The sequence below is a fragment of the Punica granatum genome, chromosome 4 (genome assembly GCF_007655135.1).
Source record: "Punica granatum isolate Tunisia-2019 chromosome 4, ASM765513v2, whole genome shotgun sequence".
Taxonomy (NCBI): domain Eukaryota; kingdom Viridiplantae; phylum Streptophyta; class Magnoliopsida; order Myrtales; family Lythraceae; genus Punica; species Punica granatum.
In genome coordinates this window covers 8,536,023-8,605,796 of record NC_045130.1, presented here as the reverse complement: position 1 = coordinate 8,605,796, position 69,774 = coordinate 8,536,023, and the positions used below count along the sequence as shown (strand labels likewise).

Below are 69,774 nucleotides of genomic sequence, written 5' to 3'. Positions count from 1 at the left end.
ACTCAAGCGTGTTTTTGCAGAAGCCTGTGAGCCCCCATGTGCAGGCAAGAGCGGCCTTCTCAGGGCTGATGAGACCACCAAGAAAAGGCATTTCTCGATTCAGCTTAGATGTGCTCTATAAATACGCCGATTTGATAGATTAACATGAAAATTTATGAGCAAAAACAAATTCTTTGTCTGCAGTCTGCCAAAGCTCTGTATAGACGGGCCATATGGTGCACCTGCTCAAGATTATACGAAGTATGATGTGTTGTTATTAGTCGGTCTGGGAATTGGGGCAACTCCATTCATCAGCATCCTAAAAGATCTGCTCAACAACATTGTGAAAATGGAAGAGTTGGCAGTAAGTATTCGCAGCAACCCCTTGATTAACCTTTTTTCACCAGAACAGTTAAATCATGTTGGTCCTAGAGACCTTGGCAACTAGCAACGTGTTTCCAATTTATTCTGCTTTTTCTCGAAGCAAACTGTAAGACAATCTATTTTTTCTGGTTTACTTCAGGACTCAGTCTCAGAGCACAGCAGAGGTTCAGAAGGAAGTGCAGGGAATATGGAGTCTCTGAACGCGAACCGGGTCTCCCCGAAGAAGAAGAAATCTCTAAAGACAACAAACGCCTATTTCTACTGGGTCACAAGGGAACAGGGCTCATTTGATTGGTTCAAGGGGGTCATGAATGAAGTTGCCGACCTTGATCAAAGGGTAACCAAAAAGTCTCTTCTTCCATTTCAACCCAATATCATTAGGAATGAGTTGGAAAAGGAATAGAATGGAATAGCCATATGAAATTGGAATTATTCAAAAGATTCCTTTATCTTCCGGCTTACCAACCGGCATATCAACATGGGCTTTTTTCTTTCCTATATTCTGCAGTTTTTCTGAATTCTAATATTATTACTCAAATTCCTTCGTCTTTTGTTTTTTTTTGGATCGTTAGGGGGTGATCGAGATGCACAATTACTTGACAAGCGTGTATGAAGAAGGGGATGCGAGATCGGCTCTTATTACCATGGTCCAGGCTCTCAACCATGCCAAGAATGGCGTGGACATCGTTTCCGGGACTCGGGTAAGAATCCTTTATATCAGCTCTCTGAAGAAACTGGAACAATAAGATGATCCTTTCTTAGTCGACAACATGAGTTCAGACGTACTGAACTCTGCTTGATTGAATATTGGACAGGTACGGACCCATTTTGCTCGGCCTAACTGGAAGAAAGTGTTCAACAGGATGTGTTCCAAACACAGCAACGCAAGAATAGGTATTGCGATCTTCCCTACACCTAAAACTCTTGACATCTCTTGACATTTTTTTCTGTACATTGACATAATTTGACGTTTGAACAAATGGGATTTCAGGTGTTTTCTACTGTGGGGCGCCAGTTTTGGCCAAAGAGCTCAGCAAGCTCTGCTATGAGTTCAACCAGAAAGGATCCACCAAGTTTGATTTCCACAAGGAGCAATTCTAAGAAGGGAAAAAATCGAAGGATTCACTTATTACCATACAAGTATAGTCTGCCTCAACCCGATTTTTAACACCTTCCAGGACCATTTTTGTTATTGGATTCACTGTACAGAGTTCATGTAGAGAGGAGTAATCATACGACTATGTACGTATAAACGCTCCACACGCTAGCTAGGTCGTGGCTAGCTACGAGTACACATCTGAAGTATATATAAAGGCATCAGCTATCGTCTGCATCGGCATCAACCAGTCGAAAACGACCGGTGAGAGGACGTTCTCCTTAGCTTGACAATGGAACGGCAGTTGAAGTTGTGGTGGGGGTCAGCAAGCCGACAGTGAGTGTGAAGAGGAAAAGAAAAAGACAAAAGGCATGTGCTCTGGATTCATCAAGCTGATGAAGAAACACGTTGGTATATTGATTATACATATATATATATATATATATATATATATATTTTTCCATAAAGTTCGTCCTTGAAATAAGGGGAAATGGTCGAATTATTAATTCCTGTAAATGATAGTGATCGTTGTTCATCCTTTTCTCCATTATTGATCAATTATTTATACGATATAAGGTAGGGGGGATGTTTCTCTTCCATGTAGTCTTTTGGGACGTTGAAATTTGAATTGGCAATGATAAAAAAGGCTCAAGCTCATTCCGGCATATCTTATATTTGAATAATAAGATGCCAACCATGAACGTCCTCTCCATGGCTTATGTTATATGTATATATTAATAACATATGATCTTGGGAATCACATCGACGAACAGGGGTAACTATCTCTGAAATGCAACTAACCTCAAGAATCCATACAATGCCTATACCCTCAAAGAGGTGGCGCTGGACCTCGTTCAAGACGAGGTGGTCTACATAAAGGTCAGAGAAACATAGACAAATGCCTCAAGCGGAGGGTGTGTTAGCTCTTCAAGTACTAAGATGATTTTCACCTAAAAGTAAAATTAGATAATAATTGATCAATTCACCGTAAATTCTATTATAATATTGATGACGAAGGAGATCTGTGAGTCTAACAAAAGGAAATGAAAAGAATAATATAAGAAGGACATATAAGGATCCCTTCTCTTCTGCTAATTCCTTACCTGCGGGGGTGTCCGATCATTGTTCGGCTCTTCTCAAGGTTTCCAAGCATGAAAACTCAGGTCCCAAGCCTTTAAAATTTTATAACTATTGGTGCAATCATCCCAATTTTCTGCAGGTAGTTCAGGAAGTTTGGGACTCAATTGATAAAGGTGATCTTATGTCTATATTATGCTCAAAATTTAAAAAAAAAAAAAAACTGAAGGGAAGGCTGAAATCTTTATTTAGCTCGGACAAGGCCTTGGAAGGTGATTTGAAGCAACTACGGGATGAACTGAATTCTTTGCAAGATGTTGTCCTCTCAGGCAATGTGGATGAGGAACTTTTGATGGCAGAAAAAGAGAAGATAAAACAATTGATGGACAAGTTTGCAATGGAGGAAGCGGTATTAAGACAAAAATAGAATCCAATGGCTCAAGTTAGGAGATAAGAATAACTCGTTCTTTCACAAAACTGTAAAGATTAGGAATTCCAAGAACACCGTCATGCTTCTTTATACTGCGAATTTCTATAAGGGACTTCTAGGTTCTTTAAATGCTGATGTTCACTCTACAGTGGCTCATCTTAGAGGAATCTTGCAGCATTCTCTCGATCACTCTCAAAAAGAACTTATTGTTACTCTAATTTCTTCACATGAGATTAAGTCTATATTATTCTCTTTGGCGGGAAATAAATCTCTGGGCCTTGATGGATATACCTCTCAATTTTTTAAATTCTCGTGGTAGGTGCTTAGTGACTCTGTGCTCAAGGCTATCCATCATTTCTTTCACTTTGGACACTTTCTTTGACAGGTCAACTCTACTATCCTCACACTAGCTCCAGAAAAAGGTTGACTCTGAGCATATGAAAGATTATGCATCACTAAGGCCTTGGCTAATAGGATGAAGGTCGTCTTACCTAATCTTATTAGCAAAAACCAAAGTGCATTCATTAAAAATAGAAGGATTTCTGATAATATTTTATTAGCTGATGAGTTATAAGAAATTGCCATAAACCTAGTATTTCTCCGAGGTGTGTTGCAAAGATAGACTTGATGAAAGCTTTTGACTCTCTAGATTGGAATTTCCTAGTATATGTTCTAGTTGCCATTGGATTTCCCGCTTTCTATGTGGATTGGATTCGAGTTTGCATAACCTCCTTTTGGTTTTCTGTTGCGGTTAATGGCTCACTAGCCAGGTACTTCAAAGGTGCAAAATGTGTGAGACGGGAAGAGCCATTGTCTCCGTACTTATTTGTACTTGTGATGGAGGTCTTCTCCCAACTCTTGAACAATGCTACTGCCACAGGGAAAATGGGATATCATCCACGTTGCAAGGGTGTTCAGTTGACTCATCTATGCAAGTTCTAGAGAACTACTATTTTTTGTCTGGTTTGAGATTGAATGCAGAAAACATCAAGCTGTTTTGAATTGGTTTAAGCGAATCTCAAGTGGGGGAGCTTCTATTGATGACATGATTCAAAAAAGGCACCCTCCCAGTAAGATATCTCGGTCTTCCCCTTATTTCTGGACGCCTCTTTGCTAAGGACTGTGAGTCATTGACTAATAAGATTACTAGCAAAATTAGAAGTTGGTCATCTACATATTTGTCATACTCCGGGCACCTCCAACTCATCAACTCTATTTATTCAATATGGCGAACTCATGGTGTGCTAACTTTATCCTTCCCAAGAAACTAATCAAAACAGTGCAGGAAAAGTATTGTGCTTTTCTCTGGAAAGGTATTGAAGGTTCCTTAATAGGTGCAAAGGTAAGTTGGCTTGACGTTTGCCTTCCTAAATTTGAGGGTGGCTTAGGCATTAAAGAGCTAGAACTTTGAAACTCGCTTTGCATTTTGGCAAATATTTGGTTACTCCTTGTAAGTTGTGGTTCACTTTGGGTTGCTTGGGTATAGAAGTTTCTTTTGAAAATGAGAAGCATACGGTTCGTTAATCCCTCTAGCACTAACTTTTGGAGTTGGAGGAATATCTTGAAACTTCATGAATTGTCCAGATCTTTTATAAGCTCCAAAGTAGGGGATGGACAAAGCATATATTTTTGGTTTGGTAAATGGATGTTTGTTGGGCCACTTATTATTTTTTGCGATAAAGGTGTCCAATCTTTTCCCTCTATTGGCCTTCTCGAGAAAGTCAATCATATTTTCAAAGATGGCGTATGCAGTTGACTGAGATCCAGTGGTTCCCAAGCTGGAGTTATACAAAACTTAACTTCTCAAGTTGTTCAATATGCTAGCTCTGATATTGTGCCTTGAAATTCTCGCCCTCATTTTGTTACGGCTTAAATTTGGCATGATTTAAGGCCTAGGAAGCCAAGAGTTCCTTGGTGCAAACTGACATGGTTCTCGGGGCGTATCCCACGTATATTTTTCATCTCTCGGCTTGCAATATTAGATAGACTTGCTACGAAATCTAGATTGTTGTCTTAGGAGTGTTTGGAGGGATCATCTTTATGTGAATTCTGTAATACTGAAGTAGAACCTCGTGACCATCTTTTCTTCTCATGTACTATCACCAGAGAAGTTTAGGATAGTGTCATACATAAATAGGAGCTAGTTAGCCCAACAAGCGATTGGACTTCTGAGCTGAATCTACTACTTCTTGGAACGGAAGAACACTGAACACTATTATCAAAAAGTTATGTTAGACTTGTTACATTTATTTAGTATGGAGAAAGATGAATTCCAGGGTTCTCAAGGGCAAGAGAATAGATCATAAAGCCTTGGTTTCTCAAATTATAGAAATGGTTCGCCTGAAAGTAATTTCATTACCTAATTTTACTTGCAAAGTTAGATCCTGCTGTTTGCCTCTAACATTGGTTTTGATGACATGATATAATTAGTAAAGCACTTTGTTAACTTGCGTTCAGTATATTTTGATCATTGAAGTATTAATGAAATTGCAATTATCTTAAAAAAATTATTGACGATAATCGGAGTCAGAACCTCTTATGTAGAAGATAAGAGATCGAGCATGGGTAGTCCCATGCCGTTGCACGCTTCGCGCATCTCAAATGAAAGCCTTATTTTCAGGAAGAGGACGCCGAACCCATTCTAATAAAATCTTTGGGCCGCTATAGATATACATACTTACGAGTTGGGCCTGGGAATTGGGCTAGAACAAAGCAAAAGGCCCATTACTAGCAATCCACTACATATTTTTCTTTTCGGCCACATCCACTGCATATTTTTCTCTTCCCTAATCTTAGGCACCACCTGAATTTCCCCAGAAATAATGACCAATGAAACAGGTAGTGTCAAATTAATTTACGACTTGGGAATTTACTCAAATTAATTTGGAGAAACAGGTAGTGTCATTTGATTGGAATTTTTAAAGGTTTTCTATCTAATCGATTCTGATCAATGAAATTTCTCGTCTAGTTTACTTTCCCTTCTTCCGCCGCTATTTGGCCCATGAGACTCTGTAATACCGGAAAACTTCATATTGCTTATGATTGATTAAAATCGTAAGGTAAAAGTTGTAGTGTTGATGTAACCTCATCATCTTTTGTCCACCGACTTAATCCAATAAGGCACTTGTCTAGACGATTGGAGCGTGGGGAAAGACGGTAGGTGAAGGAAAGTGCACTTGCTGATCTGTACTTTCTTAATATATATCTCGGAAAATGACTAAACATGACCATGTGATGGAATCTCATGTTATAAAAATGCTTTGCTAGCTTAGGGTGGGGGCGTAGAGCTAACCAATTTATAACCATTTTTTTTTTTTGTAAAACAATTTAATAAAATTAGTTTAGAGCTGAGGTATGATTCTGGTGCATGTACTGCGCATATTTTTATTGATGCTGGCTAAGCAAAAAAAGTGCATGAGGAAGTCCAAAAAGGCTGCTGGATGATTTTTCGTTATTATTTATTTGGGTTGAGAGCTGCTGGATGATTTTTTTTTTTAAAAAAAAATTCTTCTCTTTTTCCTTAATAATAAATACACATTTTTCTGCCAAGCAATACAAATTCTTAAAGATATTTCAAACGGGCCCTCGTGACCGCAATTACATGGTGCAATTTCCTCAACTTTTTCTCAACGACAGCAGCCCTTTCCTTACTGGAGCTGGAAATTAATTGGACAGGTTCCCATTTGATAGACCCAAGCAACTCGTCTTCAACCGTTTGAGAGGGACTTGCTGATTTGAAAACGTACGTATTACCCGAAAGACCTGCCATTATTACCCCCATTGACAAAGTTTGTTTAATTACTATAGTTCACACTTACAAAGATTAAAGTGGTTCGGCGTTTATTATTCTTAAATAAAGTTTTAGGTTCGAATTTAATAAATGAAAAAATAATTCATAATGGGAGAGTTGTATCCCTTAGTGAATATACCCGGTTCGAATTGGATTAATTGGAGCCATTGATCTTGTGATTATTAAGGTGCACACCGAGAAATCATCCTATCAAATCAGGCTCTTACCAAGTCGAGCTCTGAACTTTGCTCTTGGATATTTATGTCCTCTGATGTTATTTTACAGGCTCTTATTACTACCTTGATTGATGAGACGGAGTCTTTGTCCCGTTTGTACAAAATAGTCAAGCCTTGCCCATCTAGAAGCGCAGGAGTTCAAAGTTTTAGACGTGTTTGGCGGCTCAAATCTTAAATAAAATCAACGGTGTATTCCTCGTGGTTCCTGTCATCCAACGTTACTCTCCTCTCGGCCTATACATTATATATACGCACAAACAAGTCTCATCATCTCCATTCCATTCCTACCCAATTACTTGGAGAGCACAGAGTCAGAATCCGATAGAAAGAACCCAACACTATTCTTCCCAAAGAACTCGGTTTTCTGTTATTTGCTTTGTTTTCCGACATTCGATCGAACTCTGAGGGGAATTAGGATTACTGAAAGGAAATCCGATCAGGCACATATGGCTGAGAAGAACCAGGAGCAGTACCACCCAACGGCCGCAAATGGCTACACCAGGAACGCCGATGCAGAGTCGCTGGACGCCAAGGAGGCGCTCAGGAAGAAGAGAATCAAGTGGGCAGCCTACATAGCGGCCTTCGTGGTGTTCCAGACTATAGTCATCCTCGTGTTCGTGATGGTCGTGATGAAGGTCCGTACCCCTAAGTTCAGGATCGGGGACAACATAGTCTCCCAGCCCCTGACCTCTGGGTCTCAGTCCTCCAACATGAGCTTCATTGCACCAATCAGGATCAAGAACAACAACTTCGGGCCTTACAAGTACGATGCCACCCTCGTGAACTTCACCTACGAGGGCGCTCAGGTGGGGCAAGCGTTGATCCCGAAGAGCAAGGCCAACTTCATGGGCACCAAAAAGGTGGACGTGGATGTGTCCGTGAGCTTGCCTGGGACCGAGCTGAACTCCGGAGTATTGAAACTTAACAGCCAGGCGAGGATGAACGGGAAGTCGGAGATCATGCTCATCTTCAAGAAGAAGAAGGCCACCAACATGAACTGCACCATGGAGTTCGATGTTTCAGCAAAGAAGATCACGAGCGTGGAGTGCAAATGAGTCGAATTAGACCCTATAGTTAACTAAATTACTTCTCGTTGTTTTGGGTTATTGGTTTTAATTTTTTTTTTTGCCATATTTTGTGTACTCTCGGTGTGAAGCATATCTTTTTTTGTGGTCGGACTTCCAGCGATACTGTCATATTTTCCGGACGGACTGGCCCCCTTTACGCATTATTTGATGATTTTGATCAGTTTATCTACTTGATTCATTTCATATATGATTTCTTTGATTCTTATTTCATGGAATAGAAGTATTGCTTTATTGCGTTGTCAACAATGGCCGTCTCTGTCGTAAAGAGAGATGCAATTTCTTCCTCTAATTAGCCATTGCTGAAATGGGAATATATCCCGGTTCTTGAGGGGAAGTGGGGACTGGTTTTTGGCCCCTCTGAGCTACTGGGTAGAAACGGGGTTCACCCCTCAATGTTGATCCAACGGTTCCAATGGGTCAACAGCTAGCATCATCGGGATCAAATGTGTATTGCATTTTTTTTTGGGTTACAAAATACAGGGAAATAAAAAGTTAAGCAATCTCAATTATTAGGCCCTTTTCTCCAAAGATTTGATGCATTGGTCATGCTCCCCTGTTTTCACTCTTAATTTCTTATTCTGGCATAATTTTTGTGCCAATGCCTTAAACACCATTTGCCGGCTGTAAGTGAAAAAATCAATTCGTATTTGTATGGGTGATTAGCATAATTAATTCACCCATTCCAAAAGCTTGTTAATCAACATTGAACATTCTTGATCATACTGTCAAGAAAAAAATTCGTTAAACAACAAAATTATCCATGTCTTTCGTAAAGTAGAACGGCATACTAGTTTTTTTTTTTTTTAAACCAGGATTGTCCGGGTTTTGCCGGAATGGTCCCTGGAGTTTCAGAATCCCTGAGATGCTCGGGATTGATAAATTAGGCCAATTGAATGGCAGGTAACCTGAAGGGATTTCAAATTTGGAATGTAATGGTTATTTATACTCCTTACCAATAAGTCAAACCCTTCGAGGTTAAAGGCATATAAGTTATCGAATGGACAATTTCCAACTTGTCCATGGCAAATGCTGGTTCAGTCACTTTAACTCATTTTTTTTTTCCTTCTTCCCTCTTTGGGGGAAGGCTTCTTTAACTTAAATATTTCGATTTTTTAGGGCCTTTGGTCCCTCCATTCACCTAAAAAAAATATTTCGTTTTTTTCACTAATATTGTTTGGTAAATGAAGATATATATTATTTGGTTTTTTATTATATATTTCCCACAAGAATATTCTTGCTGGCTACATAAATGAAAAATACTATTCAACCCACAGACTAATGCCTAACTAATATAAGCCTGGTCGACAATATCATAATATCGCGTACTAACTATGATGTTGGAATATTCAGATGATTGCAAGACAAAATAGATTTCATGTCTCTCAGGTTCAGCTTGCAATCATGGCCTCGGCCCTATATACGGGAAAAAGAAAAGAACTTAATTAAACACACGTTCTCGATTTGGAATCAAGAGATATTGATTTAATTTTTTTTATTATTATTGAAACTTCTCGTGAAAGTAAACAGGCGAAGAGATTATGCAAAACGAGAAGCTTCGCCTAAGATTAAGTCTAGATCATATTTTTTTTGGTGCGAATAAGACTAGATCATATATATTTTTGGTGTGAATAAGACTAGATCATATATTGCCACGAGGAATGGATTATATTCATGGGTACAGTCGAAGTTTCTATTGCCGCTAAAACTGACGGAACACGGAAGTCATGACCATCTAGAAGTCAAATTATTTCCTTTACGCGCTTCATGTCTAGCCAAAAAGAAGGTCTTGTGTGCAACAGTTATATCACTTAAAATTATATCACAAAAGACATAAAAAATATTATTTTTTATCAATAATAAATTATTTTTGTCAACAATAGATATTTTTTATTTTTATTTACGTACTAAAAATTAAAATGACAAATCTTTATCGACTTATGATATTATCACATAGTACCACCGTTACCTGCAAAATTTTCTCCTAGTTAGGAAGCTCCCTTCCATGTCCCTATCCCCATTTTACTCTTTCTCCTATGCCTTCAAGCAAAGTACATATAAAGCTGCTGTTAGAACGTCCATAAAAATCCCTACAACTTTCTTCTCACAGCAATCTTTTAACAGACAGGCCCAAAAACTTCTCTGCCCCCACCACTAATCTTCAAATTTAGAGAGACCACAACTTCCCTAAAGAGATCCCAAATGGCAAAGGATATGGAATCATTCCAATCCCAGGAGGAGAAGCGACGGAAGAGGATGAAGCTCGCCGCATACATCGGCGCCTTTGCAGTGTTCCAGGTTATCGTCATTCTGGTTTTCGCATTGGTCGTGATGAAGGTCAAGACCCCGAAGTTCAGGATCGGGAACGGCATCGAGATCCAGTCCCTCACAGCCGGGACCCAGTCCTCACCCTCGTTCGACATGAGCTTCACTGCACCGATCAGGATCAAGAACACCAACTTCGGGCCCTACAAGTACGATGCCACCACCGTCAACTTCACCTACGGAGGCGTGCAGGTGGGGCAGGTGACAGTCCCGAAGAGCAAGGCCAACTTCAAGTCCACCAAGAAGGTCGACGTTACTGTGTCCGTGAACTCTAATGCCTTGACGAGCACTTCAGGCCTCGGGAGCGAGCTGAACTCTGGGATGCTCACTCTGAACAGTCAGGGGAGGATGAACGGGAAGGTGGAACTGATGCTCATCTTCAAGAAGAAGAAGTCCACCAACATGAACTGCACCATGGCAATTAACGTGTCGACGAAGGCGATTCAATCTGTGTCCTGCAAATGAGGTTTACTGGATTGCAGAGGATGTAAACATTATTTATCCGTCTCATTCTTTGATCATTCTTGAGACTGTGTGTGTAGCTTGGATTTATTCTTTTACTAATTATATTCACGTGTTCTTAGTTGATGAAAATAAATAATATTTATTCTTTGATTATTCAAATCACATGGTGGGGGATGTAGCTGGTGGCTTAATAATTTAAAGAGAACTATTCAGCCAAACAGGGGACCAAAAATAAAAGAAAGAAAGAAAGTAGCATGTGGGGAGAGGACTTGTTTTGAGCACCGGTAAAGAGTAAAAAAGACCCTCGTTTTAATTAGCAAACATAAGAAAAGCGTTCGCATATTTTAAAGCGTTGGTCCCCCGGTGATTTTCATTGGCGCCTTTTCGAAGTGCCGAACATCCTTTGCCAACAACGGTTTTTATGACACTAAAAAATTATCGGAAAAAGAGTCGAGCTACTGACACTCACGCTTCAAAGACCTTAAGGGCTAGCTGAAGTCCGTCTTAATTTCTCTAGTGATACCTCTTAAATGGGCATTTCCCCCAGGAGCACCTTGGCAGCACACGAATGAGTCGACCTTACCAGGTAGGATGCGGCTTCGACCTGAGTTTGGCGGGTCCAAGTAGTAAAAGACCATATTGGGCAGCACGCGGTTGGAAGTAGTGTCTCCCACGCTGATCCAAGCGTCATAGAGGTCTCATGAACCGTTTAATGCATGGACCGTAGAGTTTTCCATTAAGTACATAGATCACCCAGTGTCGATGATGTCATTCCAAATTGGGAAGGTCGAGTGGAGGCTACTATATAACCAACATCATATCATTCTAGGTCCCATGGATATAGGCCTATTTCAACTTCGAGAAGATTAGATGCCACTTGCATCAGCCTTCCTACGTATATGTACAAGGCCGTCGATTCCAGCTTGGGCTAATTGAATTGATCGAGCTCATTGGCCTACATGATTATCAATCCGAGTTGGATTCCAGCCTGCCAGAAATCTTAGAGCAGGGAGACAGATGGGTGGCAACATTTTTTCGACTAATAAAAACGAAGGTATTTCACAGAAATTAGGACACTGAGGCATTTTCAGTAATTATGGGTAACAGTTATCTAACAAAATTTATTTCCAGGAATTCATCTTGAACCAACTAACTGGTTCAATTAGTGCAGTAGTTCAATTAGTGCAGTAGAAGTAATGCCTTTCTCTTTTCTCCGTGTAATGCCTGAATGTATTGACAATTTCGACATGTTAGTATCTTATTTTGTTCTACTAGGACAGGCGCATGACTAATTATTATGTTACATGTTGAGGATAATAAATCACACATTGCAAAATTAGAAAGGAAATATTGGGTTTATAAGTGATTGGATACCACAATCTATCAGTTCGAGTTTTTGAATTGAAAATGACCCCAGTCGTACATAAACCCAATGAATATTCTATATTACAATATCAAATGCGAAGCACACTTATGATAAGATGGACATTCCAAGTTGTGAAAATTAAATATAAGATGAGAGTAGATAATGGAGATATTAAAACGTGGTAGCCATATGCTAAAACCACGGGAGTTCTTATTATGATTGACGCAAGAAAATACAAGGAGCTACTCGCCTATTTATAGGCTTGATACATTAACTAAGATAGGAAATAAATAATATCAATTGGATTTTGGAAAATTCGAAAGATTTCAACTAACTTAACCAACATGATATGATCTTATTTTCAGATATTTTATTTCCTAAAAATAAAATATTATAACCTCCAATGCATGTCTTTCTAAATTCAGCTTATTAAACACGTGCGTGGCCTCGACCTTGATTGTGGAAAAAGAAAAGCACAAATTAGTCGTTACAAGGGCGACCGGAATAGGAAAAAGGGGCTCTAGGCAGTCGCCTTCAAACCTGATTAATCAATTGCTATAAGATTAATCAAAAGCATTAACCAATCGTTATAAGGTTAATCAGAATTCCAGGATTCGATTCTACGAGAGAAGTTTCTATCGCCGCTAGAAATGGACTTTAGCAAACAATTTTTTCTAGAGAAAGGCTCTACCTTTTAGAAGTCAAAATATTTGCTTTAGCGCGTTCGTTTCTTAATTAATTAATTTCCTCAAGTTCTCATCATCATATCCAGGAAGCTCTCTAGCTTACACTTCCCTCCCCTAAACCTTCATATAAATATAAAGTAGAGCTGCATGCTACCTTCATTCAATCCCCACAACTTCTTCTCACAACATCTCTAACAATTCCCAGACAGGCCCAAAACGACTCTCACCACAACTTCCCTAGATAGCTAGCCAAAGAAATCTCGATCGAATGGCAAAGGACACGGAATCATTCCAATCCCAGGAGGAGAAGCGACAGAAGAGGATGAAATTGGCTGCGTACATCGGCGCTTTTGCCGTGTTCCAAGTTATTGTCATTCTGGTTTTCGCACTGGTTGTGATGAAAGTTAAGACCCCGAAGTTCAGGATTGGCAACGGCATCGAGATCCAGTCCCTGACCGCTGGGACCCAGTCCTCGCCCTCGTTCGACATGAGCTTCATCGCACCAATCAGGATCAAGAACACCAACTTCGGGCCCTACAAGTACGACGCCACCACCGTCAACTTCACCTACGGCGGCGTGCAGGTGGGGCAGGTGGCAATCCCGAAGAGCAAGGCCAACTTCAAGTCCACCAAGAAGGTCGATGTGATCGTGTCCGTGAACTCCGATGCCTTGACGAGCACTTCGGGGCTTGGGAGCGAGCTGAACTCTGGGTTGCTGACACTGAACAGCCAGGGGAGGATGAACGGTAAGGTGGAGCTGATGCTCATCTTCAAGAAGAAGAAGTCCACCAACATGAACTGCACCATGGCAATTAACGTGTCGACCAAGGCGGTTCAATCAGTGTCCTGCGAATGAGATTTACTGGATATTACAGAGGATGTAAACATTATTTATTCATCTTATTCTTGAGACCGTGTTACTACGTACGTGTTTTTTAGTTGATGAAAATAAATGATATTTATTCTTTGATTATTAATGTCACCTGGCCAGAAGGGTAGGATGCGGCTGATTTTTTTTTTTCAACGTGCACTTTGATATTCGAAAGTCCAATGGACCTCAACTAATTCAATTCGCGCATGGTCGGCTCACTTAGAGAGTAAAAGCTCTCCCAATCATGGATTTTCTCATTCACAGGGTTGAATTCTTACCCTTATTTAAGGGGAACAAGAGTCGAACCACTTGAATCAACTATATCAATTCATTGGCTGAATTAATCTAAGAGAACTATTCAACCAAACAAAAGGGGACAAAAAACAAAAGAAAGAAAATGGGAAATATATGGTGCAATCATCAAAGTGATATTATGGTGCAATTCAAATAATTTAGAAGAAGTTTAAATAAAGTTCGTCCAAAATTATATAATTTACTAAGAATATAAGTAAATATTTTTCGAAATCGATAGTGTAAGTAATTTATTAAGAATCTAAATAATTTGTTATATCTATAGTGATACATGTCATCGCCTGATAGCCAAGAGATTTTAGGTTCGATACCTAATGGGACTATATGTACCCATTTATTAGTTATTATGATTTTTATTTCAATATACAAATTTATAGGGCTCCCTTGTAACAAAAAAGAAATTGTCATAACTCAAAAAATTATGATTTACTTAATATTGAACTTTTTTCCTGTGATTTTAGTCATGTCATTCTAGGTCGCAAGAAAATAGGCCAATTTCGACTTCAAGACGGTTAGATGTTATTTTCATTAACATTCTTACGGTATACAAAGTCGATTCCAACTTGGACTAATCCAATTGATTAGCTTGCGTTCGATTTTCGAATTAGATAATGATTCAATTCAACTTGATTTATGCAATGATTGTAAATGTTGACAAATATATTGATATGTATGTATATATAGATGTGAAAGTAGATGTAAAAAATTTTATTAAAAAATTGATATGTATATATATATATATGTAAAAATAAATGGAAAATTTATTATTAAAAAATTGATTATAAAAATGGTAGAAAAAAATATGTGAAAAATTTTATTATTAAATTAGAGAAAAAAAGTAATGATTGTGTTGTTAAATTGATGAAAAAAATATAGTTGAGTTGAGTGGAGTAAGATTATGATTGGAAAAACAAAAAAAGCCTATTGTTTTAGTTCAGGACATAGTCGAAAGGTCGAGATTATTCTAAATTTCCTTTAACTAGTCGCATAGCCCACGGGCGTCAATTTTGCTGAAATATCGTTAGCTCGTTCTATATAATTTTGACAAGAATCTATCGATGAACTTCACATTCACAGAATAAATTATATACTTTCATTATTCTAAAAAATAAATATTCAACTAATAAAAAACAAAAATCTAAAAAATCATATAAACTAATGTCGGGAGAGAAAAACAAGAGAGGAATATTCCATAATCGAAAAAAAAATTAGTGGGAAAGGAACCTGAGAAAGAAAAGAGTCAAAATGACTTAATGAAAGAGGGAATAAATTTAATGGGATAGGTAGCTTACGTGGCAGTATCACCTTGCACGATAAAGCTTACATGGTAGCTCCTTATAGCACAAATGGAAGGCTCTCATGAGAGTCCTAATTGCATAATACTATTCATTTTCCCGCGCATTGCGTGGGCATTTGCATTTATATATTTTAGTTAAGTTTTTGTGAGATATATCTTAGAAATGCTGAAATGATGATTTAAAATATTTTTGGTCATTACTACAAATTACATAGACAAATTTATTATTCAGCAAAAAAAAATTATGGAAATCATGAAATATGTAAGAGCATTGCAACGAGTTTTTCAAATTAGTCCTATAGTTAACAAGTTGTGCGAGCGTTCGTATTTTTGCGTGTTTAGTAAAAATCTTTTAAGAAACCGTGGAAGAGTTCCGTTCATTTTCTTATATTTATGAAAAGAACTTGCATAGCCTATCGAAAAAATATATATTTATTAATTTTTTTCTTTGGTAGATAATCCTTTTTTTTATTTAGTTTTTGGAGAATTTATAAGAAATATATTGTGAAAGACATTGCTCTCGTAATTCTGAGGGATCGACTATTAAAAGTTATTCACCCTCTTAACAAGTGCGTTTCTCAGGACTTAAACTTGTGTTCCCTTCTTTAAGGGGTTGGAGTGACTTACCACTAAACTAACATTTTATTGGTGGAACCTATAAAAAATATAGAGAGTGATATTTGATGAATTCAACGTATCACAATAAATAATTATTAAATTCATTATTTTTTTTTCATGTATCATATTTGAGAAGATGAGTGAATAGATGCTCAATTATAAGCTAAGGAAATGGTAAAAAATCTGAAGTAATAAGCTCTCATTGAACGAATGAATGCCTCTTATCGCCCAAACCACGCGAGTCTGTTTTAATAATATATATATATAAATAGATATAGATCAGCATGAACGACATATCTCATGAAACAAGAAGCTTGAAGTCAACCAGTCGGCACATACATAATTCATGCATTCACAGACCAACAATCTGATAGCCTAATCAGTTTCTCCACTGTCGAGCCTCCGAGTCTCTTCGTCCTATGAGTTGGCGCTCCGTTTCTTGCTTGATTTTGATTAACCTTAAAATGACTGAATTAAGGGTCCCCTTTTTCCGAATACAATTACAAGGTTGAGGTCATGAATGTGAGGCCGTGAGCTCCATCTAGAAAGAGAGATGATGTCAATATTTGTCATGGAATAAGGGAAAAAAAATCAAGGGAAGCAGGATTCATGAAAGTATTTAAATAATATTAATTTCTAACATAATAATGATTAGTAATGAGCACGCCACTCGTGCGATAATGTACGTGTTTACGCTCATTTTTCACATTTCGCGATAAATGGGCTTAGGCATGTAAGGTCCACGGGACCGGCGCCCATGATCAAAGACTCGAGGGCCCGACTCGAGAATCCGCGACACTATCCGATTTGGAAAGTTACTGACGGGAATGTAATTTGATAAAGTAGTCATGAAATGTTCTGGCTGGGCTACCTAATTGACCCGGTGATCTACCTAATTGACCCGTCCAACTAGTGCTGCCTAAGGTCTATTACAGCTTGGATCAGCCAAACCGGCCTCATCCTGCCTGTTTGACTCAGCATGATTGACGGCAACGTTGACCTCGGAGGAGTATCTACTAGTTTCATCCGGTCAACTTGGAGAAATTAAAACCAACGTGATTGGCTACTTACGCAAGTTTTTAAATTTTGAAATTTAACTTTAATTTTATTCACTGCATAATAAAAATTCATAATATAATTATTACTTTTTCTTTTTCTTCAAATTTTTTAATTATTTAATTCAATTTTTAATACTAAATTCTCTCAACTATTAATTATTTTTTTTACAATTCAACAACTATCATTACTTTCTCTCAACTATTCATTACTTTTTCACACTTTTTCTCATAATTCAACAATACAATTATTACAATTCAATTAAAATCAAAACTCAACTCTACTTAATTCTAAAACTAAACACACTAAAACTTATGAAAAGAGAGCATCAGATATATAAGCAATCGTATAAGTCTAGTTCTACAAGATAATAACTCGAAATATTTTTGATAACAGAATAACTTGAAATTAAGTTCAGCGTGCAGCTATGCCGTTCCTATTCCTCAGATTTCTTGTAGTCTCTCAATCAAATCTGGAATCAAGTGCCAGCTAAGAATGGTTTGGAAGTTGCAGAAAAAGGCAAAGAACATGTAACTGAAAAATATTAACAAATAAGCAACGAATATTTTTTTTATTAGCTAAGAATTTCACGTCAGAGCACAATCCTTGACCATAAATGTTTCACATGGATTTCCAAGGCCTTCCACATGCTAATTTCTCTCTAATTGTTTAATGTATATGTCCCATTCGGTTTGGCTGAGTATATCTCTTGATATAATATAGTCTCCAACTAAAATCATGGGTCGTTGAGGAAAGGAGGCAGAGTGCAGTGACAGGAACTAAGAGATTATTCTAAATCCGATTCTTGCCTATAGAATTACATGTGATCCGTTATTTAGATTTCTATTTTCTCTCATTTATTTATTTATTATTTAATTAAACAATCAAACTATTAATTTGATTTATATATCTTCATCCACGTAATTATTAATTAAACAATCAAACAATTAATCTCATTTATATATCTTCATCCACGTAAATGTAACAATTAATTATACAAATCCAAGAATGATGTAAATCCATTTTTAAAAAAATTATATAAATCCAAGCTACCCACAATGAATATCTCAAGAATGATCTGAGAATGAGACGAATAAATAATGTTTACATCCTCTGTGATATCCAGTAAATCTCATTTACAGGACAATGATTGAACCGCCTTCGTTGACACGTTAATTGCCATGGTGCAGTTCATATTGGTGGACTTCTTCTTCTTGAAGATGAGCATCAGCTCCACCTTACCGTTCATCCTCCCCTGGCTGTTCAGTGTAAGCACCCCAGAGTTCAGCTCGCTCCTTAGCCCCGAAGTGCTCGTCAAGGCATCAGAGTTCACGGACACGATCACATCGACCTTCTTGGTGGACTTGAAGTTGGCCTTGCTCTTCGGGATTGCCACCTGCCCCACCTGCATGCCGCCGTAGGTGAAGTTGACGGTGGCAGCATCGTACTTGTAGGGCCCGAAGTTGGTGTTCTTGATCCTGATTGGTGCGAAGAAGCTCATGTCGAACGAGGGTGAGGACTGGGTCCCAGCTGTCAGGGACTGGATCTCGATGCCGTTACCAATCCTGAACTTCGGGGTCTTGACTTTCATCACAACCAGTGCGAAAACCAGAATGACAATAACTTGGAACACGGCGAAAGCGCCGATGTACGCAGCCAATTTCATCCTCTTCTGTCGCTTCTCTTCCTGGGATTGGAATGATTCCATGTCCTTTGCCATTCGATCGAGATTTCTTTGGCTAGCTAGCTAGGGAAGTTGTGGTGAGAGTCGTTTTGGGTCTGTCTGGGAATTCTTAGAGATGTTGTGAGAAGAAGTTGTGGGGATTGAATGAAGGTAGCATGCAGCTCTACTTTATATTTATATAAAGGTTTAGGGGAATTAAGAATATTTAATTGTGGGAGTGAAGTGTAAGCTATAAAGCTTCCTGGATATGATGATGAGAACTTGAGGAAATTAATTAATTAAGAAAGGAACGCGTTAAAGCAAATGTTTTGACTTCTAGAGGGTCGAGCCTTTCTCTTGAAAAAATTGATTGCTAAAGTCCATTTCTAGCGGCAATAGAAACTTCTCTTGTATCCATTAGGCAGCGGTGAGAATCGAACCCCGGAATTCGAATTAACCTTATAACGATTGGTTAGTGCTTTTGATTAATCTTATAGCAGTTGATTAATCAGGTTTGAAGGCGACTGCCCAGAGCCCTCTTTTTCCTATCCCGATCGCCCTTGTAACAATTGATTTGTGCTTTTCTTTTTCCACAATCAAGGTCGAGGCCAGGCACGTGATTAATAAGCTGAATTTAGAAAGACATGCATTGGAGGTTATAATATTTTATTTTAGAAAATAAAATATTTGGAAATAAGATCATATCATATCGATTAAGTTATTTGAAATCTTTCGGATTTTCCAAAATCCCATTGATATTATTTATTACTATCTTAGTTAATGTATCAAGGTGAGTTGCTCCTCCTTGTATTTTTTTTTTTTGAGTCAAATCATAATAAGAACTGCCGTGGTTTTAGTGCATGGCTACCACGTTTCAATGTCTCCATTCTCTGCTCTCATCTTATATTTAATTTTCACAACATGGAATGTCCATCTTATCATAAGTGTGCTTCACATTTGATATTGTAATATAAAATATTCACCGAGCCTATAAACGACTGGGGCCATATTTAATCAAAAAGTTCGAGCTGATAAATTGTGGTACCCAATCACTTATAAACCCAATATTTTCTTTCTAATTTTCCAATGTGGTATTTATTATCCTCAACACTTCACCCTCACATGTCAGTTGGGCATGTGGACCTAAACCACTCTTAACTTGGAGAAGCGTGAAATCTGCTCTGATACCATATAAAAATATTCACTGGTTCTATAAATGACTTGGGCTTTCTCCAACCCAAAAGCTCGAGCCGATAGATTATGGTATCCAATCACTTATAAATATAGTATTTTCTTTCTAATTTTTCAATGTGAGATTTATGCTGCGTTTGGTTTCATAGTAGGATTTTAAAATCAAATTTTGATTTTAAAAAAGAGTGGTATAAATGGGACCTATCTTTTAACTTTGTATGAGTTATGTTGTTTTGTTGTGAAAAAAGTGATATAAATGGGACCCATTATTTGACTTTGTATGAGTTATTTTGTTTAGTAGTGGGTAGAGTTAAGTTAGAATTGTGATTTTAAAATTGCATCCACAAACCAAACAAGCCCTTATTATCCTCATAACGTAATAATTAGTCATACGCCTGTCCTAGTGGAACAATACATTCAGGCATTACACGGAGAAAAAAAAGAAAAAAAAGGCGTTACTTCAACTGCACTAATTGAACCAGTTAATTGGTTCAAGATGAATTCCTGGAAATAAATTTTGTTAGATTACTGTTACCCATAATTATCGAAAATGCCTCAGTGTCCTAATTTCTGCGAAATACCTTCGTTTTTATTAGTCGAAAAGATGTTGCCACCTCGGATTAATAGTCATGTAGTCGCCGATGAGCTTGATCAATTCAATTAGCCCAAGCCGGAATCGACGACCGTGTACATATACATGGGAAGGCTGATGCAACTGGCATCTAATCTTCTCGAAGTTGAAATCGGCCTCTATCCATGGGACCTTGAATGACATGATGTTGGATATATAGTAGCCTACACTCGACCTTCCCAATTTGGAATGACATCATCGACACTGGGTGATCTATGTACTTAATGGAAAATTCTACCGTCCATGCATTAAACGGTTCATGAGACCTCCGTGACGATTGGATCAGCGTGGGAGACACTACTTCCAACTGCGTGCTGCCCAATATGGTCTTTTACTACTTGGACTGGCCAAACTCTGGTCGAAGCTGCATACGACCTAGTGAGGTCGACTCATTCATGTCCTGCCAAGGTGCTCCTGGGGAAAATGCCCATCTAAGAGGTATCACTAGAGAAATTAAAACGGACTAGCGCTTAAGGTCTTTGAAGGGCGAGTGTCAGTAGCTCGACGCTTTTTCTGATAATTTTTTAGTGTCGTAAAAACCGTTGTTGGCAAAGGATGGTCGGCACTTCGAAAAAGCATCAATGAAAACCACCGGGGGACCAACGCTTTAAAACATGCGCTAAAATATGCGAACGCTTTTCTTATGTTTGCTAATTAAAACATGGCTCTTTTTTACTCAATACCGGTGCTTAAAAGTTAAAACAAGTCCTCTCCCCTCATGCTACTTTCTTTCTTTTATTTTTGGTCCCCTGTTTGGCTGAATAGTTCTCTTTAAATTATTAAGCCACCAGCTACATCCCACGCCATGCGATTTGAATAATCAAAGAATAATTTATTTATTTTTCATCAACTAAGAACACGTGAAAATAATTAGTAAAAAAGAATAAATCCAAGCTGCACGCACAGTCTCAAGATTAATCAAAGAATGAGACGGATAAATAATGTTTACATCCTCTGCAATCCAGTAAACCTCATTTGCAGGACACAGATTGAATCGCCTTCGTCGACACGTTAATCGCCATGGTGCAGTTCATGTTGGTGGACTTCTTCTTCTTGAAGATGAGCATCAGCTCCACCTTCCCGTTCATCCTCCCCTGGCTGTTAAGAGTCAGCACCCCAGAGTTCAGTTCGCTCCCGAGGCCTGAAGTACTTGTCAAGGCATTGGAGTTCACGGACACGATCACATCAACCTTCTTGGTGGACTTGAAGTTGGCCTTGCTCTTCGGGATCACCACTTGGCCCACTTGCACGCCTCCGTAGGTGAAGTTGACAGTGGTGGCATCGTACTTGTAGGGCCCGAAGTTGGTGTTCTTGATCCTGATTGGTGCGATGAAGCTCATGTCGAATGAGGGCGAGGACTGGGTCCCGGCTGTCAGGGACTGGATCTCAATGCCGTTCCCGATCCTGAACTTTGGGGTCTTCACTTTCATGACAACCAGCGCAAAAACCAGAATGACGATAACTTGGAACACGGCAAAAGCGCCAATGTATGCAGCCAATTTCATCCTCTTTTGCCGTTTCTCCTCCTGGGATTGGAATGATTCCATGTCCTTTGCCATTCGATCGAGATCACTTTGGCTAGCTAGCAGGGGAAGTTGTGGTGAGAGAAGTTTTTGGGTCTTCTGGGAATTACTGGAGATTTGTGAGAAGAATTTGTGGGGATTGATGGGGTTTATGTTGCAGCTCTACTCTGTATTTATATATAAAGGTTTAGGAGAAATAAGAATGTGTAATTATTAGGAGGGAATTGTAAGCTAGAGAGCTTCCTGGATATGATGATGAGAACTTGAAGACATTATTGACTAACGAAAGCAACGCGTTAAATCTAAAGTTTTGACTTCTAGAGGGTCAAGCCTTGCTCAAGTCCTTTTTTAGCGCCAAGAGAAACTTCTGTTGTATCCATTTCATTTCCTCATGGCAATATGCTTCCCTAATTCATCCTAGGCTTGCTTTTCCTTTAGGCAGCTGTGACGAGAACCGAATCCTGAAATTCTGATTAATCTTATAACAGTGGATTAATTAGTGGTTTTGATTAACTTTGCAACTATTGTTTAATCAGGTCCAAAAGGCGAGTGCCCTGAACCCTATATTTCCCATTCCAATCGACCTTATAACAATCAATCAATGCTTCTTTTTCTTCTCCCATGATCACGATTGATGCCGGGCATATAATTAAGCTGAAATTTTCTTGTCTTCCAGTGACTTTTCTATTTTGATGTGTTGTTCTCTGCTATTCCAGGGTCTTTTGATCCGTTGTTTGTAATCCGTAAGACCTTTCTTGCAATATTGATATACATGAGTTATCCAAAAAAAAAAATGAATCTAGAAAGATATGGAATATCCATCTTAATTATCATGTAAGTGTGGTAGGTATTTAACATTCTAACACAATAATTAGTCATGCGCCTGCAGTCGAATAAAATATACGATACTCGCATATCATCAGGCATTACACAGAGCCGACAAAAAAAAATAAAAGAAAGAAAAAGAAGGCAACTGCACCACTAATTGAATTATATAATTGGTTCAAGGTAAACTTCCTAGAAATATATTTTGTTAGATAACGTACGGTTACACATAAGTAGTGAAAAATGACTTAATTAGCTTCCTAGCTTCTGTGAAATACTTATGTTTTTCTTAGATCATAAAATGAAAACCCATCCGTCTCCGTGCTGATAATAGTTTCTATTTCCACGGTCTATTTACAATTATAGACAAACATAAAAGTTACGTGACTTTTCCACTTCTTACTTAAAACATACACGAGTCGATTCAGTACGGAAAGTAGATGAACCTTTCCACTTATGTGTGCGAAAAAACATCTTTTAACAGATGAAATCGAAGCTTCTGTTGGTGGTAGACACCCTTGATGGGTTCCTGATAATGTTTTCATTTCTTTATTGGAAAGACGTTGTTAACCATGTCTGGAAGGTCAAAAAAGCCAACCTCGGCCGTGTTTGGCGTCTTAGAATTCAAATTAAAATAATGACAACAATGATGTAACAATATAAATAAATAAACTATAAGCATCGAAAATCTGCACGGCGTGCATCGAATATTCATTCAGCGGAACCACATGTCTGTGGTGCTAAGTTTGTTTTCTTTTTTTCTTTATTCCTTCTTCTGCATTCAGCAAGCGGAAAAATTATTGGATACTTTAGCCACTCCCTTGACACTTCAGGGTTGCCATGCTTTTTATTATACAACTCGAAAGTGTTAAAAAACAGTCCAAGTCAAGAGATCGGATAATTTTTTCTTGGAATAGATCCTACTAAATCGTTTTTCTTTTTTTGTGTGAACCATGATATTTGGAATTCCAATTGAGTCTTGATTAATCAAGTCGAGCCGGATCAGCACATTGAGAAATTAAACTCTTCCGGTGTGTATTTTTTACATTTATAATGACATGAAAGGGGTAAATAACAATGAAGAAGGAAAATTTTCACATTGATTTTAGTCCGTTTAATTATATTATTACCATATTACAATAATTAGCGGTTGTGATTGACTTTGTATAGAAGCAAAAGATCTCTATATTAGGCTTCATTTAAGACTATGCCATTTTAAAAGAAAAAGGGCGAAAAAAAAAGAGTAAATTACAAAAAAAACTCAAATTTTGTAAAATATCTCAATTTTGTCCTAAATTTTGTTTTGTAACAGAAAAAACCATAAGTTTTCTAAAATGTCTAAAAAATGACCTCCGTTATAACTTCCGTCAATTTTTGCTGTTGATGGTGGGTCCCTTTAACAGTCCACGTAGGTCACACGTAGGCTGGTGGGTCCCTTTAACAGTCCACGTAAGTCACACGTAGGCAAAAATTGACGGAAGTTATAACGGAGGTCATTTTTGAGACATTTTAGAAAATTTATGGTTTTTTATTACAAAACAAAATTTATGACAAAACTGAGACTTTTTACAAAATTTGGGTTTTTTTTTGTAATTTGCCAAAAAAAAGACCACGCCAGTTTCCTATTTCATTGGACCTTGTCCTGGCCCACCTAACATCATCTCTGTGTCTATATAAACTGCATTTTTCCTCTGCTAAACCTCACATCTAATTTCTCTCGACCTCTCATATCAGCTTCCTCACATCTGAAACTGACCGATAACAGTCCAGAGAACAGAGCCCAAAAGAAGAGACAGAGATTAGACAAAAATGGTGGAAGAGAGGAGAGATTTTGAAGCCCAGGAGGAGAAGAGGAGGAAGAGGATGAAGCTGGCCGGTTACATCGCGGCCTTTGTCGTGTTCCAGACCCTGGTCATCGTGGTTTTTGCCCTGGTCGTGATGAAAGTTAAGACGCCAAAGTTCCGGGTTGAAACCCTCAGGATACAGAGCCTAACAGCCGGTAACCAGAACTCGCCCTCCTTCGACATGGCCTTCACCGCCCCGATCAGAATCAAGAACACCAACTTCGGGCCATACAAGTACGACGCAACTACCATCGACTTCACCTATGGGGGCGTGCAGGTGGGGCAGGGGTCGATCCCCAAGAGCAAGGCCAACATGAAATCCACTAAGAAGGTCGATGTCCCCGTGACCTTGAGCTCGAGTGCCCTGACAAGCACTTCGGGCCTCGGGAACGAGCTGAGTTCCGGGGTCTTGACGCTCAACAGCCAGGGGACGTTGAGCGGGAAGGTGGAGCTGATGTTCATCTTCAAGAAGAAGAAGTCCACCAACATGAACTGCACCATGACAATTAACGTGTCGACAAAGACGGTCCAGTCTTTGTCCTGCAAATGAGCTTAAACATGTCAGAGTGTTACTGTTTTATGCAGAAGTCATCTTTGTTGCTGTTTTGTTTCCTCAAGCAAAACTGCCTAGACATGGATGCGTTATTCCTTTGTATTTCGATTTATCATGTTTTTGCCGGATCGCCATTAAATTGTTCAATGAAGTCACCTGGAATTTGATATCTATGGCTTAATTATCTCCTCCTAAAAAGTGCCGACAGCGAATTTTCCAGGCTAATCAAGCAAAGAGATATTTTTAGTTGACGAATTTACGACAGCAACATCGTGACAAGTTTGGGCTTTGTAACTTTTTGCACATGGACCCATACTTTTGATCCAACTGTTTACTATCGGATACGTTAATGGCGCAAGATTTGGGATGGAATGAAGAGCTCTGTAACCTCTGTTACTTGTCTGTCAGGTAATGACAATTAGGAGCTTGCGGACAAGAGTTTCCCGGTAATACATGAAGAGGTAAGCAAGAATTTCCAAGTGAAGATCAATATAATTCGAAAAATGAACTTCTAACTCGATGTCATCGAATATCACAAATTCTATGAGCTTCTAATCGTCATTACCTGATATACAAGTAACTGTCAGATCCGAACCCCTAATTACCATTTTCCCCCTCAGAATTTCACCTAAGCAAAAACATCAGCTACCCAACTAAATTAACTACCAAAAATAGAAGAACGATAACAGCACAGGACATATTCTGGAGAGCCACCAACAGCATAGGACATACGTTAATCATCTCCTCCGAGAAGAACCACCCCGAGAAGAGGCTGAGTAAAGCTACGGGCAATTCTCAGCTGTACAGAACGGCCTCTTCAAATGTCCCCTTTTGATGTCGCAATAGCAAAACAAATCTTTTCTTCTTCTACATCATTGAAGTCTGATGAGTTATCAGAGGCAGGAGCACTTGGTTGGACATTACCATCCCGAGATGGAATCTCTTCTCTTTTGTTCGGTTGTGCAACCTGAGCAGTTGATACTGCATGAATATCATCATGTTCTTCATCAATTATGACGGTTCGACGGTCACCAGGGCCAGGAATCCAGGATAATAGTCTGTTCCAATGACCACCTCTAGAGGGCACCTCCACTTGGAAGCAGTGGCCATAGCTAGCCCGTAGAGATATGGAGCCTGGTCTTTTCCTTCGGCTGTATATTCGCCAATGTACTGACTCAGCATTTCCCTAATGACTCTAGCAACATCATGGCTGAGCCCGAGCTGCTCACACCCCTTTGCCGAGACACTATACGTCATGTCTCTCGACCCTCACAACCCCCTAGCAGGTAATGATGTTCATGATGTGAGGCACTATACAGTGTTGCTCAGCGCATTAAACTAGTACAATGAAATATAATCATAATATAGCTAATAAAGTGGCGCGGGGTAGTTTCATAACTAGTATCGAAACTGGAACTTGTTGGTTACCAGACGAAAGTGTGCATTACTGTACTACATCCTCTTTGATGAAAAGGGAGCTGCCTTGATTCAAGCATTTTAAGGTTATAATTAAGGAGCAAAGCCTAGACTCACAGGACGAGAGACTCCAAGGGACGACAATTGAGAAATTCAGGCTATCATATTGCTCGTATATTACTAAATGTATTATGCGCCAACCGGTCAAATAACTTCAAGCTTCTTTGTTTAATGAAACAGCTCGATTGTGCTAAAGGGAATTTAGAGTAATCCCAACCTTTTGACTATGTTATTAACTCAAAAGTTTATTTCTTATTTTCGCAGTCTATTTACAATTATAGAGAATTAGAGATACTTAAAGTGATATGTTAAGAGTAAAAAATCCCACACGGAAAAATTAAGAAGAATCTAATGGATTTATAAGAGATTGTGGTACTTAATTTAGCTCGAGCTTTTGGGTTGGAGATGGGTCCAATCGCTTATAGACCCAATAGAATTTTACATAGTATCAGAACGGGTAATGCTTCCGCGCGCATGTGTGTAGGTTTACATCACGCCGTTTGAAAAGTCTCTTTGTTGATGGGCAGTCGAAGTGCGCCCATATTTGGCCCGAGTGTGAAACTCGTGGTCTCTTTGAAATCTGAGTGCGGAGAAAAAAAAACTCGCCTCATTCGCCTCATATTAGTCCGGCCCAAGCGTGACCTCATTGTCAATTGTCGTCTCCCCCTCCCTCCCAAGCACGGAAGTCCAGCTCGTAGTTAGTTCTTAAGGGCGGGTTATTCTAGTCCACCCACACGTTGCCACGTGAAATTCGAATTTTTGGATTAGAGATAGGTTCAATGAATATTTTACATGATATGACTTTTCCAGTTCTTAATTAAAACATAAACGAGCGGATTCGTTACGGAAAGTCGACGAAACTTCCCACTTATTTGTACAAAAAGAAAAAAGAAAATAAAAAGAATCTTATGACAGCTGAAAATGAAGCTTCTGTTGATAGTAGCCTCTTGATGCGTTCCTGATAATGTTTCCTTTCTTTATTGGCGAAGGTCAATAGTCAAGTTACCTTGTCTAGAAGGTCAACAAATCCAACCTCGACCGTGTCCGTCGTCTAGAATTCAAATTAAAATAATAACAACAATGTTGTGCTAATAAAATAAGCAAATAAATTATAAGCATCATATTGAAAAATGTGCAGGAAGCACATTGTACTAATTCTCTTCTCTAATTTTTTCGTCTTTTGCACTCATCAAGCAGAAAATAATAGGGTACTTTAGCCAAACGATCCCTTGACGCATCAGGGTTGCCAGATGGTGGTTCCCGTATTGATTAAATAGCTCAGAAGTTCTAAATAATAGTTCCCGTTAAGAAATTGGATAATCTTTCAAGGAAGAAAAAAAATATTATACTCTATTAATAAAGTGTTGGTTGAGTGATAAATAATTTCAATTCTCATAAAAAGAAGAGCATAAATTCGAGTCCCAAAAAAATACACTTATTGGGAAGATAAATAACATTTAATATTAATATTTTTCACAATTTTTTCAATGAAACAAAAAAAAAGTCATACTCTAAACCTGTTTCTAAACAGCAATTATCAATGAACAAGGAAAGTTTTACGAACCTTGATTTTATTATTACCAGATTATAATGATCAACAGTTGTGATTGACAATGAAGCAAAATATCTCCCAAATGGGCTTCATTTAATTCTATGCCATTTCCGTCCCCCCAAAAGAAAAAAAGGACTGTGCCATTTTCCTATTTCATTGGACCTTGTCCTGGCCCACCCGACATCTTCTTTGTATCTATATATACTGCCCTTTTCCTCTGCTAAACCTCACATCTAATTTCTCACGACCTCTCATATCAGGAATTCCTTATATCTGAGAGTGACAACAATTCAGAGAACAGATCCCAAAAGAAGAGACAGAGATTAGACAAAAATGGTGGAAGAGAGGAGAGATTTTGAAGCCCAGGAGGAGAAGAGGAGGAAGAGGATGAAGCTGGCCGGTTACATCGCGGCCTTTGTCGTGTTCCAGACCCTGGTCATCGTGGTTTTTGCCCTGGTCGTGATGAAAGTTAAGACGCCAAAGTTCCGGGTTGAAACCCTCAGGATACAGAGCCTAACCGCCGGGAACCAGAACTCGCCCTCCTTCGACATGGCCTTCACCGCCCCGATCAGAATCAAGAACACCAACTTCGGGCCATACAAGTACGACGCAACTACCATCGACTTCACCTATGGGGGAGTGCAGGTGGGGCAGGGGTCGATCCCCAAGAGCAAGGCCAACATGAAATCCACTAAGAAGGTCGATGTCCCCGTGACCTTGAGCTCGAGTGCCCTGACAAGCACTTCGGGCCTCGGGAACGAGCTGAGTTCCGGGGTCTTGACGCTCAACAGCCAGGGGACGTTGAGCGGGAAGGTGGAGCTGATGTTCATCTTCAAGAAGAAGAAGTCCACCAACATGAACTGCACCATGGCAATTAATGTGTCGACAAAGACGGTCCAGTCTTTGTCCTGCAAATGAGCTTAAACATGTCAGAGTGTTTGTTACTGTTTTATACAGAAGTGATCTTTGTAGCTGTTTTGTTTCCTCAAGCAAAACTGCATATACATGAATGCATTATTCCTTTGTATATCGATCTATCATGTTTTTGCCGGATCGCCATTAAATTGTTCAATGAAGTCACCTAGAATTTGATATCTATGGCTTAATTATCTCCTCCTGAAAAGTGCCTACAGCGAATTTTCCAGGCTAATCAAGCAAAGAGATATTTTTTTTAGTTGACGAATTTACAACGGCAACATCGTGACAAGTTTGGGCTTTGTAGCTTTTTTCACATGGACTCATACTTCTGATCCGACGGTTTACTATCGGATACGTTAATGGCGCAAGATTTGGGATGGAACGAAGAGCTCTGTAACCTCTGTTACTTGTCTGTCAGGTAATGACAATTAGGAGCTCACGGACAAGAGTATCCCGGTAATACATGAAGAGGTAGGCAAGAATTTACAAGTGAAGATCAACATAATTCGAAAAATGAACTTCTAATTCGATATCATCGAATATCACAAATTCCATGAGCTCCTAATTGTCATTACCTGATACACAAGTAACAGTCAGATCTAAACCCCTAATTACCATTCCCCCCCTCTCCCCCTTCTCATAATTTTACCTAAGCAAAAACATCAGCTATCCAACTAAATTAACTACCAAAAATAGAAGAACGATGACAGTACAGGACATGTTCCAGAGAGCCACCAACAGCATAGGAAATTTATTCTATGAATGTGACGTTCATCGATAGATTCTTGTCAAAAATATATAGAACGAGCCAATGATAATTCAGTAAACTTGACGCTCACAGGCTTTGCGACTAGCTAAAGGAAATTTAGAATAATCTCGACCTTCCGACTATGCCCTGAACTAAAACGGTTAGTTTCTATTTCCATGGTCTATTTACAATTATAGACAAACGTAAAGTTATGTGACTTTTCCACTTCTTACTTAAAACATACACGAGTCGATTCTGTACGGAAAGTCGATGAACCTTTCCACTTATCTGTGCAAAAATATATATATATATCTTAACAGATGAAATCGAAGCTTCTGTTGGTGGTGGACACACTTGATAGGTTCCTGATAATGTTTTCATTTCTTTATGGGAAAAAGGTTGCGCCAATAGTCAAGTTAACCTTGTCTAGAAGGTCAACAATGCCATCCTCGGCCGTGTTTGGCGTCTTAGAATTCAAATTAAAATAATAACAACAATGATGTAACAATATAAATAAATAAACTATAACATCGAAAAATCTGCACCGCGTGCATCGAATATTCACTCGACGGAAGCACATGTTTGTGGTACTAATTTTTTGTTTTCTTTTTTTTCTTTATTCCTTCTTCTGCATTCCACAAGCGGAAAAATTATCGGATACTTCAGCCGCTCCCTTGGCACTTCAGGGTTGCCATGTTTCTTATTATACAGTTCGAAAGTGTTAAAAAAAAAGTCCAAGTCAAGAGATCGGATAATTTTTTTTTTGGAATAGATCATACTAAATCGTTTTTTTTTTTTTGTGGTCGGCTCACTAAATGATAAAGTTCTTTCAGGTTGAAATTTTTGCATTCATAAAGACTTAAAAAGGGTAAATAACAATGATCATGAAGAAAGTAAATTTTACGAGCATTGATTTTGATCCGTATGATAATATTATTACCAAATTACAATAATTAACTGTTGTGATTGACTTTGTACAGAAGCAAAAGATCTCTATATTAGGCTTCATTTAAGACTATGCCATTTTAAAAGGAAAAAAAAAAAAAAGAAGACGTTGAGCGGGAAGGTGGAGCTGATGTTCATCTTCAAGAAGAAGAAGTCCACCAACAAGAACTGCACCATGGCAATTAACGTGTCGACAAAGACGGTCCAGTCTTTGTCCTGCAAATGAGCTTAAACATGTCAGAGTGTTTGTTACTGTTTTTTACAGAAGTGATCTTTGTAGCTGTTTTGTTTCCTCAAGCAAAACTGCATATACATGGATGCATTATTCCTTTGTATTTAGATTTAGTGAAATTCGCTGCTATATTCATGTTTTTTATTCCAGATTGCTTTGGAATTGTTCAATGAAACCGCCCGGATTTCAATATCTATGGCTCAAGTATCTCCTGAAAAATGTTGACAAAGATTTTCCGGGCTAATCAAGCGAACAGATACTTTTAGTTGGTAAAATTACAACAGCATCCTCGTTACAAGTTTGGGCTGTGAACGTTTATCACATCGAATTTTACTTTTGATCGGACCACTAATTATCGAATATGTTATGTCACTAGAATCGGTTGGAACGAAGAGCTCTCTTTCTTACTTGCCAGTTGCGGTATGCACGTGCATTAACGAAATGGAGTGTTTGGCCTTTTTAAGTCACAAGATGGCCCGATTAAGCACTGCGGATCATCCCACAATGTCGTGTTTTAAGAGTATGAAATGCGCTATTTCTTAATGATGAGACTGATAAAAGCAGAACAATATCTATTTTTACTAGGCAATGTCATGTTTTAAGAATTGACTCCAGATTAATTTTGATTTTACAGATCAAGTTCGATGTCCTAACCAAAACTCCAAGTTTTGGCGTCCTAGAGATCTCTTCGGTCTTACTATTTGGATGATTAACACTAAACATATGTTCAAGTGGTTCTTCCATTCCGTGTTAACCGATCATTCCTCGAGCGATCCTTCTGATAGGATATATCGGGATGATTAATTACGGAGTAAATTGGAGATGGGGCTTAATTACATCATCCAACGAAAATGGTAAACAACCGAAGCTTCTAATTTGACGGCCCACTTGACAGATAGTATAGTTAGTAAGGGTCTCTTTCGTCACGGAAGGTATCTGCAAAGTCAGGTCCCTCTAGACGTCAAAGGCTTCCTCGTATCCTATCCCCATTCCTTTTCTCCGGACGCGTTTGGCTTTCATGAGAAAAATCCTACCTCCTCCTACTGCACTGTACTATCTTCTATCTTCATATGTTGTCTCCACAAAGCTCTATATAATACCAAACAGACCCTCCCCACCACTCACAACTCACAAAAAACTCATTCCAAGCAATCGAAGTCCCAAAAGAGATCTCAAATGGCAAAGGATATGGAATCGTTCCAATCCCAGGAGGATAAGCGACGTAAGAGGATGAAACTCGCCGCGTACATTGGTGCCTTCGCAGTATTCCAGGTTATCGTCATTCTAGTTTTCGCGCTGGTAGTCATGAAAGTTAAGACCCCGAAGTTTAGGATCGGGAATGGCATCAAGATTCAATCCCTGACTACCGGGACCCAATCCTCACCCTCGTTTGACATGAATTTCGTGGCACCAATCCGAATCAAGAACACCAACTTCGGACCATACAAGTACGATGCCACCACCGTGAACTTCAGTTACGGAGGCGTACATGTCGGGCAGGTGACGATCCCAAAGAGCAAGGCCAACTTCAAGTCCACCAAGAAGGTCGATGTGACCGTGTCCGTGAATTCCGATGCCTTGACTAGCACTTCGGGGCTCGGGAGCGAGCTGAACTCCAAGGTGCTGACGCTGAACAGTCAGGGGAGGTTGAACGGGAAGGTGGAGCTAATGCTCATCTTCAAGAAGAAGAAATCCACCAACATGAATTGCACCATGGCAATCAATGTGTCTTCAAAGGTGGTTCAGTCCCTGACATGCAAGTGATCGATGTACATGATTAATCTCACCGTAGTCCATGATTGTGGTATTGGATAATCTATTATTTTCCTTGGTCATGTAATTAATAAAGTTTGATTTTATTTCGATTAATGAGTGTCTTCATTCATTCATGTCTAGCATGCCTTGTTAATTCGACATGGATATTGCATCTTACTAACGAACTCTTTATTTTCTTTTTTGCTGTGTAATGGACTCTTTATTTCTTGTGATCATCAAATTACACAATTGTCTATTAAATTACCTTTTTTCCGAATTAAGTAGATAATTGGTAATGATTTTCTTTTTTCTTGTAATTAGTAGTTCATTCTATGAGACCATGAATTTCCTATAAACTCATGGATCCAGGTAAATATGCATGCATCCGTATGCAGGGCGGAGCCACATGAGCTCCAGGGAGGGCAAATGCCCCCTTAAAATTTGTGTTTTTTTTTTCAATTTTTGGCCCAAAAATATAATCATTCAAGATTTTGTCCATGTGAAATTAGTATTTAATTTGCTCTTGCTGAAAGAAATATTTATGCACTATCTATGTATAAATCATATTTTTGTCTCCGCTGAATGAGAATCTTGACTCCGTCTATGACCGTATGCAGATAGCCTCACAAAAGGCAATGCATTCAAGGAGAGGTTAGTTACCTGCAACCTCGTGGACTAATTGCCCAAAGTTTCGAACGGTTCAAAGGCAGGGATGGACAAATAATTTGGATCGAGGGGGACAAGTCTTTAGGGACCAAACAAGAGGGTAAATTTTCCGGATTAAAGAGGCGAAATATAAGTAAATTTATCAAAAATTAAGAATTTTTTTTTTTCCTTATAACATCACAATTTAGAGAGATTTTCCCATAGCCCTTGGTCCGTCCCTGATCAAAGGCGTCAGTTTGAAAAGTTCTAATGCAAACATTTTCATCCCATTTGATTTGGTGATAAAAGAGGCTATAACTTTTCGGATTAATTGGTCATGTTTTTCCAATTTTTCATTTCCATGAGGTTTAATGACAGTTATTAGCACATATTTACATTCCCTACTTTTCTAGGACCATATCACCTAAAGACTAAAGTGAACTAAAACGATTCTCTGGATGGATGGCGCTTTATTAATTTTTCGGTGTGAACCCTGATATTCGAAAGTTCAGTTAGACACCGACTAATCCAATCAAGTCGGATCGTCCCGCTAAGGGGTAAAGCTCTCGCAACGTGAATTTTCTGCATTCACAAGGATTCAAACCTAAGATCTTATTTAAGTGGAACAAACGCTGAACACTTAAACCAATCCATGTTGGTGCATTTCATTAATTTTAATCACCATGAGATAAAACATTGTAATTTGCTTTTAATTGATAAGACTATCTTGATCAAAAGGTTTTGGTGGTCCATAAAGTTCAATTCTTTCTTTTGCTTTTCTGGTTAGACCAAGGCAATTCATGCTTACCTAATTTTATACCAGGAATGACATTTATTTAACTTGTAATAAAGCAGACGGTACATAAACTTTCATTTAAAGACAAATGTCCATACAAACTATAAAACATGGACTTCTCTCGGATCTGTCTGGGTTACTACTTCCCTTTTCGTTAGATTCGTAAAAGGGTCGGGAGCAATCTGCATAATAAAACCTTACAGGGCAATAAATGCAACCTGTGATATTAACCGATTCGAAGGATCTCTTACTAATCCGGGGTGTCGACTCGTAGGCATTTAGTTTTTTTTTTTTTAAGGAATGACTCGTAGGCATTTAGTTAATCAAACTGAAAATTATTAACAACTTTGCCGCGTTGTCTTATCCAAAGCCCCACCAGAAAGTGAAACCATAATTGGACAACAGGCTTTAAATTAAATTATAAGATAATATCATTATCCGAAGCTTCTATTGCCAACAACTTGAAATCCCAATTTCCAAGCAAATCTTACCAAAAGAAAATTCAAAGCAAATTATTTAAATAAAATAATAAAAAAGGCACGTTCGAACTTGATATTACAAGGGGGTCCCACTTTAGTCTCCACTTGGAGAGCATTGACAAAAGTCCATAATTGCATCTGGAAAGTCAATAATTGTTACCTCCCGGGGCGTGTTGTCCGGTCCGCCTTCGCCAATTTCTAGGAAAGCTCTGCCCTTTCCTTCCTCCCCCTACCAGGCCGTGATTTCTATATATATATATATATATATGGAGGCTGCTCTCCTGCTCATCAACAGAGCAAAACAGAGGAGTTAACACAGAAAAAAAGAAACCACTTCCTTCAATTCTTTTCGTTTCGATTTTCGAGAAAAGAACCAGAGAGATCAATGTCGGATCACGAATCGCTGCGATCCCATGATGAGAAGAAGAAGAGGAGGATGAAATGGGCTGCGTATATCGCTGCCTTTGCCGTGTTTCAGGTCATAGTCATCCTTGTGTTCGTGATGGTCGTGATGAAGGTCCGGACCCCCAAGTTCCGGATAGGGGATGGCGTCGTGGTCCAATCCCTGACCACTGGGGACGCATCGTCGTCGCCCTCGTTCAACATGAGCTTCAGCGCACCTATCAGGATCAAGAACAACAACTTCGGGCCCTACAAGTACGATGCTACCCTCGTCAACTTCACCTACGGGGGCATTCAGGTGGGGCAGGCGACGATCCCGAAGAGCACGGCCAACTTCATGGGCACCAAGAAGCTCGACGTGACCGTGTCCGTGAGCTCTGCCCCTCTGACTGACACGTCAGGCCTCTCGAGGGAGCTGAACTCCGGGATCTTGACGCTGAGCAGCCAGGCAAGGATGAACGGGAAGTCAGAGATCATGCTCATCTTCAAGAAGAAGAAGGCCACCAACATGAACTGCACGATGGAGTTTGAAGTCCAAGCGAAGAAGATCAAGAGTGTGGAGTGCAAGTGATGAAGCTTCCATTGTTCCTTATATTTTTCTTCCCTTTTTTGTTTTCCCGACCCTCTCCGAGCGGGTGTACGTAGATAAGATGCGTTCTACATATAGAATTTTGTCGATATTGTTTGCATTTTAGGAGTATGGATCGAGTTTTAGAGATTGTATTTTGTGAAATATTCATTTTTGGGATTCAATAAAGACTCAGCTATTGCCTTAGCCCTCATCATCCATCCCCCCATCAGAGACATGAAGTGGAGAATATTAACTTTGCATCTGATCCATTATGACTTTATATGGCGTAGCTGTGACTCGTTGATCTTTAAGAAAGAGATATCGAATAAAGCATCCCTTCGTAAAGTTAATACAGTTGATGTAAGCCTAGACCGAGCTATGTGCAGGGCACCAGCATGACGCAGGGAGCATTTGCTTGTTCCTTTGTTTGTGGCATGATGCGCTGTTCTTCTGTAAGTTAGGTTCACTACAAAAAGGGCAAACGTTGCTCGATTATAGTATCCGTGCCGGCAGAATTCAGAGAGGAACGGGGTGGAAACTTTGAGTTTGGGGCAGTCTTCTGATGACCTTCCTATCCCTAATATTGGACCTCTGCAACTGAAATGGTTGAGAGAATGACCAAATAGCGCGGCATTTTCATCGCAGGAAAGCCAATAGAGTTAATAAAAGAGAGGAAGAGATTTTAGTGCAATGGTATAAAAAGTCGTATCGGGATCAAGAGGTCCTGTGTGCAATCCTCATTAGTGTCTTATTTCGCTTTTATTTTTTGTACTCGTATTAGTCCTATCGACGTTCTTGTAAGACCCGGGGGGAAAAAAAATACTGAGAGAGAAAAAGGATATGGCAATAATTAATCCCAAACGGGGTGTCTTGGCCCATAAAGCAATATGAAGAGACAGATGTCGTTTTTTGTTGGACTGGACTCTGTCCAGAATTTCTTGGATCAATTTTCCATTATGTTGAAAACAGCCCAATCTTTTCTCCCCTTGAAAGGGGCTGAAAAGCGGCCCAATTAATGGATTGTGAGGCCCCAATAGCCCATTCAAAAAAAAAAAAAGGTGCAGTAGTTTTGAACCATTCTAGAGCTATCAATTAACTTTAGGATAAATTACACTCCCTATCCTTAAAATTGACATAAATGACACTCAATTCCATTTTGGTGAAACTGATGCTTAACTCCATTTGATACTATGGACTTTATTCCGGCAGCAAGCTTACAAATTGGGAGTCACGAAATTTGGGGGATGGTGTCCATGGACGTTTTAGACTACATGTGCTACAAATTGTGTATCATCATTGGTACATGCGGGGAGGAATCCAACTGCATATTCCATATCTTAGCTTTTACCGCAGTGCGGTAATTCACCACATAGATATCGAAGTTGTCACGTCAAGTGAGTCCCGTGAAACCATTCAAAATCATCCGAATTGGCTACATTCGAATTTATACCAGTGCAGAAATAAATGTGAAAGCGCATTATTAGCAAGGAAAATTTGCTCCACGAGGGTGTTAATGCCAAAATAGCTAGGTAGAGTCAGGCCGTTGCCAAAGTTTAGGTTTGGCGCGTGGGCCTAAATTAACTTGCCTAGGAAGGAAATACACATTATTGTGCTTCCTCGTCTATGGCCAGCTGCTACCAATGGTGCTCATACCTTGGCAGATAAGTTAATTATACTTAATGTACCCTGTCACCCAAAAAAATTAATTAGTGAACCCCATTTTTTTCGGAAACTCACCCCATCGTCGTTAAGGTTCATCCTTAGAGTGCGACAACACTTGGATTGATAGCACTCTCTGATGATCCTACGGGTATCATCCCTTAAAAGATAACTTTTCTCTTAAAAGCAATGCATAAGATATTTCTCCTTCTTTTCTTTTCGGAACTCCATCATAGGCCTAAATTATGCGCGATTAGTACTTAAAACTTTGAGTATGCTCTCGTGCAAAACATCTAGATATAAAAACGACCCACATTTTTATGCGATGTATGGCCTCCCGCCCATCGACCTCATGTAATAAATACTTTCTTGCCCAAGACGGATTCCTAAACCTTAGGTTGTACGTACCTTTTGAGTCTCAATCCTCTTCTACACGAGGATATTATTTTTTGATGTGAACCATGATATCTAAAAGTCCAATTGGACCCTGACTGATTCAGTCGAGCCGAATCTACCCATTAAGGGGTAAAATTCTCTCGGCGTAAATTTTCTACATTTACAATGACTCGAACCCAAGACCTTACTTAAGCGGAATAAGTATCGAACCGCATGAACCAACCCACATTGATTCATGAGAATATTATAGGGATTTCCTTACTCCGGTTTTTGTATTTGATTCGCCCCAATTTCATTTAAAGAAAAAAAAAAGAAGAAGAAGCTAATTTCGATTGCCACTTTGATGACTTTTTTCCTACTTCTCTTTCTTTTCTTTTCTTTTTTTCTTTTTTGGTTACAATGGGGGTGATGGACTCAGTATAATGAAATGAAAATCCTAAATATATCTATTAATAGGGCACGGTAATCCCACCTAAGTATTGAACTTGTAACCTCTTGATTATTGGTGAAGGCATGCACCACTACACTACACCTTCTTTAATTTTCTTTTTGCTTTTGTAAACCAACTTTGTGAAGTTTCACATAATTTACCAGATTTTAAATGTCTAGTGACCTGTAAGATTTTGCACAAAAAAGTAATGGACGGGAGAAAGGGGTACTCGTGTGTGCACTGTCCAGAGTAGATTAGTTAAATTTAATTTGTGAGAATAAAAAGAAACAAATTCTATGAAATTTGATGTCTTAGAGAATCTTCTCCAGCTATAGATGAAACCCATATAAATGCGGTCCTGTCCCTTTCTGTTTCTGAAATAGCAAATTTGATTATCATGCGTAATTTGGATTATACCCGTGGAATTGATCAAGAACCGCATGCTACACGGTCGGCCTTGTCATTTATGTTTTCATTTTTCAGTGAAGTCAAGCCGAGACGAATCCCCAATTGACGTATCTTGATTTTAACCACGAAATATCAATGAGTATTAGAACCTTGCACTATAAGAAAAGTTTACTTAATAAGAGCTATGTTTGCCAGAGTTGCCTCTTGTCATTTGTTAACCTGCACTTTCAGGCATAACCACATAATTTGGTTTACCCGAATTCTTAATTCCATATGATTAATTCGGTTAATATATCACATCAACAAATCAAATGTTTCTTTCATTTGACAGATTGTCAAAAGCTTCTTCCCCGGGAAAAAGAAACTTTTTGTCCCACTGGGGCCCTTGGCACTTTGCTACTCAGCACACGATGGACCGACCCGACCTGGTTACTTAGCTTCCACGTCCCCATCCACGCGTTTTCCCCTCAGCAATACCGACAATCACATCAATACATATCACCTCGTTCGTTACAATATACATTGCATCCGCACTTATATAGGTTACTATAGTTATGGTCCGCGCTATGAATGTCATTAATGATGTTCTTATAAAAACTTTTTATTGTATGATATAGAATAGTCAATAGCGAAAAATTAAGTGAGATTAATGAAATTAGTAATCATTCTCCTGAAATAATATTAAAATTAACATGTATTTGGTAAACAGTAAAAAATAATACATTTGATAATTTATGAAAAATCATTTTAAATTTTCACATTTTTTTTATCGTCTTTCTCTAAGTAAGAAGCGAAACGTACTTAACTTTCAACTAAGTAAATGTGACAAAATCAATTAAATTTTATTTTTTTCAGTAAATATATAGAAAAAAACTATAAGTATGAGCATATGTACCCATACCATCCTAAATCTTAATGGTGAGTTTGGTTTTGGAGTTAAGTAGAATTGAGTTTTGATTTTAATTGGGTTGTAATGATTGCGTTGTTGAATTATGAGAAAAATTAATGAATAGTTAAAAAAAAGTAATGATTGTATTGTTGAATTGTTGAAAAGGTAATAGATAATTGATAGAATTTAGTATTAAAAACTAAATTAAATGGTTAAAAAATTGAAGAAAAAGAGAAAAGTAATAATTGTGTTATTGATTTTTGTAGTATAGTGAGTAGAGTTAAAGTTAGAGTTAAAATTTTAAAAATATTATTGCGAAACCAAACGGAACGAAAAGATTATGTCAAAATAGATTCGAATATTTGCCCCGGAAGGGTATAATGGAGTACTTAATATGTGAAAAAATACCAGTTCTATTGAGTAATAATGTCGAAATTTAGCATTAAGCAACATATTATTATATTACTTTATAATTTTATTATTATTCATTGTTAAGAATTTATTTGTCTAATATGACAAAATAATAATGTTGACACGCTTGTTATTTTCGTTCGAATTAGTATAAGTAAAACGAATTTACTAAAAATATAATAAAAATAAATGAAAACCAATCATGCGAGAAAACGGAATTCGAATTGTACTTGGGATCCGAAAACAACGAAGTTTTAAATATTAGGATATATATGATTGTCTTCTGCAATCTTCTTCCCAACTTCAGATAAGAGAAACCAAAATTCCTCCGAAAGGCCAATCTGTTGGGATTGTCACAGAAGCACGCAAGGCTTATGTCTCCGGAACATCCTCCAAAAGGACGCCACCTTGTCCCGTCCGGGGTCCATCTCCCGAGGGGCCCGGAGTACTCCCCTACCTATACTACACCGCTCAAACCTGAACGCAGATGGTCCAGGTACCATAGAACGAGCAGCAGGCTCGTTGTATACCTCTTCGCCTTATTCGTACTCTTCTGCGCCGCACTCCTGGCCTTCGCCCTCATCGTGCGGCCCAAGGCACCCCGGTTCCGAATGAGTGAAGTGAGGATCAAGAGCTTGACGTACAGCTACAACAACAACAACAACAACAACTCTATGCAGCTAGGAGGTTTATCTTCATCAGCTGCTTCGCTGAACGCAACCCTGGTGGCAGTGATCACAGTCTCCAACCCGAACTTTGGGCGGTTTGATCACGAGAAAGCCACGGTGAGGGTGGTGTATGGAGGGGCTTTGTTTGTAGGAGAGAAGGCGGTTAGGCCTGGGCGGGCTGGGGCAAGGGGGACTGAGAGGTTGGAGTTGGAGATCGAAGTCGGGAAGACGTCGGGCCAGGCCTTGGACGAGAGCAATAGCGTCGCTGGTAATTTTACGAGGGATGTCGGGTCAGGCTTGGTGAAGCTAAGGAGCTACGGGAGACTTAGCGGGAGGGTTTATTATTTGATGGGAAGTGAGAAGGTGAAGAAAAGGAAGACGGCGGACATGAATTGCGAGATGAAGCTTAACTTGACTTCCCGCTTGGTGCAAGATTTGGCCTGTCAGTGAGTGACTATCTTATCGAACGGAATTTTGTTTATTTTGATGGTAAACAGACTTTATTTTGTGATATAGTTTTTAGTTGGAATTCTCTTGATGCATATAGTTCAGAAGAACGATATATGTAATAAGATATCGTGGTCTTAGCTACCCTAGTTGCATTATATCGATTGATGGCATGAGTAATTACGAACAAACAAGCATGGAGACGTATTTCATACAGTGTGACCTCGCAATGAGATTATAGCCTCGATAATTGTCCCCAGCAAATTACACAAAGAAAATAACAGTTAGCCATGATCAACCAGACTTCATTGACAAAGTTTCCCCTCCTCACCAATCAGCATTTACTTTAAATTTAGAATGATTTATCCGTGCAATTGCCTGATCGAAGACGTTGATGTATATTTTAGTAATCTATTCGATATTTGTAATAAAATTTAGGTAGATACTTGGAGAATATTTCCTACATCTGCATATTCCTTATTCTTTTTCTGTGCATATATTCCTATTTTAATCCTACGATTCATTTAACTATACACAGCCTTCTTCAATATTATGCACCAATTATTACCATCCTAATAGTAATAGAATTAATAAGAGGGCCCATGAATAATTACATTGGGCAGGACTAGGTTGCTGGGAGAGCCTTATTGGGCTTCCAAACCCTTTATGGGATGGATGTCTTCGAAGAAACGGGCTACCGCGGAGGCATTGGTTTCTCATGTCTGATGCCTGATACGAGAATCATTGGACTCAGTAAATTAAAGACTTCTTTCGTTTACAAATGTAATTTTAAAATCACAACTTTAACTTAATTCTACCTATAACAAAACAAAATAACTCATACAAAATCAAAGAGTGGGCCCCATTTATATCACTTTTTTTCACAACAAAACAAAATAACTCATACAAAATCAAAGGGTGGACCCTATTTATACCACTCTTTTTCAAAATCAAAATCTAATTTTAAAATCCTACTTTGAAACCAAACGCAGCATAAAAATCTATCTGAGCATCTCAACCGATCTTGCGATTAAAGACCTATAGTTTCAAATTTTCGTTAAAATATGGGACTCTCATATATTATTGACTTTCCTTGACCCTAGTATGTTGAATTCGAACGTCTGAAGGGCTGTTATGGGTCAGTTCAGACAAGGCCCACATCTAACTAGATCATCTTCAAATTTTACTGTCTTTAGAGTCCTTTTTCACAGTTCCTAGAGTTCAGTGATTAATCTCGTAATCGGTTTATTAATTTATAGCATGCAATAGTGTTGCACAATTCCAAACTTTGTTATATTTTAAATTGTATTCGGTTTATGTGTTCTTGAAATGTGGAAAAGAAGTGGTAAAAAAATTAACCAAAAATTAACCGTCTCATGCATACAAATATCTGAAACAATATGTTCTTTTCCGCAACAAATGGAACATTGGGTAGATCTCTAACTGATTTAAACGTTGAGATTCTTTACGCAATTATTTCATAATAAATAAATGAAAAGAAAAAAAAAGTCATAACTTTTGTGACATAGAATGAGAGGCAATATATGTTCTAACATCCACCAATCTCTCCTATCTATAACCTAGCATATTAAATCCCAATTCTAAAACATAGGATATTATTCCACCCAAAAAAAAAACATAGGGTATTATTGGTTTCTATTTCACATCATTTATTATTTTTATTATGTTATCGATGTTAATAATATATTGAAATTGTAAAAAATATGTAACATTGCAAGAAGTTGTATATGCAATTTACAAATTTTGTTTTTGTAAATATGTTTATACGTACGTATATACGTATGGAAGTGGAAGAGCAAATCGAGTCAAAAGTTGCATCTTGAACCTAAATTTAAACCTACGCAAGATCAACATAGATGATCATAGGCTATCTTGTGTGCTTTTTCTACCAAAATAAAAACTATTTACTAAGTAATAATTCACCTAATAAAAATAATATCTTTAAAAAAGATATATTGATTATCTCAAAGTTCCACTCAGAACGTGGAAATACTTACTACTATGATGGAGGACACCGTACAAGAAGAAAGGGAAAAAAAAGAAGATCGAGGAATATAAAGAAACCAATCGAGACGGGAATACTACGCAAAATCCACGAGAGATGCTGATTTCAAATTCAGAATCCTACAGACTACGCAAGTTGGATGTGATTAGGTGATAACAATTGATCCCAAGGGGACCCTATCCTAATTGGACCCAGCTGCATGCAATGTTCTTCTACACAGGACTAGGAATCCAAATGCTCCTCAAAAAGGGTTAATGGCTTCTGGCCAAAGCAAGAGCTGTGGCATATGACTTGATAGGTATCCAAGTTGGGCAATAATAAAACATGACATCGCATGTTCGCTCCATGTTTTAGATTCTTTGAGATAACCTTTTGAAGATGGTCGGCTTATCTCTTGGCCACCAGGGGCAGCTATTGTCTCCAAATGGAAGCTTCAATATGACAACATGCATATTCATATATACATATATACATATATACACACACATATATGGATATGCTTTGTTTATCTTCCATTTAGTACTGTGCTCCTTTGGAAATTGAAGACCGTCGTTTGTCGAAAATATTGTTAAATGCTCTTAATATATCGATACCTCTGAGTTAATCGCATGCCAGGATCATGGTGAGTGGTTCGCACATTTTCCGCACGATAATTTTGGTGATAATTTTTCAGATCCGAGCTCGATAATATGCTTTATTCTAGGCCCCTCTCCATGGATTGGATCAAATTAGGTGTACGTAACGTCTTAATGGGGGTCCCCAGCTGAGGAGGGTGCTGAGCCCATTTTTTAACCGCTAATCATAAAAGGAAGAAAAAGGAACGTAACCAACAAGAGGAGAAGGGAAAGACATGAAGGCAAAAAGTGGTTTCATGCATGTTTCTAGCATTCGCTTTCTTCGGTGAAACGTGAGATATTTGGCGGAAACTAATCCCTGCATCAACGAGAGATTATTTGTTGATCCTACCTCGCCGCGTGACATAAAGAAATATCAATTAAATAATAATAAATTAAATAATAAGTGTTAATCACTTGATTAATTATTATAAATTTTCTTAATTAAAGTAATCTTATTGGTTCTTCCTCAACACATCATTATGAGGTAGAATTTTTTAAAATTTTATTAGCATCAACGTAGTCCACATTTAATCTGAATATAATGAATTCGTAATTGATTCTAATGGAATTTAATTAATTATATGCCTTCTTTTCCATAGGCCTCTTTCAAATAATTAAAAGAACGGTGTATATGAGTTCAATATAGTGACACTCGTTTTTCACCTTTTTTTTATTTCTTTTTGTTTTTGGGTAAACCGCTTTTCACCTTTTATAATAAAAGTTTCGAGTCAAATTTTCTTAGTGAAAATTTCAGATGATACTATTTATTTTTCCTCCCCTTCTTTTTAATTTGTTAGACCTCCTTCTATATATTAACATCTGAGAAAACAAAAGCCTTATTGTATATCAGTCAGTACAACAATAATCAAAACTAGCACTGATCAACGACCTTTTTCAGGGGGGACTAAATAAAGTAGGTAGCACTTTGAATTAACAATATAACGTACTATATATATTGGCACACGTCTTTACTTGAAATTTAAAAAAATTTAGATTTGATTATTGTCAGTGATATTTCTAATATCCCTTTTATTTAGCTTTTCTTTTCTCATTAGAAGGTGCATTGGTCTCTTAATTTTAATGGAAAAGGAAAAGAAAGTTGCTTCTTAATGTTTATCATCAGAATTTGATCGAATTTGATCATTTGTAAAAGCAGTTCAAAATTTTTCAATAATTATCAAATTATAATTTATATTAATATATTACAAGTGGATCACTCAACAATTCATCAAACATTCACAGTATGAAAAAAAGGCGAAAAAGAATAAATCACCGCAAGAAGATATTACATCAAATTTCTACGACTTAATGCATAAGAAAACGAAGAAATCAAAATGTCTGGAATACAAGAAGCTATTCAACAACACCCAAGACAAGACCAGCTGATCGAAACGAATATCACTTGCATGTCATGGACTGGAGCGCCTTTGAAGCCACGTTAATTGCCATGGTGCAGTTCATGTTGGTGGACTTCTTCTTCTTGAAGATGAGCATCAGCTCCACCTTCCCGTTCATCCTCCCCTGGCTGTTCAGCGTCAGCACCCCAGAGTTCAGCTCGCTCCCGAGCCCTGAAGTGCTTGTCAAGGCATTGGAGTTGACGGACACGGTCACATCGACCTTCTTGGTGGACTTAAAGTTGGCCTTGCTCTTCGGGACCGTCACCTGCCCCACCTGCACCCCTCCGTAGGTGAAGTTGACAGTGGTGGGGTCGTACTTGTAGGGACCGAAGTTGGTGTTCTTGATCCTGATTGGCGCAGTGAAGCTCATGTCGAACGAGGGCGAGGACTGGTTACCGGCCATCAGGGACTGGATCTCGACACCGTTCCCGATCCTGAACTTTGGGGTCTTAACTTTCATCACGACCAGCGCAAAAACCAGAATGACGATAACCTGGAACACTGCGAAGGCGCCGATGTATGCTGCGAGCTTCATCCTCTTCCGTCGCTTCTCTTCCTGGGATTGGAACGATTCCATGTCCTTTACCATTTATGATTTCTTCAGCTGGCTAGCTGGAGAAGTTTTCGGGTCTGCCGCCGGGGGGGGAGAAGGAGAGGGGATTATTGCAGATGTTCTGAGAAGAAATTAAGTTGTGGGTTTTAATGGAGTTAGCAGCTCTACATATATAGATATATATATATATATATATATATATAGACACACTTTATATGAAGAAGGTTTTAGGAGAAAGAGTGTAATAGGGAGATGGGAGAGAGCCCCCTGGACGGGACGCGAGAGCTTGAGGAAATTAAATTCATCATTATAGGAAGAGTCATGACTACCGTCAAAACTTTACCGCGAACGAGTATTGCTAAAGTCCAGTTTAGCGGGCAATAGAATCTTCTGTTGTACCATTCCTCATGGCAAAATATCTAGCATTAATCCTATGTTAAAAGTAATTATCATTACCAACGTGGATTAGTTCAAGCGATTCGGCGTTTTTTCTAAGCAATTTCTCGGGAGAGCTTTATCCCTTAGTGAACTGACTTAGCTCGACTGGATTAGTCGAGATCCAATTGAGTTTCTGAATACCACGGTTCACACCAAAAAAGTAATTATAATTTTATTCTTAGATGTATATGATAATATATAAAAATCGAAAAGTGCTTATGAGAGACCGTTATTCTAAAACTCTTAACTTGTGGTTAATCGTTTTTTGGACTGCTCGGAGAATTTAATTCATAATGAACAGATTCATGTGTTTGCCTTTTCGAATTTCGGTTAAATAAATTTTTGTTATATTATATATGGTATATCATATTCAACTAATTTTGAATATATATCTATATTATTTATTTCCCTCTTGCTTGAGTGTAGAAGAGGAATGTCAACCTCGTGGTTAAGTCTCGAGTACAGAAGTCCAGTCTCGGCTCAAAGTCAGTTTTTTAGGGCGGGTGTTCAGTTTCATATGGCATATGTAAGTGTGAAAGTGATACGTGTGTCTCACATCATAAAGATATAATGAATTTAAGGGGTTTATAAGATATTAGGTATCACACAACCTATCAGCTCTATCTTTTAAATTGCAGACGAAACCAGTTGCTTAACGCCAAGTGTAATTTTTACATTATTAGTCTATCTATTATATTTCGTGGGACATACTGGCACCTGCAATTGCATGGCCCCTCTTGCCATATAAAGTTGGTTATGACAGTGATAAATTGATTATACAATAATCTTCCATCGGGCCCAGCTTGATTTTACTCTCGACTCATGGCCAGAAAAGTAAGTCCAACTAGGTTTGTTCATATAAAGATGGGTCATACCATATGGCCAAAGAATTTTGAGTTAATGGTGGCAGGTTAAGTAAACTTACCTCCACATATATAATCGGCAGTCTCGATCGCTTTAACTAAACATTTGTCTTAAAATGAGGTTCATAATCTATCTCTGGCGCACACAGAACTGCCACATAATTTCGTCGACTGCGTACTAAACACCATTCCGGGTGAGGGGTTACCTATCGTTCATTGTTCAACAGCACCTTACCAATTAGCCATAATTATCCCCACCCATTAATTATTGGTGACCTTCGCTAGAGTAGGCTGGATTGGGATGGGCGCGGCATAAAGTGCTCAGAATTTTCTTTATCATAGTTTCACGTTGTTTATGATAACGCGTCTATTTTAATTTTCTTTCAACATTAGAATATCATAATTAATAATTTATTATACGAATGCAGTCCATCAAGACAGAAGCGTATTTATGATAATCGATAATCGATCGAGGTCGGTGTGTGCCTTCTGTGCTATGGGGGCTTGAAATTAGCTTTTGTGTCTGCTTTTTGGTTCCCCACTTGCACTTATTTTGCTTTATCTACGCACTTCTACCTTTCTGTCTAAACCAAAGCTTTTTATTATTATTGTTAATCTTTTTAAGTGAATGAGTCCAACTAAATGCTAGCAACACTCAAGAACCTCCAAAGAAAAAAGTTTTACTTATATATATAATGTATATACCGGGAAAAAAGTTTATGTATATATAAAGACGTGATCATTCGCGAATATATATATATATATATATATATATATTTGTAAGTGGTGAAAATATATAATGTTTGGCTCTTTGGAGACTAGATGTGATTTGCTTTCCAAATCAGTGTCGTTTGCTTTTCTTTTTTGGATGCTTGATAAGACTTTGTGATTGTGATACTTACTAGAAATCTGGTGTATAAGTGTGTGAAGGCCCATATGATAATTTAATTTTAACAGAAGTAATATTAATGATATATCAAGAGTACACCACCACTGTCACCTTTAACTTTTCAACTTGACATCACTTTTGGCCTTGATATATTCTTGTCGCCAGTTTACCCCAAACGTCATTGTTTCGTCTATCATTTTTGCCCATCTGTCATCTTTTTTTAACGAAATAGTGACGTGGTAACTCTCGTGGTTAAAATAACATTAAAATATTATCATAAAATCCAATTTGTTCATAATGAGGGGTTGGTCTGCTCCCTCCCACTCTCGCTCCCTATTTCGAAAGGGAGGGGGCTAGTAGACTAGGTGGGCGCCCCTACAGTGGCGGCCACCACCCCACCTGGAGTGCTCACCAGAGCAAACCTAGAGGGGCGGGGGGGCTACCAGCTTGGTCTGCCCCCTCCCTCCATGTTTCAAGACATGGAAATAGAGAGGGAAACATGGAGGAAGACCGAGAAGGAACAGACCAGCGCGAGGGGCCCGTCGCCACCGCCTCTCAAGCATGGTCATCGGAGTCACTCCCACTCTCCCTCCTTATTTTGAAACAAGGATACAGGAAGGGAAAGCAGGAGGGGGCACCCTGGCTTGGGCCCCTTCCCTAGTGGCTACTATCCCCCCGGTGTGGTCTTTGAAGTAGTTGTCGTCATTAGACTAGAGAGAGAATTGATCAGTAGGTGAGAAGGAGGTGACAATGGCTGGCACAAGAGCCCTCCGATATGCGTCCTCCCTTAGACTGATCGGCTTCCCCCACTAAAAAAAAACACGAAAACAATGTCGTTAAGGAAAATGACATCATTTGAGGGTGTTGGAAGAGGGTCAAACGGCATCGTATGAAGCTGTCATGTGTTTGGCATTAAAAAATTATTTTTTTCAACGGCGTTATGTTCATGTAGGATGTTAGGTAACTTTTTTCGTTGTTAGAGCTAACTGAGGGATAAGATTGTTAGATGGATCGAAAACATTTAGGACAAACTGGTGGTAAAAATGTCTGAATGATGAAAGTTGTGGCATTTTAAAAAAGTTAAAGGTGACAGTCGTAGTGCACTCATATATCTGTTTTGGCCATATTGATTCTTAAAGTCACGGGATCAATACTTATACTGAACCAAACATGTTCATAAGCCAATTTTTATAGGCTCTTAATTGTAATCTTTCGATCAACTATAAATCAGAGTATCTCTTTCGGAAGGTGAAGCATAAGATCGTATTTTGAACAGCTGATTATAAATTGTTTCATAGAAAACAGATTGATGATACATATTTTCTTTTTTCTTTAATGCAATTAACCCGTTGCCAAATAGAAAAGCAAGCATTCATATAATTCGAAATTAATTCCCCCAAAGAAAAATTAGGGCCTTTTCTCCCTGAGACGACGAAAGTTAACATCGTTGGGCCCATTCACACTCCATTATTTTCACTATCGATATCAGAGACAGCATCTTCTGCTCATAAGGGGATAACGAAGGAGATGAAATGGAATATGTGATATGATTCCTAAGAAGGTAAAATGAGTATAAAAAAAGAGGATGGTTATGGAAATGATTATTTTAGTCTAAAATCAAATTAAAATTAAATGTGGTAACGGATACATATTTAACATGGGATACAAATTCTCGACTATCGAATTAGTCTCTTTTTTCTTGTGTGTACACCATGATATCCAAAATTTGACCACCAGCTAATCAAAATTCGAGTCGGATCGACTCCTAGAGGGAATGCACTGTTAATGTAAATTCATTTTCATTTACAAGACTCGAACTGAAGACATTATCAATTAGTTCTAGTAAGTAAAAGTTTGACTTTTCTCATAAGTTTAACAATGTTTAATGTTATTATGTAAGTTTCAAGAAAATCTGTTAGTTTTATGGGATCAAATAACACATATTACTAGAGATAGAACGAAATGGAGGCTGAGAGTTCAGTCACCTCTCTACAATTTTAATTCTATCTAAAAATTTATATATGAATCTTTAATTTATGATGAAATTTCTTGTGTTCGTCTTCTTTAATTCAGAAAATTAATATCTTTATTTATTCTGCTAGGACTTTACGCCCCTCTTGATCCAAGTCCTTCGTCCGTCTCTGCATATCACCAAAAAAAAAATAAATTATCGGGCGGTGCACGAATAAAATGAATGACCTATCGGACAGTTTTCCCTTTTCTAAAGTTTAGAAAAGTTAAAAGTAAAAGGTTGAAAAAGACTGCAAATTAGAATATGGCGAAATTTGCCAAAATATTTGAAAAAAAAGGCAAATTTATTTTTTATTTTTTAAAAAAGACCACCAAGATTGGCCCTTTTCTATTTATAGCGAGAATTGAAAATTATTTCAAATTAAAACATATATTTCCAAATATGTATTATTTATAGCCAAAAGTAACATACGTTTACCCTTTCGTTACTTTAAATATTTTAAATTATAAAAAATAAATTTAATAAAAAAGTAATTTGAAAAATAAAATTAAAAAAACTCGCAAAAATAAAAAGACAGCGGACAAGAGATTAGTTGGAGACTAACACCAGAGACCACTAGGAGTATCAGATGTTCCCAAGTTACCTTGCTGGCCCATGGTAGTTTGGGTCAGCCCCCATCCCCACCGCTTGTCACTTTGTCTCCGCTCTCTTTGAGACGTGAAAAAGAGAGCTGAAGATGAAGCCACACTGTAAGAGTCCATTTCAATCTTATCGTCTTCGATTAGATCATTGGGTGTTCAGATACCAATACAACGAGATAATTGGTGAAGGAGTCCAAGGGAGATCATCACCACCCCCGAAAATGAAACGACATTGTAAGAGTTCATTTTAATACTACTATCTTTGACTAGGTCATTGGGTGTTCAGATATCAACACAACGAAGCTCAAGGGAGACCATCACCACCCCTGGCAACATCTCCGGGGACCAGTGACGGTGCCACAGTTTATGGAGGGGGGCACTGTCGCCCCACCTGAATTTAAGCCTCATTTAAGTTTTTCCCCGTAAGTTGTAATATTTTAAGGTTTTGCCCCCGCTGAATAAGTACATATGCGTTATGTATGTATTTTGCCCCCGCAATGATGGCTGAGTGGGTCTCCAACCCCTTCAATCTCTCCCATTCGTTTGTCATTTTTTTTTAATTTGCTGATTTTTTTTTTGAAATTTTGAATGACAAGGAAAAAGTTTAGCGGAAAACCTATGGAATATGGATGGATAATAAAAAATTTAATGGAAACGTACAAAATTGGCTATAAACAAATTAGAAGGTACATGCCAAAATTCTAAATATCTTTCATTTTTTTTTCTTTGCTAAAAATTAAACAAAGGACAAAATACGTCTTTTTTTCTTAATCCGCTAAAAATATGGGAACATCATAATTTTTTCGAATTGTAATCTCATATTCGAGAGTTCAACGGATTCAGCTAATTCAGTTCGAGTCGGATTAACCATGAATGCAAAACCTCCCAATTTAATACTCTTTTCTTGTTGTCTCTCTCTCTGTTTTTTTTTTTTTGTTTGTCCGCTCCATCTATTTTTCATTTTCGTCAATCGGTTTTTCTTTTCATCTTCCGCACTTTTAACTCCGAAGCTCCAGGCTCGGGGGCCCGGACGCAGCAACGGCTCAGATCAAGCAACAAAATTTCTACGATCCAGATCGAATTTAGACCCGTGGTAATATATAAACCAGGGCGACGATAGTTAGCGAAGGTTCCTTCTGGAGTGAGAGCGAGTGTCAAATCTCAGACCGGGAAACTGTAAAACGCGCCGTTTCAGGCTTTAGGGTTTTTGGATCGGCAGGGAGCTTCTTCGAGTCGGTGGTGCAATGGCGGAGCACGAAGAACCGAAGGGCGAGTCGCTGATGGAGAAGATTGCGGAGAAGATCCACGGGGATGACCACTCCTCATCGTCCGATTCCGATGACGAGAAGTCCGCACCGTCGGAGATGAAGGCTAAGATTTACCGGCTCTTCGGCAGGGAACGGCCCGTTCACAAGGTCCTCGGCGGTGGAAAGCGTACGTTCGTTTCTCCTATCTTTTCACGCTCCTCCGTTTTTGGATTCGTTTTGGTTGTGCGATCTCTTTACGACATTGTCGTGGAAAATGACATTCAAATGACTAGGAAGCTAACCTGTGCCGAGATCTATCTCATCGATGTCGGTTGTACTTCGCTGCGATTTATTTTCTGGAAAATTGATCGTACATTTGATCGAGGACAGTCTCATTTCCGTTGTCCGTTTGGTTTTTGGATCGTACATTCTGCTTGAGCTGCAATCTGATCGGCTCCCAATCTGCTTGGCAATGTTTTCCCTTTCTTGTATCTTTGATCTACCGCAGATCTGGTCTTGTCATTGTAGCGAATTTTCAGGAAAGCTAGTTTGACTTATCAGTTGAACAGGATAGGTTTCTCTATCCTAATTTTTGCAGTGATTCTCAGAAATGTAGTGGGGTTAGATCGCCTGAGACCGAAAGTTCAAAGCTTTTCTAACTGCGATCTCAGTATCCGTGTGCCAGTGACTGGCCAATCTGTATCGCATTGCTTGGGGTAGCGGGTCAGTCGTGTTGATGTGCCTTTGCTTTTGGATTTTCTCTTAATTAGATGGCCCTTGCTTGTGACTCGGTATAGTTTACCAGTCGCTTACTAAAACCTTTTCGGTGATTTGATTTTGTTGGAACAGCTGCGGATGTATTGCTATGGAGGAACAAAAAGATATCAGCTGGTGCTCTTGGTGTTGCAACGGCACTATGGATTCTGTTTGAGCTACTCGAGTACCACCTTCTCACTTTGGTTTGCCATGGCCTCATTCTTGCTGTCGCTATCATCTTCTTGTGGTCGAATGCAACGACCTTCATTAACAAGTAAGTTTTGGAGTGCACACATTAATTCCCTTGACTTTGGTGCAGTAACTTCTTGTTTTGACTCTGCCTGGTTTTATTCACTGTAGGAGCCCACCTCACATTCCTGAAGTTTCAATCCCTGAGAAACCTCTGCTGGAGTTTGCTTCTGTGCTGACATATGAGATTAACCGAGGGCTTGCTGTGCTGAGGGAAATTGCATCAGGAAGGGAGCTCAAGAAGTTCCTAGGGGTATGTTGAGTTGTGGTATAGAATCAGTTTGTTTCGAGTAGTTACAGTTTATGCACCTGTCAAATTTGTCAACTCCTGAACTTTCGCTTTATTCCGAAGCTTACATGCTATTGTTGGCTTGGTTGATTAGGTGATTGCCGGCTTCTGGGTTTTGTCCATTATAGGTGGCTGGTGCAACTTCTTAACCCTGTTTTATATAGGTAACAGCATTATTCTCTCGATTTTGTGCTCTTCCATTTGCGTGCTTTGCTAGTTCTGTTGAAGTACGAATTTCTGAATTTTTTTTTTCCTGGACAGTATTTGTATCGTTGCATACAGTGCCTGTTCTCTATGAGAAGTATGAGGACAAGGTTGACCCGATTGCTGAGAAGGCATGTGCTGAAATCAAGAAGCAGTATGCAGTCTTTGACGAGAAGGTGTTGAGCAAGATCCCAAAGGGGCCATTGAAGGACAGGAAGGTGGCTTAAGTTGTGGAGGTCATTGCCGTTTTCCCAAATGGTAGCTTTTTTATTTGGGTTATTTATCCATCATCGGCATGGACCCTTTCTGTTTTGGATCTTTAGTTTCCCTGTAATCATGGGTTCACTGGTCGATGGTTGTATGAAATTATTTTTGCACACAGTGCCTCAGGGGGGTGTTGTGATAGGGTTTATCTAATTATACGATACTCTATATCGTTATCGAGTTTCAGAACTTGTCATTCTCTGTTTCGCTTTTACTGGATTGAATCTTCTGTATGGTCTTTACATGAAGATGAGGGCATTGTAGAACAGGTGAAATTACGTCAGTGCTCTCAACCGTTTTGAGTTTTAGCTTTGATATTGTTCCAATAGTCCGTTCTGTTCAAATATCAGTGTATCGCGTTTGAAGACGCAGAAAAGCCTTTTTTTTTCTGGAGTGGAATGCGAGATTACGAGCCTTTTATTTTCGGAAAATTATTTCACTTTTCATCTCTTTTTTTTTTTTCTTTTCTAAATTTATTTCTTCAAAGCAAAGTATAAGAAAATATCTATTAATATTAAGTCAGAAGTTTTCTAATTGTGAGAGAATTTGAGAAATATTATTAAGCAAGTAGCTTATATGTGATAAATTTTTTATCCAAGTGACAAATATATATTTGGCTGGATGTCCAACAGATAACTCTTGAGCTATTTATGGGCTCCGGATCCTTAATCTTCAAGTAAGAGTATCGTTCACGCAGACGTCTCCCTTCTCAGAAATTTGACATGTGATCTTGATAATTATCAAAGATAATTAAGCAACCTACTCATCTACTTGATCCTTCCATGCGCCCGTGTTCCTCCATTCCTCACACTGTCACCAAATGCAAATCATTTCAGTAATTCGCGATTTGGTCCCCAGATTTCCTGACTTTCCAGTTTTGCCCCGGGCGTAAGTCAATCAACTTTGACTGTAATATCTTGGGCTTCATAATTAATTCGGCCCGACCCAAATCTCAAGCCTACAATGATGACCCATAATTTCATGATATTAGGCTGGACTTTTACAATTTCACGGCCTGTTTCAGGCCTGCGGAAATTTGGTGTCAACGCTACCTAAAAGCCAAGAATTTTACCGATTACAGCATCACATTACTTCGATATCACCGTTAGATATAGAGATGATACAACAATATATCGGTATATCATAGATTTCGAAGAGCATGCATGCATGACAAGAAAGTTACAAGATTCAACTCAACCAAAGTTCGTTCAATTGTAATTGATCGACAAATTTATCAAACGCAAACAATTTGGAAACAATCTCTGGGCGGAAGAACCAACCTTTATATCTACCGAAACCAAACTCGTGAACTGATCTGTCTGATCTCAAAGACAAAAGGATTGATCTAAGAACCTGTCACAAGCTCGAATTTTCCTGGCTCTGTTCCTCCATGAAAGCAAATGTATAAATGCAAACCAAAAAGAATACTCTTCAGTGAAGGACTAGCAGTTTTGGTCACACTAAAAATCAAATAGACATACAACCCTGCTTAGTAACCGAGAGCAGTCTCACTTATAGTCTGCCTGGAGCCACGATATTGTAAAAATGCCCAACACAGACCCCAACACTCATTTCATCATTTTCGACGTCTGCCTGGGATCAGTTCAGGGTTGCCTTTTCTCATCATAGCCACAAACTCATCGTAATTAATTCTTCCATCCTGAAAAAGAATGACGCACTTGTTAGTTTTAATGATTAAGGCAGTTACAACTAGAAAACTGCACTCAGGTGAGGTTTTTTCTGAGGCATCAGAGGTTTCCTGAAATCGCTATGGAAGAGGAAATATCAGCACTGCCCAGAAGAGGAAGAGAGGAGCAAGAATATACATTGTCAGTGTCAACTTCGGCAATGATCTCCTTTATGGTTTTGGCATCGCCCATATTGTACTTCTTCAGTGCATGTTCTAACTCCTCCATTGTAATGTACCTTGAGAAGAAAGCACAACACAGAAAAGTCAGCAACTCTCGTAATATGAAATATTTTTGTCTCAGCAGCAACTAAACAAAACTAATGAGAGCTCAGAGAACAATAGAAACATTACCCGCTCTTGTCCTTATCGAAGTACTCAAAGGCCTTGTATAAATGATCCTCCCTCTCCACTCTATTCAGATGCATAGTTGCAGTGATAAACTCAATGTAATCAATTGTTCCATTTCCATCAACATCAGCCTGAAATAAGCAACCGCTAACCATCAAGTATCATACATTATATATTAATTTATAATGGATAGTAAAATACATAAAAATATTTTGTTTTATGTAAATGGTGGGAGAGATCGGATTGGAGCTGATACCGCTTCCATTAATTGTTTTATCTCACTCTCAGAAAGCTTGGTGCCCAATTTCGGGAGACCAGCTTTCAACTCTTCATATGTGATCGTTCCGCTGTTATCTGTGTCCATGGACTTGAACATTTCCTTCAACCCCATGATTTCTTCTTCAGAAAGATTTTCGGCAATTACCTAAAGCAAAGACAATCAAATGTTCACGTAGAGTTCTCATAGCAGAGCTGTCAATTAACCCACAAAACTTGCATTATAAATGCACCATATTCGACGCCAAAAAATAAAATAAAATTGCTCTGCAGTTCCTTTATCTTCATGACACAGCCTACTCTAATGAAATGCTTGACCTAAATTATTTTGAACCAACCAAAACGTAGAGCTGAAGCAGTCCCCGAGGTCTTTCATTGGAAGCATATGGCACTACTAAAGCAGCATCACAGACAGATACAAATTCAGTAGTAGTATGAATGCAAGTAAATAAGGACTCACCTTTAGAGCAACTTTCTTAAGTTTGTTCATTGCTCTGAATTGCTTCATTCTAGTTAAGACGGCAATATCAAGAGGCTTATCAGATGCATCTCCATCTTCTCTAATCCATGGATGATCTAGCAAAGTGAACATGGAATTACTTCGTATTACGGTTTAAAAAGATTTACAGCCAAAAAAAAAGAAGAAAAAGTTCAAAAAGATTTAATATGTATGTACATATTCCTTTCTTTCTCCTTTAGACATGTTTATTCATGACGGTTGCTTATAGCATTGTCAGGCACAAATATGAAACAATGACACAGGATATAACAGTAGCTTGCATCTCTTATAGATAGAACTCACTAAGCACTTCGACTGCAGAAAGCCTTTCTTTGGGATCGGACCGCAGCATCTTCTTTACAAGATCTTTAGCACTGCTCGATATCGACGGCCAACGATCTGATGAGAAATCAATATGTCCCCGAAGAATCGCATCAAATATGCCCTGTTCATTCTCTGCATGAAGAAAGGATGAGCAAATTCAGCCAAACTATCATTCTCCCCACCAGTAGCACTGCTTGTCTCCCCAATCTCTTCCCGAAAAATATCATAACTTAGGAATACCTCCCCAGAAAGGTGGGACACCACTGAGCAGAATGTACAAAATCACCCCAGCACTCCATATATCGGCCTCAGCTCCATAGTGACGACGAAGCACTTCTGGGGCCACATAATATGCACTTCCGACGAGGTCTCTGAACACATCTCCTGCAAATCGGACATAAAGCTGTGTAAGGATTCATCACCGCCAACTCTTTTATAAGAGTTTTTTAGAAAATGTGTATCAATGAACAATAGAATAAATAACTGAGATAACTCTAGCAGCTACACTCACCCAGAAAATCACCCAAGAGCATCATCTAATCGAAAAATCTCAAATTTCCTCATATACGCAAATTGTATCATCATCAAGCACAATCATAAAAAGACGGATTACTGAGACGGGGAAAACAGAAACGATAACTACCTCGCTTGAAGAACACGGAGAGACCGAAGTCAGTAGCCTTTAAGGGCGAATTCTCATCATTGCTCAAGAAGAGGAAGTTCTCGGGCTTCAAATCCCTGTGCATAACTCCCATTGTGTGGCAATCGTGCACCACGGTCACTATCTGCCTGCACAGATTCGCTGCGGCACGCTCGGAGTAATGCCCCTTGGCTATGATCCGGTCAAACAACTCTCCCCCGGCACACAGCTCCATCACCAAATTGACAGAGTGCCTATCCTCATAAGCTCCCTTCAGCTCCACAATGTTCCTATTCGAGGGCGAAGAAGGGAAAATAAAAGAACCCAAATCACTATTCGAAGTCAAGATCTGAGCAATAGACCGATCAATAAGAGACGATTAGTTACCGGTGGCCGGTGAGGTGGTGCATGATCTGGACCTCACGGCGGACGTCCTCGACGTCGTCCTTGTTGATGAGCTTGCGGGTGGCGATAGATTTGCAGGCGAACTGCTGCTTGGTCTCCTTGTGGGTCACCAGGTAGGTAACCCCGAACTGTCCCCGGCCCAGCTCTCGGCCGAAGATGTAGGTGGCCCGGACGTCCTCCATCGGGCGGCCGAGGACGCGGCCGACGGTGGGGCCGGCCGGCTGAGGCTGGTGCTGGCGAGGGGGCGGAGGGCGGGGAGGGGCGGCGGGATGAGGGCGGGGAGGGGTGGTGGGGTGGATGTTGAGGCCGTTGGCAGTGGACTGGGGGCCATCGGAGGAGTGATCGGGGTGGCGGTGGCGGGAGTAGGCGGAGGAGGGAAGGCCGTTGCAGTTGCCCATACTCGTTGGTCAAGGAGGGGTCAACGGAGTGAGGGCGGAGAGAAAGAGAGAGGGGGTTGACTGGCGATGATCCATTTCAGTTGTCTGTCGGATCTGAGATTAAATCTCATCGGAGAAATTATAGCCGGCGTGGCGCTGTCTGCCTGAATGAAAAATGGAGCTGACATGGGCTTGGGCTTTTCATGTGGGCTTATTGTTGGGCTTTGGGTCTTGGTCCTGGGCTTGGGCTTATTAACCTCTCCGTATTGTACGTGCCGATTGTATCGAAACACGTACTTATTATCGGATTAGTAATTTTACGGGGAAGGGTCCCTGTCGATCAACTAAGAGAGCATAGCTTTCATAAGATGTCACTTTCTCGACTACCAAATTATTTTTTGGATATTGCGACAGTTGATCGGTTAAACCGCAACCTTATCCTGGTCTAGACTATCTAAATCGGGGACAAAGCGCGATCTGCTAAGTGGCTATGATTCTGTCAATATCAATTACGAAGACCAATAATTAGAAAATAAACCGATTTGACAAAATCAGGTTTGATGATACTTTCGGCGTGAATTCCATCCCATAATGTCATTATTATATGAGCATCCTCTACTTATCAATTGCATAAACTGAAAATTAAAACGGAAAAACTTGAGTAGAGCTCAGCACTAAATTATTTTATATTGCACAATATATAATAACACATAAAGAGAGAGATTTTTATTAATAATTATTATTCACCAGAATGCCAGACAGACAATCGACCGACCTCACATATTTCAAATACCGACCTGTTTTAATGCAAGCACACTTGAATATGTAAAAACATAATAGGGACCCGAAAATATTTACAAACAGAGACACAGAGAGGACAGACGACATGATAACTGAGCCCACAAATACTAAACCCCAGACAAATTTGTCTTTGAATGAATGACTTAACACGAACCCATCAAGCAACTGCAAACAAGACCTGACGCAAACAAATGCAATAGATGCAGGCTCCGACCACCACGCTGATCTGAAGAGAGGGAGAGGGTGAGACGCGCTTCATATCCAGGCCTGAGGCGTCATGGGCGATTCCTTGCTGTCAGGATGACCGAGACTAGAGCCACCATTTAGTATAGCCATCAAGCTCCCGCCATGCACCCTTCCCTCAGGGACTGTAACTTGCGACACGGCAGGGAAGAAACCACTTTCCCTAGCATTATACTGAGAGGAGCTCTGGAATTCGAAGCCAGTCATGGCATCAGAGGCATTGCTTGTCAGGTCCATGCTCGCATCATCAGCAGTCAAAGCGGACTCATTAGTCTTCCGGGGCCGCTTGACCACCAGCTCCCCCACGATGGGAGCCACGACAGCACCGCCATGGACACGCTTATCCTGCACCACGCTGTTATGGAGTGCACAGAGGCCAGTCCTTCCCCGAGCAAATGCAGTGCAAGGCACGTCCCCTATGTTCCTAGAGTGGCCCCATGAGCACCCCTTTCCGCTACCGTGTGCCTTGCAGAAGTCGGTGCTCCCCTGAGCACTCTTCTCGCACCCAGAAGCAGTGCACCTCTTGCCTCCTCCGTGCCTGACGCAAAATGCAGTCTTTCCCCTTGCACTCCTGGTGCACTCGGGCACGGCGCACCTCTTGCCTCCCCCATGGGCAACACAGAAGTTCGTTCCCCCATGCACGCTCTTGGTGCAGACCCCTCCTCCCTCAAACAAACACCTCTTTCCTCCTCCGTGCCCCTTACAGAATGGGGTGCTCCCCTCAGCCCCCTTCCCGCAACCTGGGTACGTGCATCGTTTTCCGCCCCCATGCGCCTTGCAGAAGGCTGTGCTCCCCTGGGCTCCCTTCGAGCAACCCCCTGGGAATTGGCAACGCCGCCCTCCCCCATGGGAGATGCATAGACCGGAGAGGCCTTCTGCACTCCTACTGCAGCCATCCTTGCGGCACCTCTTGCCGCCACCATGGCGGATGCAAAGCCCCGATTTGCCTCTCGCGGCCTTCGTGCAGCCATCGTGGCCGCATCGCCGCCCGCCCCCATGGCCGATACAAAAGTCAGTACGGCCCTCTGCACTCTTGGTGCAGCCAAGGTACTCGCAGCGGCGGCCACCTCCATGGGCTTTGCAGTAGGGGGTACGTCCCTCTGCCCCTTTAGGGCAGCCAGTCCTCTGGCAACGGCGGCCACCACCATGAGAAATGCACCTACCTGATGCCCCTCTTGCTCCTTTCTTGCATCCCTCAACCTGACATGTTTTAGTATTACTACTTCGGAGCTTTTTTGTTATCCCGGAAGTGCAGGAGACTGTACTACTTGTTGTCGTCCCAGCACTAGAAGAAGACAGGTTCTGAAACATATGCGCTGTAGGCAGTGGAGGCATCAATTCCTTCCTGACTTGAACTGTTGGTGGGCCGGAGCTAATCTCAGTGATCTCTGATTCAGGTGACCCAGTATAGAGGCTCAGCTCCAGGTCAATCTCAGGGAGGGAAGCGGGTTTCTCCTTCTCCAGAGCTGGTATCTTCTCATAACCAAGATTGAGGTCAAATTCAAACCCGAAATCCCTTGAGGACTCCGCATCGGTTTCCTTAGAGGAAGAAGCCACAGTGCAAACAGTTGCGGAGCTCCCCTTGCTGTCTGAAGAGCTCAATGAATGACCCAGCCCGAGAGACAGTGAAGATCCAATATGCTGACCTTCAGCCCCATAGATCAACCCAAACTTCCGCTTCACACCACTTGACATCTGTAATCGAGGAAAAGGAAGGCCGAGGGGTTCGATTTGTATCATGGACTCCGCAGCTCCATTATGCATCAGATTGCTCGTCATCTTGAATGGATGGGATCGGAAATTGGCCAAATTCTGGTAATGCGGATCCATTGCGCAGAAGACCAAATAAATGGAAAATAGCTCAAACCTTACTCAAGTGCAGAGATTAACAGCCTGTCTGACTTCCGGGATAACGTAGAGTTAGCTAAGTTAGTTCAAAACTAAAAGTTAGAAACCAGAGAAGCACCCACATCCCCCGCTAACAAAACCCGAAGTATCCTTGCGGTCCATTTTCTCGTTAAGTAAATTATATCCCAGAGAGCGTAATTAACCAATCAGTTCAAGCGGGCAACCATCAATCGGAGGACTCGATGTGCAACAGAACCATAGTACACAGTCCACCTGAAACAGGAAAGCAATTATCCAGTGTTAAGATCAACATTAACCCCAAAAAAAGAAAAAGAAGGGCCCTATTGAGCCAAAAATATAAAGAGGCCTTAAGATGAGCTAAATCAGAAACGACCAGAAACTAAGAGGTGGCCTATTGCATTTTCTGAACCAGTTTCCCATAATCATGAAAGATAAAACTGAAACTGAAATTTTTCTGCAGCTAATCAGATCCTATGTGACACTTATAATCTATCACAGCAAAATTCCAACTGAATTGAGTCCAAGATGAACATGACCTCCAACTGACTTAAGTTCAAAAACCCAGAGTACTCTATAGGTGCTAATAGAGTAGATGACCAGTTTCAACAAGATTTAGAAAACAAATCTTCCATCAATTTTATCTCCAGAGAAACAAAGAATACACATTAACTTTAACTCAACACACTATACAACAAAAATACACATTTCTCAATTCAAAAATCTTAACTTTAACTTTAAGTCAACACACTACATAACAAAAACACACGTTTCCCAAATCAAATTTATAATCACATCTCATCTGTCCTTTTTCACAATCAAAATTAAAATCAAAATCAAAGTAACTTTAACTCTGAATCCAAACGGCCCCTAAAAGAGCCATATCAGATCTTCAAGACACAAAAATAAGATTTATGCAAGGGACAAAAAATAAAATCTCCAACAATGAAAAAAGAGTAGATCTATCAGAACGAAATCACCCCCTGCGGCTTTGCACTTCTTCATTACAAGGCTTTTTCCACAATTCTGAATTACATATCCAGATTTAGACGGCAGTTCAATATTCTATTGAAATCATTAAACAAACCAGAAACTGAAAAAGCTCAAACCAGCTCATAGACAATCAAGTCAAGCATAAGTCAACATCGCATTCCACTGACATCTTATCGTATAACAAGATAAGGGCGAAATTTTTCTGAAACAGCGAATCATATCTTCTACCTAAGAGAAACAGAAAAAACATATACTTTCCAAGAACTCGAGCTGAAGCATCTGAACATGAGCAGGTACGAGCAACACCTTCCAGCTTTTATTGGAAAGGGTAATATGTTCTTTGATTACAACTTGTGTCGAAAGACTAAAGGGCAAGTTCAAGCTCTGAAGCCGATAGAAAGAACAAGCAAATGAAAAGATTGGAAGAGCTCGAACAGAGTAACAGGCAAATAAGACAAAATCCACTGAAAAGGGTACAATTCTTTCATTCCGAACAGTATTTCTTGCTCGAGAACGTGAAGATTCAATCTTGTTCCCAAAAACAGAAAAGAAACGGATAGACTTATGGAGCTTGAATTCAATCATTACGAAATCAGCAGAATCCATCATCAGCTCATACTGCAGTTCATTTTCATTGCAAAACGAGAAAAGGGTAAAATTTTCGGGCATCTCCGAATTGTATTCAGACGAAAAAACGGCAAGCTCCAATCTTTCCACCCGGCACAATCAGATGAAGCCGAAAAACCCACAAAATGAATACTTTGAATAGAATTAACCGAGGAACAGAGAGACAGACAGACAGACAGAAGACAAAGTCAGAGAAACAGGGACAGGGAGAGCAGAGTTCCAAGATTAAGAAAAAGGGGGGCGGTTTCGATTGTACCTGTGGGATTGTGGGCTGGAGGTTTCCTTCTCGGAGATAACGAGGAGGCGGATAGACGAGACGCGGGGAGGAGGAGATGCTTTTCTATGAGATTTTGTGTGAAGGAGACTTGCGGGGCAGATTTATTGAGAGCAGCGGCAAAGCGATAGAGAGAGAGAGAGAGAGAGAGAGAGAGAGAGAGAGGGAGGGAGGAGCAAGGGCACGCGCACGCGTTCAACAATCGGAGCAAGAGGCCTCTCCTTTCTCCCCAATTTCCACCACCATAAAACAAGCAAATTAAAATTATTTTCCAATATAGAAAAAATGCTTTCCCAAAAAAAAAAAGTCTCCATTAAAAAAGAAAATTCCACATTTTACAATTACATCTTTTCTTTTCTTTTTTTTCCCTATAATTACACCTTTTCCTTATTGTAACTTGTAAGACCATTTACATAAATTAATGCGAACCACAATGATCATCGCCTCATTAGGGAATTTGATAATTATCACGTCGGTTTAGCTTGATGTGCCAATTTGATAGGATATATTACTTTATGACTTTTCAGAGTTGAGCTGGAGTCGATCGTCGAAAGATGCGGAAAATACATAAGATCAATTCAAAATTGCAAACCACCCTAAAAGAAGAAGAAAAGGAGTAAGAGACCGGCCATATACGAGATTAAAATTGTGCATGACACCGTATGTCGACATCTGATCTCATTTTTTAATAGACAACCAACTTTTTGAGAAAATATTTTAAAAAAATCTAATTTTGAGGAATATACTGTTCTTGTTCCATTTGAGAGTTTTTCCCATCTATATATATATATATATATATGATTGTGACCAATGTATTAAATAGGGATAGAAAACAATATCAAAATAATGTAGAGATAAAGTGGTAAAATCCTTACGAATTCCTATATTAATATACTACATATATTATAAAGAAAATATTCAAAAAAGTATGAAAAAGTATTTCAATCACTTATTATTATATCGTTAACGAATAAAAATAAATTCATCATTTTAAGAAAATAATCAATGCATTAAATAGGGTAGAAAAGAAAATGTCAAAATAATATAGGAGTAAAGCGGTAAAATCCTTGCTAAATCATATGTTAATATACTATATATTATAAAGAAAATATTCAAAAAAATGTATGAAAAATATTTCAATAATTTATTATCATATCATTAACAAATAAATATATTCATCATTTTAAGAAAATGATCATTCATACATATATGAACTTAAAAATTAATTTTAAAAATATATAAATCATCATAGCTAATCTTATAAAAGCTTAATTTAGTAAAACTCTCATCCAAGTATCTGGGTCATTTTATCTAAAAGTGTTCAAATTTATAAAACTTAAACACATAGAAAATCAATTATAATAATAGCGCACAAGCAAATAATGAAGTTTAAAGTTTTGATAAACTCTTCTTATTCTTTCATAAACTAAAACCAACGATCTTATCTAAAAGTATTCGGATTTTAGATTAATGTCTCTTAGAGATTAATTTGATAATCGCAATGATATATATATTACATGAATTACTTACTTCAAAACTTTTTATATATATTTAATGTATATTCTTCTATTACAAATTTGAATTTACTGCATAATTTTTTACATACTTATATAAATTATAAATTCAAACCAATTATCGTTTCATATTTAAACTTCTATTATAAAATTTTCTTTATAAAATCCATGCAACGAACGGTCGACTAAACTAGTAATATATATATATATATAGACTATCTATCTACGCTATTATATAAAAAGAGAACTTGATAACCCAGCATCTAGAAAACGTCTGACAAAGTCTAATAAACTTCATATTCTTAGCCTTATAAAAATTATAAGTGGAAACATTTAGGTGAAATTATCCATCAATTATAATATATAAAAGTCGAAAAGTGATATGAGAATTCGCCACCCTCACTTTTTTGAAACTTTTAGCTTGTGATTGATTGTCCTTATGAAGGTTTGGTGAATTTAATTCTTAATTAGAGGTTCATGCATATATTTGTCCATTTCTATTATTGATACTCTGTAAGTACATTGTCCCTTGACATTTTTCTATATTCGATGTGCAGAGGATATCAACAAAATATTTTCTACGTTCTATATACGTGAAACATTGAGAAGACTCAATATAAGTTTCAAAAATACAATGAAATAGTCTTAACATTTATTCGAAAAATTTACACCCCTTCAATTTCTTTATATATCAACGCAATGCACGAATCTTTAACTGGTCTAAAAATAATTTTCTCCCCTCTTTCCTCACTCCTTCTCCTCATCTGAGCATCGCCATTCATGCGTTGCTCTTTCTCTCTAATCCACAATCAGCATGTTCTCTTTCTTTCTTTTTTTTATAACATTAATTTTGATTTTTTGACCCGTTAAATTTGTTGACTCGATAAGAAAATTTTCTCTTGGTTCTCAAACTTTACTAGTATTTCACTTTTATCCTAATGTGCAATATTTTATGTATAAAAATTATTGAAAATGCAAGAATAACCCGCTAACAACAATTAAGGCTCTGTACAGTCTAGAATGGAGGTGTTTATCAGCGCAACCATTGCTCCTCAAGATAATTATCCGAAACTGTTATATTTGACATTGGGTGATCATGTCAACTTATACCAAACAATATTTTTTGCATCAAATTTTATATAAATAAAATTATAAAATATGACAACACGTAGGATGCCTAGTTAAAGTTGATAACTACAATTGTCCTTTTAAGTTCTCAGTGTTCTAAGGTGGGGTGCGACTACCCTCTACTTTGGCCACAGCCCCATCCCTCCCACTTGCAGCCCCCATAGTTCACCGTCAGCAAATAGCCCGCTACACGCTGAGATGGTGGCAGGATCATCCCTCTCCTACACCTTGTTGGCCTTTTTTTTAAAAAATTTATTTATTGTTAAAGATAATTTTATTATTCACCAAAAATTGCTTGGTAGGAAATATATATATATATATATATATATATATTTATCAAGTATTTTACAGTAAAAGCTGCAAAACTCCAACAAAATTAGGGACTACCATTTTCACAATTTATAATCTCAAGCGGTGGTGTGGTTATCAATGAAGCCTCCACCCTCAATATTGAAATTTTAGAGGTGCCATTTTATTGTGTTATGGGTGGGGCCTCACCCACTGCACACTATAGATTAACCGGAGACTTTAATGATTACCGACGATCTCGAATGGAGTACATGCTAGTGTTCTTTTCTCTTTTATATATATTTTTTTCGTAATTTTTAAAAGTTATTGTTCGTATGCAAATTATTTTCATGTTAACAAATTTGAATGTGATTTAAACGCCAAGACTAATCATGGACTAAAGTGTGCCACCTAAAAATGAATTAGGATGAAATTGAAAATAAACTAAAGATTGGGGATTAAATATATTTTTTCTATTAGGTCAATATGATCAATGGGGGAATATCAATTTTTCTGTTTAAAATATGGTGGTCAAGAATTGAGTGGATTGTCATTAGGTAAATTCAATGGACGGAAATATATTTTACTCAAATGTAATTGATGTACATGGATAAAATTTCCATGTAAATAAAGAGAATGTAAGATAAAATTCACTAATGTCTAACATAGATTTCAATTTTCAAAACGATAAAAATAGTGTAATGCGAGAAAGAGGGTGTACTTATGGTACACGCTCTCGCCTGATAACTAAGAGTTTCGTATTTGATATTTAAATTAGACTACCCGTATCCATTTATTAGATACTTAGGATTTTTATTTCATTGTACTAGGTGAATAGGCCTTTAGTATAATTATAAAAAAGTGTAATAAGCATGGTTTCCCCATTCATTTAATAAAATATGAAAATTATGTCAAGCCATCATACAATATATATATATATATATATACATAATGATATATGATGTAAGCAGTGAGATAATATAGGTTTCATTTTGGGATTTTTTTGTAGCTCTAAGTCACATTAAGTTGGCATATAATTACTGTTTGTAAGTAGGGTTCCTTTATATCGTCACCCAAAAGTAATTAAGAAAAAAAAGAAAATTCCAGGATTTCTGCAACATTGGTCGGACTAAAAAAAGCTAGCATCCACTTAGCCTTAATTTTCTACAAATCGTAATTATATCAAAATTATGAGAATTAAATATGAGCATGAAATGTTTACCCCAAGAGGAAAAAGAAAAAAAGAAAAAAAGAAGAAGAAGAATTGACTTTCTAGTCTCTACTACTGTTGCCATTAAATCAGCAACAGCAAATGACAAATTATGCCTCAGGAATAATACCTAACAGGGATCGAAAAATGCATCACGGCTAAAGTACTAATACATACAACTATGAAACAACTTTCTTTATATTCGCCTATGAAGAGAATTTCTTTTTCTTGCTTGTAACAAATGAATATTTATGCAAATGATAGAAGAATATATCTTGAGAAAGCGAATGTAACATGTAGCTACCGTTCTTCTCTGAAAGTAAGAAACCGCGAATTCGATTCTCATTAAAGAGATTATCAATACTCGATTCTCAATCTTTTATTTTTTCTTCTAACTTGGAAAAATATAATAATATATATATACAAAAAAAAACGACGCGACTCGACGATCACAACAATGCCGAGAGCGGAAAACTCATTCCGCTATAATTCCTTTTTTTTTTTTATGTCCCGCCGAGAAACTTATCTCAATAATACCTTATCGTTTTTCCTTTTTTTTTTTTTGGGGTCAGTATGGCGCTTCCGTTTCCCCTTTGTCCTCCTTTTTGTTTTCCACAAACGGATGAAATGCAGGCAAGATGATTTAATACGGCAGAGGTGGCGATGCGGTAGCGGTAACCTTATCTGGTGGAGCGGGCGCGGGAGTCGCCGCCTGGACGGCTGGAAGGGGCAGGTTCGGTTGCGTGGCGAACCGATAGCGCCAAGGGAAACCAAAAGTGGACTTTGGAAAACTAAAAAAAAGAGAAAAAAAAATAAATAAAAGAAACCTAACATGTCGCCACGTGGCGCACTACAAGTGGCTTGTCCCCTCCTAGTTTATTTATTTATTTTTTCCTTCGATAGTCCCTCCCAGTTAAGTATTAGCTAGCTAGGAAAATAAAAGTCGGCGACTGAAAATGAAGCGATCCGCAACCGCGACCGCTCTTGGTGCTGGTGTGTGGAGCCCACGTGGTATTTTTTCCGTCTCCATTGAGGGGCAAAATCTGTGGGCCAATCAGCGGCCTGGATTTGGCGGTTTTGGGTTTTTTTCTCATGAAATGATTTCAAATTTTAGGTGGCACATTCATATCTGGGACCCACTACGCAATATATCGGACTAATTTGGTTAGAATCGGATCGTCTCATTAAGAAATAAACTTTCATAATGTGAATATTTTTTATTCGCGAGACATGAATTGAGACTTTTGCTTAAAAAGAGAAGTATTGTACTACTTAAACTAATCGAAGTTAATTGATAATTTTCATGTATAGAACATTTTACAAAAATAAATGCGCTTTTGAATCTACATTTTTAATTAAGTAATTATCCAATAATATGTAAAATGCGATTATACTATAGAATTTTTCTACTACTTCACGTTCAATCAACAGTTAATTTTGGTTTTAATTTATTGCAGCGGTTGGTCAAAGTCAATAAAGGCACCGAGGGGTAAGAACAAGTTCGTGAAATCCACGCTCTTGGGAGGCACGTGAGCTGATGTTGATTTTCTTTTTTCATAGGCAAAGCTAATAAAGCTAATACAATAATATGAAGCAAATCAAAACAAAGAGGTACGTAAATCTCACTGGTAAATAAGTACGGATTGATTTAAGTATTTTGTCGCTCATTTTATTTAAGTAAGATCTCGAATTTAAGTTTTTGTGAATGCAGAAAATTTATGTTTGAAGAATTTTATCTTTTAGCAAGGTAACTTGACTCGACTGGATTAGTTGGGTTCCAATTGGAGTTTCGAATACTAGAGTTCATGTAAAAAAAATCTCACTAACGAGGGTCGGATCGAAGAACTTAAGATTAAGAGTGGGCATCTCGTACAATGGCACTAGAACCCCTTCCTCGAGCTGATATAAGATTTGCTAGGTTCTACTCGGTTCTCACCACGAGAAGCATAGTTTCAAACGGCAGCTTTTGCCCCTCATATTTGTAGAACTTCCATGTCTTAGCCTATACGTCATTTATGTTTTCACCCATCAACTGTCAGTGTACATGCATTACTCTTCAAATTTTTCTCTTGTCCTACAACATGCACTTCCTATTGATTTCCCAATTTTTGCTATGAACTTTGGAAATACATGCGAGAAACCGATGAGCAATAAAATACGCGATTTCTGTTTGGATTAACTAACTTATGGACAAAATTCTAAACATTTTCATAGAAGAGAATTCATCGTCTAGGGTGGATTATCTAATTCCCCATCAGTTGAGCAATGGAGATATTGAATGTGCAACCAAGGAACAATCAATTTTAAAGTACATTTATTTGTTTTGTTTTTTTTGTTTTGCTAAAGGGGTAAATAAGGATCCATTTCACGACAAAAGGCGAGTGCAAGAGAGGAAAATGCCCATGAAAAAAATTATAAGAGCATAAAATACAACAGATCCACCAGAATTAACAACAAAAGAAAATTATATGGGATAAACAAAGTACATTCAATTAGTTGTTTTAACAATGCATTCGTGGTATATCATTGACATATCGCAGTGAACCAAAGCCTATATGACTGCATTTTATTGAGAGACTAATTCAGGTAAAGAGCAATAAACTTAAAAGTATATAATGTAGCGACTAAGATTTAAAGATGATTATTCAAGCCATTCGGATTCACTTTAATGCTTTGTGTTAAAAAGGGGGTAAAATCCCAAAATTCACTTTATTTTGGTAAGGGTGAAAATATTGA

The 69,774-nt window shown here is 38.6% G+C and overlaps 13 protein-coding genes across 14 annotated transcripts in view; 8 read left to right on the top strand and 5 right to left on the bottom strand.

Moving 5' to 3' along the window:
* Positions 1-2,124, top strand: part of LOC116204050 (respiratory burst oxidase homolog protein A) — a 9,355-nt gene extending 7,231 nt beyond the window's left edge. Inside the window, exons 9-14 of one of the 2 annotated variants that reach the window (XM_031536101.1) lie at positions 1-87; positions 184-343; positions 503-700; positions 936-1,064; positions 1,179-1,257; positions 1,355-2,124. The exon at positions 1-87 is cut by the window's left edge and continues 81 nt beyond it. In XM_031536101.1, coding sequence (XP_031391961.1) covers positions 1-87; positions 184-343; positions 503-700; positions 936-1,064; positions 1,179-1,257; positions 1,355-1,464 — 763 coding nt within the window. In that variant the 3' untranslated portion in view covers positions 1,465-2,124. The remainder of the gene's footprint in view (positions 88-183; positions 344-502; positions 701-935; positions 1,065-1,178; positions 1,258-1,354) is intronic. The other variant, XM_031536102.1, reaches the window with a different exon arrangement.
* Positions 2,125-10,134: 8,010 nt separating this feature from the next.
* On the top strand, positions 10,135-11,020 carry LOC116205348. The gene has a single exon (XM_031537928.1). The coding sequence runs from the start codon at positions 10,280-10,282 to the stop codon at positions 10,865-10,867; it is 588 nt and encodes a 195-aa protein (XP_031393788.1). The 5' UTR covers positions 10,135-10,279; the 3' UTR covers positions 10,868-11,020.
* A 2,167-nt stretch (positions 11,021-13,187) lies between these two features.
* On the top strand, positions 13,188-13,775 carry LOC116203353. The gene has a single exon (XM_031535042.1). The coding sequence runs from the start codon at positions 13,188-13,190 to the stop codon at positions 13,773-13,775; it is 588 nt and encodes a 195-aa protein (XP_031390902.1).
* Positions 13,776-18,026: 4,251 nt separating this feature from the next.
* LOC116203116 lies at positions 18,027-18,889 on the bottom strand. The gene has a single exon (XM_031534781.1). The coding sequence runs from the start codon at positions 18,791-18,793 to the stop codon at positions 18,206-18,208; it is 588 nt and encodes a 195-aa protein (XP_031390641.1). The 5' UTR covers positions 18,794-18,889; the 3' UTR covers positions 18,027-18,205.
* A 2,480-nt stretch (positions 18,890-21,369) lies between these two features.
* LOC116202846 lies at positions 21,370-22,236 on the bottom strand. Its single transcript, XM_031534473.1, has one exon. The coding sequence runs from the start codon at positions 22,115-22,117 to the stop codon at positions 21,530-21,532; it is 588 nt and encodes a 195-aa protein (XP_031390333.1). The 5' UTR covers positions 22,118-22,236; the 3' UTR covers positions 21,370-21,529.
* A 2,385-nt stretch (positions 22,237-24,621) lies between these two features.
* LOC116206009 lies at positions 24,622-29,429 on the top strand. Its single transcript, XM_031538731.1, has 2 exons — positions 24,622-24,718; positions 28,668-29,429. The coding sequence occupies exons 1-2, from the start codon at positions 24,716-24,718 to the stop codon at positions 29,247-29,249; spliced, it is 585 nt and encodes a 194-aa protein (XP_031394591.1). The 5' UTR covers positions 24,622-24,715; the 3' UTR covers positions 29,250-29,429.
* A 2,826-nt stretch (positions 29,430-32,255) lies between these two features.
* On the top strand, positions 32,256-33,163 carry LOC116202851. The gene has a single exon (XM_031534482.1). It carries the CDS (start codon positions 32,351-32,353, stop codon positions 32,936-32,938), a length of 588 nt encoding a protein of 195 aa, XP_031390342.1. The 5' UTR covers positions 32,256-32,350; the 3' UTR covers positions 32,939-33,163.
* Positions 33,164-35,234: 2,071 nt separating this feature from the next.
* Positions 35,235-35,822, top strand: LOC116203350 (late embryogenesis abundant protein At1g64065-like). Its single transcript, XM_031535039.1, has one exon. It carries the CDS (start codon positions 35,235-35,237, stop codon positions 35,820-35,822), a length of 588 nt encoding a protein of 195 aa, XP_031390899.1.
* Positions 35,823-40,281: 4,459 nt separating this feature from the next.
* LOC116202652 (late embryogenesis abundant protein At1g64065-like) lies at positions 40,282-41,288 on the top strand. Its single transcript, XM_031534247.1, has one exon. It carries the CDS (start codon positions 40,390-40,392, stop codon positions 41,131-41,133), a length of 744 nt encoding a protein of 247 aa, XP_031390107.1. The 5' UTR covers positions 40,282-40,389; the 3' UTR covers positions 41,134-41,288.
* A 3,659-nt stretch (positions 41,289-44,947) lies between these two features.
* Positions 44,948-45,971, bottom strand: LOC116202569 (late embryogenesis abundant protein At1g64065-like). Its single transcript, XM_031534164.1, has one exon. The coding sequence runs from the start codon at positions 45,757-45,759 to the stop codon at positions 45,172-45,174; it is 588 nt and encodes a 195-aa protein (XP_031390024.1). The 5' UTR covers positions 45,760-45,971; the 3' UTR covers positions 44,948-45,171.
* A 5,666-nt stretch (positions 45,972-51,637) lies between these two features.
* LOC116206122 (reticulon-like protein B1) lies at positions 51,638-53,850 on the top strand. Its single transcript, XM_031538894.1, has 5 exons — positions 51,638-51,960; positions 52,623-52,803; positions 52,890-53,031; positions 53,162-53,231; positions 53,329-53,850. Exons 1-5 carry the CDS (start codon positions 51,771-51,773, stop codon positions 53,496-53,498), a joined length of 753 nt encoding a protein of 250 aa, XP_031394754.1. The 5' UTR covers positions 51,638-51,770; the 3' UTR covers positions 53,499-53,850.
* Positions 53,851-54,714: 864 nt separating this feature from the next.
* On the bottom strand, positions 54,715-58,218 carry LOC116205312 (calcium-dependent protein kinase 1-like). Its single transcript, XM_031537881.1, has 9 exons — positions 57,700-58,218; positions 57,316-57,602; positions 56,913-57,056; positions 56,652-56,804; positions 56,310-56,425; positions 55,830-55,997; positions 55,577-55,704; positions 55,362-55,461; positions 54,715-55,195 (listed from the first exon to the last, which is right to left on the bottom strand). The coding sequence occupies exons 1-9, from the start codon at positions 58,113-58,115 to the stop codon at positions 55,112-55,114; spliced, it is 1,596 nt and encodes a 531-aa protein (XP_031393741.1). The 5' UTR covers positions 58,116-58,218; the 3' UTR covers positions 54,715-55,111.
* Positions 58,219-58,795: 577 nt separating this feature from the next.
* Positions 58,796-63,084, bottom strand: LOC116203773. Its single transcript, XM_031535697.1, has 2 exons — positions 62,881-63,084; positions 58,796-61,259 (listed from the first exon to the last, which is right to left on the bottom strand). Exon 2 carries the CDS (start codon positions 60,966-60,968, stop codon positions 59,151-59,153), a length of 1,818 nt encoding a protein of 605 aa, XP_031391557.1. The 5' UTR covers positions 60,969-61,259; positions 62,881-63,084; the 3' UTR covers positions 58,796-59,150.
* Positions 63,085-69,774: the final 6,690 nt, after the last annotated feature.

Bases quoted from the DNA above. Each gene is read 5' to 3' on its own strand.
- LOC116205348 (XM_031537928.1), top strand. From the start codon at position 10,280: ATGGCAAAGGATATGGAATCATTCCAATCCCAGGAGGAGAAGCGACGG.
- LOC116203353 (XM_031535042.1), top strand. From the start codon at position 13,188: ATGGCAAAGGACACGGAATCATTCCAATCCCAGGAGGAGAAGCGACAG.
- LOC116203116 (XM_031534781.1), bottom strand. From the start codon at position 18,793: ATGGCAAAGGACATGGAATCATTCCAATCCCAGGAAGAGAAGCGACAG.
- LOC116202846 (XM_031534473.1), bottom strand. From the start codon at position 22,117: ATGGCAAAGGACATGGAATCATTCCAATCCCAGGAGGAGAAACGGCAA.
- LOC116202851 (XM_031534482.1), top strand. From the start codon at position 32,351: ATGGCAAAGGATATGGAATCGTTCCAATCCCAGGAGGATAAGCGACGT.
- LOC116203350 (XM_031535039.1), top strand. From the start codon at position 35,235: ATGTCGGATCACGAATCGCTGCGATCCCATGATGAGAAGAAGAAGAGG.
- LOC116202652 (XM_031534247.1), top strand. From the start codon at position 40,390: ATGTCTCCGGAACATCCTCCAAAAGGACGCCACCTTGTCCCGTCCGGG.
- LOC116202569 (XM_031534164.1), bottom strand. From the start codon at position 45,759: ATGGTAAAGGACATGGAATCGTTCCAATCCCAGGAAGAGAAGCGACGG.
- LOC116206122 (XM_031538894.1), top strand. From the start codon at position 51,771: ATGGCGGAGCACGAAGAACCGAAGGGCGAGTCGCTGATGGAGAAGATT. The intron at 52,804-52,889 runs GTAAGTTTTGGA...TATTCACTGTAG, and splicing joins GCAACGACCTTCATTAACAA to GAGCCCACCTCACATTCCTG. The intron at 53,032-53,161 runs GTATGTTGAGTT...TTGGTTGATTAG, and splicing joins AGCTCAAGAAGTTCCTAGGG to GTGATTGCCGGCTTCTGGGT.
- LOC116205312 (XM_031537881.1), bottom strand. From the start codon at position 58,115: ATGGGCAACTGCAACGGCCTTCCCTCCTCCGCCTACTCCCGCCACCGC. The intron at 56,805-56,912 runs GTATTCCTAAGT...TTCTTCATGCAG, and splicing joins TGTCCCACCTTTCTGGGGAG to AGAATGAACAGGGCATATTT. The intron at 55,998-56,309 runs GTGAGTCCTTAT...TCTTTGCTTTAG, and splicing joins TTAAGAAAGTTGCTCTAAAG to GTAATTGCCGAAAATCTTTC.
- LOC116203773 (XM_031535697.1), bottom strand. From the start codon at position 60,968: ATGGATCCGCATTACCAGAATTTGGCCAATTTCCGATCCCATCCATTC.